The sequence below is a fragment of the Phyllobates terribilis genome, unplaced genomic scaffold (assembly GCF_046119375.1).
Source record: "Phyllobates terribilis strain yellow unplaced genomic scaffold, ASM4611937v1 Scaffold_1__5_contigs__length_1240528914, whole genome shotgun sequence".
Classification (NCBI taxonomy): domain Eukaryota; kingdom Metazoa; phylum Chordata; class Amphibia; order Anura; family Dendrobatidae; genus Phyllobates; species Phyllobates terribilis.
In genome coordinates this window covers 613,746,266-613,811,622 of record NW_027362761.1, presented here as the reverse complement: position 1 = coordinate 613,811,622, position 65,357 = coordinate 613,746,266, and the positions used below count along the sequence as shown (strand labels likewise).

At 49.6% G+C, this 65,357-nt stretch overlaps 1 protein-coding gene across 2 annotated transcripts; it reads right to left on the bottom strand.

The window, feature by feature from the left end:
• Positions 1–5,222: 5,222 nt before the first annotated feature.
• Positions 5,223–58,963, bottom strand: LOC141272678 (uncharacterized). 2 transcript variants are annotated; one of them, XM_073683639.1, is made up of 9 exons: positions 58,828–58,963; positions 27,534–27,674; positions 27,032–27,214; positions 23,270–23,393; positions 12,506–12,603; positions 12,344–12,422; positions 12,141–12,238; positions 11,906–12,020; positions 5,223–7,082 (listed from the first exon to the last, which is right to left on the bottom strand). In XM_073683639.1, exons 2-9 carry the CDS (start codon positions 27,615–27,617, stop codon positions 5,587–5,589), a joined length of 2,277 nt encoding a protein of 758 aa, XP_073539740.1. In that variant the 5' UTR covers positions 27,618–27,674; positions 58,828–58,963; the 3' UTR covers positions 5,223–5,586. The 2 variants fall into 2 exon arrangements, with proteins under 2 accessions (XP_073539740.1, XP_073539750.1); XM_073683649.1 differs by lacking the exons at positions 12,344–12,422; positions 12,506–12,603.
• Between the last annotated feature and the right edge of the window lie 6,394 nt (positions 58,964–65,357).

Sequence of the window (65,357 nt, the reverse complement as noted above, 5' to 3'; positions counted from 1 at the left end):
GGTTTTCTGGACTCACCAAACCTGAAGCAGGAAACTATCATGGGGAAAGGAAAAATGAAAATGTGATCACATTATATAAACAAAACCTTTGATCTAAGGTTGAAGTGAACACTTTCACCCCACAGATGTCTAACAAAAATGAATAGATGGCCGATGGTGCTAAAGGAAAAATAAGCATTTTCTGCAGATTTGTCACTTCAATGCTCAATTGACTTCACCGAGCTTGTGCCACTAGGGATAGACAACCATTAAATTATTAAACAGTTTATGGGATTGATGTGTACGGAGACTGATGTTTAGGAACACTGCTGCGCTCAGAAGAGAAGATGCCCCACTTTAACGATGTGTCCGGACTGGTTTGTGGGCGCTATGTAGGCAGAAACCCCCTAAAAGTGAAACAATTGTGCAAACTACATCCATCAATAAATGCAAGTAGAGGTATAATGAGATTATATTAGAACAAGTGTAAGCAGCGCGGAGTACATCAGAGTATAAGATAGGGGAATAGCATGGAAAATAGGAAAAACATATAATATTCTTTGAACATGTAGTGCACCGAAGTCATTTTCAAAAGGTTTGTTTCTCTCAGCACAATTCTGCATTGAGAAATGAGCAGTGTTGCCCCAGCCAACAGTACTTGGCACAGAAGGACTACAAATCACAGCAATCACATAGAGGAGCACACATTACTCTGTATGTCACTCCTGAGAAGAATAATTCAAGAGAATAACATTGAGCTGCGTTTGGTTGGACTGAACAGACAGCTTGCACCACCATGTTAGAATGACGTCCATGTTGGCCGGAGCCGTGCAGTGTACATCTTGCGTAATGTATGCATTCCCTGAGCTACCGCTCAGGGATCCATACCACTGCGAGAGATGTGAGCATATCGTGCACTTGGAAGCCCAAATCCTGGATCTAAGTGCTCAGATAGCGGTACTGAGGAGCATCGACAACATGGAAGGGAGTTTGCTGCTCACCGAGCAGACACTCAATGGGTCAACACTGGGGGTGGAGCATAGTGGGGAAGTGCAAGCTGAACAGGCAGGGAGCTGGGTAACAGTTAGAAGGGATAGAGGGAAGAAGTATAGGAAGGCTGGTTCAGAACCGGCATTATTGGAGCACGACAGATCCTCTGACCGCCGGGGGAGTGTATGCTCCAGTAATGAAGGGGAGGGGGGAAGTGTAGGGCAGGCTAGACAGGTCCTGGTAGTGGGTGACTCTATTATTAGGGGGACAGACAGGGCAATCTGTCACAAAGACCGGGATCGCCGAACGGTGTGCTGCCTCCCTGGCGCTCGAGTCCGGGACATCGCGGATCGGGTTGACAGGTTACTGGGAGGGGCTGGCGAAGACCCAGCGGTCATGGTCTACATTGGCACCAATGACAAAGTGAGTGGTAGATGGAGGGTCCTTAAAAATGATTTCAGGGATCTAGGTAGGAAGCTTAGGGCAAGGACCTCCAAGGTAGTTTTCTCAGAAATACTACCAATCCCGCGAGCCACACAGGAGCGCCAACGGGAGGTTAGGGAGGTGAATAAGTGGCTAAAGAGTTGGTGTAAGGCAGAAGGGTTTGGGTTCATGGAGAACTGGGCCGACTTCGCGGTCGGCTACAGGCTCTACCGTAGGGACGGGCTGCACCTCAATGGGGAGGGTGCAGCCGTGCTGGGGAAGAAGATGGCTAATTGGTTGGAGGAGTATTTAAACTAGAGACGGGGGGGGGGAACCAAGGAAATAGGTGGGATGTGAGGCAAGCAAGGGGGAAGGGGATAAGTGAATATAATGAGGGTGGAGAGGGGGGTGGGGATAGGACAGTTAGATCATTAGAGAAGAGTAGGATGCTAAATAACCCCAAAATTTTATCTTGCATGCTGACCAACGCAAGAAGCCTGACCAATAAGGCGGATGAGCTGCGGGCGCTTATATCGGAGGAGAGGTATGACATCGTAGGTATAACAGAGACTTGGCTAGACGATAGCTACGACTGGGCGGTAAATTTATTAGATTATAGTTTATTTAGAAGGGACCGGAAACAGGGGAAAGGCGGAGGAGTCTGCTTATATGTAAAGTCATGTCTAAAGCCCAGACTAAGGGAAGATATAGGAGAGGGAGAAGAGGGGGTCGAGTCCATGTGGGTAGAGATAGAGAGAACTAAAAATAATAATAAAATATTACTGGGGGTCTGCTATAAGCCACCCAATATAACAGAGGAGAATGATAATCTGCTATTAGGACACATAGACAAAGTAGCAAAAAATAATGAAGTGATTGTAATGGGGAATTTCAACTACCCGGATATTGACTGGGAAACTGAAACCTGTAGATCTCAGAAAGGAAAAAGGTTCTTGACAAATATTAAGGATAATTATCTCTCCCAACTAGTGCAGGAACCAACGAGAGGGAAGGCCGTGTTGGACTTAATATTGACTAATAGGCCTGATAGAATAACTGAGGTACAGATAGGGGGGCACCTAGGTAATAGCGACCATAATATTATCAATTTCAAAATGCCCTTCAGTAGGGTTATCAATAAGGGAACAACTAAAACATTAAACTTTAGGAGGGCGAAGTTTGATCAGCTGAAAGAAAACCTTCAACTTATTGACTGGGACAAAGTTCTTAATCAAAGGAATACGAATAGTAAATGGGAAACCTTCAAAAGAATTCTGAATACTCAGTGCGAGAGGTATATACCGTATGGGAATAAAAGGGCCAGAAATAAGAGGAAACCAATATGGTTGAATAAGAACGTAAAAGGGGCGTTAAATAGCAAAAAAGAGGCATTCAAGAGATTAAAACAGGAAAACAGCAAGGAGGCACTAATGTGTTACAAGGAAAAAACGAGAACCTGCAAAAAACAAATAAAAATAGCGAAGGAGGAAACAGAGAGACGTATTGCTAGGGAAAGTAGATCAAATCCCAAACTGTTCTTTACGTATATAAATAGTAAAAGGATTAAATCGGATAATATTGGACCGATAAAAAGTGAGGAAGGCAAAATCATAGAGAAAGATGAGGATAAAGCTAATCTATTAAATACATTTTTTTCGTCAACTTTCACAAAGGAAAAAGAACTAACAGGCGAAATGAGAAGTGACAAGCTTAATCCTCCACTAAGTATGACAAATCTAACCCAAGCTGGGGAACAGAAACGCCTCAGTAACATTAAAATAAACAAATCACCAGGACCTGATGGCATACACCCACGGGTACTAAGTAATGTGATAGACAGACCCTTATATCTTATATTTAAGGACTCTGTTGAGACTGGGTCTGTGCCACTTGATTGGCGACAGGCGAATGTAGTGCCAATATTCAAAAAGGGAGCGAAAAGTGACGCCGGAAACTATCGGCCGGTGAGTCTGACGTCCGTTGTGGGCAAAATTTTTGAAGGCTTCATTAATGAGGCGATTACGGAGCATCTTGATGCTAATAATCTATTAACCCCGAACCAACATGGATTCATGAGGAATCGCTCCTGCCAAACAAACCTGATTGACTTCTATGAGGAGGTTAGCTCTCGAGTAGATCAGGGGGAACCAGTGGATGTCGTGTATCTCGACTTCTCAAAAGCGTTCGATAGCGTGCCACATAATAGGTTGGTATACAAAATGAGAATGATGGGGCTGGGGGGAAATGTCTGCAAGTGGGTAGCAAACTGGCTAAAGGATAGAAGGCAGAGGGTGGTTATAAATGGAATATACTCAGATTGGGTAAGCGTCACTAGTGGGGTACCACAGGGGTCTGTACTAGGCCCAATGTTATTTAATATCTTTATTAACGACATAGTCAACGGGATAAATAGTAAAATATCAATATTTGCAGATGACACAAAGTTATGTAAAACAATTAATACAAAAGAGGACAGTGCAGACCTACAGAGGGATTTGGATAAGCTGGGTAGGTGGAGCATTAAATGGCAAATGAGGTTTAACGAGGAGAAATGTAAGGTCATACATATGGGAAGGAAAAATGGAAGTCACCAGTACTCACTGAATGGGAAATCATTGGGGAATTCAGAGATGGAGAAGGACTTGGGCATCTTGATTGATAGCAAACTAAATTGGAGTGCCCAAAGTCAGGCCGCTGCTGTAAGGGCAAACAGGGTAATGGGATGTATCAGAAGAGGTATAGCTGCAAAGGAGGAGAACATTGTTCTTCCACTGTACAAAGCACTGGTCAGACCACACTTGGAATACTGTGCTCAGTTATGGGCCCCAATATATAGAAAGGATATAAATGAGCTTGAAAAGGTACAAAGGAGGGCAACAAAATTAATAAAGGGAATGGAGGGACTGCAATACCCAGAGAGGTTGGCAAAACTAGGACTATTCAGCCTGGAAAAGAGAAGGTTGAGGGGGGACATAATAAATGTGTACAAATATGTTAGGGAACAGTATAGAGATCTTGCCCGGGATTTATTCAAAAGGAGGGATATTACGGTAACAAGAGGGCATTCACTAAGACTGGAAGAGAAAAGGTTTCAGCACCAGCATAGGAAGGGGTTCTTTACGGTAAGAGCAGTGAGAATATGGAATTCACTGAGTGAGGAGACGGTAATGTCGGATTCACTAAACCAGTTCAAGCGGGGACTGGATGCATTTCTAGATACCAGGCAGATTTCAGCATATACTTAAAAATAAAATAAAATAGTAGGTTGATACAGGGATTTATTCTGACTGCTGGTTTCGGGAGGGAATTTTTCCTCAGGTGAAGATTGGCCAAATCATTTGGGGTTTTTGCCCTCCTCTGGATCAACTTTAGCAACCACAAAACTTATAGGTCGAACTTGATGGACGCAAGTCTTTATTCGGCTTTGCTTACTTACTAACTATATCATAGTTCCCATTCTAGATCTTTGCTATTGTCCTAGACAGCACCGACCGATCACCACTACAAGGGGCACTGTCAATGGCTTTTATAATAATAACATTGCACTTAGCTGGTCAGAATTAACCGGTCTATTGTGTCGATCACTGATGGTGGAGTGCAGAGTTCTCCTCCCAAACTACCAGAAGATTAGTAAAGATGGTCTGCAGTCAGGGTCGCTTTGTTGTAGAAGTACGTCCATTCGCAGAAGACCTTCCCAACCATGTCCTACTAGGATTTGAACTAGAAATATACTTTCCATTTTTTTTCTTTCAATTAATTATTGCAGAGTCAACATCTTTAGTTTTTACGTTTTTAATGAATATTGACGTAAACATTCAAACACTCCACAGTTTTCACAATATCACAACTTCTGATTCTCCCGAGTGTTGGTGAAATTCTGAATGCAGTAATAAGAAGCAGGGGTCATGGTGACAATTCAGCTTCACTGAAGGGGGGATAAGGCTGTTCTGCTCCCACCTCTATTCACAATACTTTTGTACATGGTTCTCGATCACAGGTGACCATAAGTAAAGTACATTTTTCTTGATTGTCAGAATCAGGCTACATCTATAAACCGTTATTGGCTGCTAATTTTCTGTGTATAACCTGATGTCACAACATATTTTTATGCTTTTACAGCATTTCCTAAATTCCAAACTGTGAACTCATTTAAGATGTTAATTTTCTTGTAAAACATTTTACAAATATTGAACATCAAACTGATTTCACTCCAGTGTGACTTTTCTGATGCTTAACAAGATCTGATTTGTATGCAAAACATTTCCCACATTCTGAACATGAATACGGTTTCTCTCCTGTGTGACTTCTCTCGTGTGTAAGAAGATTTGATTTATTCATAAAGCATTTCCCACATAGTGAACATGGAAACGGCTTCTCTCCTGTATGACTTCGATGATGATCCCTAAGTTTGGTTTTTGTAATAAAACATTTCCCGCACTGGGAACATGAATACGGCTTCTCTCCAGTGTGAATTCTCTGATGTTTTGCAAGATCAGATGAATGTGTAAAACACTTCCCACATTCTGAACATGCAAATGGCTTCTCTCCTGTGTGAATTCTCTGATGCTTTGCAAGATCTGATGGATGTGTAAAGCATTTCCCACATTCTGAACATGAAAACGGCTTCTCTCCTGTGTGAATTCTCTGATGTTTAACTAAATCTGATTTACCTGTAAAGAACTTTCCACAGTCTGAACATATATACAGCTTCTCTCCTGTGTGAATTCTCTGATGTTTAACACAATCTGATTGATAAGTAAAACATTTTCCACATTCGGAACAAGAATACGGCTTCTCCCCTGTGTGACTTCTTTCATGTCTAACAAGACCTGATTTTTCTGTAAAACACTTACCACAATGTGAACATGAAAATGGCTTCTCCCCTGTGTGACTTTTTTCGTGTCTAATGAGACCTGATTTTTCTGTAAAACACTTACCACATAGTGAACATGAAAATGGTTTCTCCCCTGTGTGACTTCTTTCATGTCTAACAAGGCTTGATTTATCCGTAAATGACTTTCCACACAATGAACATGAAAAAGGCTTCTCTCCTGTGTGACTTTGCTGATGTCTAACAAAATCTATTTTCCAGGTATAGGACTTTCCACATTCTGAGCATGAATACGGCTTCTCATCTGTGTGAGCTCTTTGATGTTTAACAAAATGTGATTTACGTAGAAAACACTTCCCACATTCTGAACATGAATATGATTTCTCTTTTGTGTGATTTCTCTGATGTTTAACAAGACCAGATTTATCTATAAATGACTTGTCACATAGTGAACATGAAAATGGCTTCTCTCCTTTGTGAATCCTTTCATGAACAACAAGAATTGATTTACCTATAAAACTTTTCCCACATTGCAAACAGGAGTACGGCTTCTCCCCTGTGTGAATTCTTCTGTGCGTATGAAGACTTGATCTTCTTGTAAAGTATTTTCCACACTGACCACACTGAAACTTGTTGCCTACTTTCTGATCTGGACAACTTGTGACAACAACCTTTGATTGGTGATGAGAAGGGTCCTCGAGATTAGTGGGATAATGTGTTACATCTGTACTGGGGAATCCTTCATTTACATTAGGGGTAATTAGATTTTCTTCTGAAGAGTGCCGCTTCATGTATTCATCTTCAAGCTTATAATTTAGCAGGAAAATGACGTTTCCCTCAGAATTCCTAATGAGATTCTCTGTTAAGATCAAAAGGAGATTTTGTAAGTTTCTTAACAAACCAAAGTAGATACAACATTCCTATAAGGCTGAACAAACACTGGTAGTTTTTGATTTTGGATGCAGTCAGAATTACAGTTTTCAATCCGGCTGGAGGAGAAAAAAAAAAAAGGTGTAAAAATACTTTAAAAAATAAAATATATATATATAGTGACAGAGTCACTGGTGTGATATACGAGGGGAGGTATGGATCACTCAGGTTTCTCTCCTGCGTGAACTGAAACCTACTAAGTTTCTGCCAGCATGTTATATGCTGGGAGTTAACTCTCTTAAAGGGTGTGGTTTTATGGGAATGGCAAAGAGGGTGGGAGGCCATTTCCCTACCTCCCCTCAGGGGTTGCTGAGCAAGGTTTAAATGCTTAGTCCTGTTTTTTTTCTGTGGTTGGTGAGTCTGGAGAGACAAAGTCTCCAGGCTGTGTAACTTCAGCTCAGAGAAAAGTTGAAGGTGCTGCAAACTGGTGCAGGGCGAACCCGCACACATATGGACTGTATTACCATTTGTCTTTTGTTTTACCTTTATGCCAGCAAGACTGAGTTTATTTTTGCTGAAGTCTGCAGAGCTTTATGCTGACATAATAAACCTGCAGACGAATCTGTTCCTGTGTCTACTTCTGACTGCAGCCAAGTGAGTCGTCCTGCCACTATATACATGTATATATATATATATTGTACCCATAAATATTATGGAAAAAAAACAAAACAATAAAAGTACATATATTTGGTATCGCCGCGTCTGTAACGACCTGACCTATAAAACTGTCCCTCTAGTTAACCCCTTTAGTGAACATGGCAAAAAAATAAAAAATAAAAAACGAAGCAAAAAATTATGCTTTATCATCATACCACCGAACAAAAAGTGGAATAACACGCGATCAAAAAGACGAATATAAATAAAAATGGTACCGCTGAACACGTCATCTTGTTCCACAAAAAACAAGCCGCCATACAGCTCCATCATCCGAAAAATAAAAAAGTTATAGCTCTCAGAATTAAAGCGATGCAAAAAAATTTTTTTTTTCTATAAAATAGGTTTTATTATGTAAAAGCGCCAAAACATAAAAAAACAAATATAAATAAATGTGGTATCAATGTAAATGTACTGATCAGAAGAATAAAGCAGCCTTATCAATTCTTACCAGAGGCAGAACGGCATAAAAAAAAAAAAAAAATTCCTGAATTGTTGGTTTTTGTCCATTCTGCCTCCCAAAAATCGGAATAGAAAGTGATAAAAAAATGTCACGTGCCCAAAAATGGTACCAATAAAAACGCCAACTTGTCCCGCAAAATACAAGCTGACACATGACTTTGTCGGCCAAAATATGGAAAAATTATAGCTCTCAAAATATGGCGATGCAAAAACCAGTTTTTGCAAAAAAAAAAAAAACGTCTTTTAGTGTGTGACAGCAGCCAAACATAAAAACCCAATATGAATCTGGTATCGCTGTAATCACACCGACCCAAAGTCACCTAATTACTTTTACAGCATGAAGAACAGCTTAAAAAAATATATAAAACCAATTCTTCACCAGCTGCTGATTTGTTCATTCTGCCTCCCAAAGATCGCAGTAAGGCTCGGCTCATATCTATCCTTCGCTGAGCGCTTACACCGGGGTTTCCATGCAAATCTCTGAAATACGTGATTCAGATGGAACCACCAGCGGAAGAGTCCCTGTAATAAGGCAGATGGAGGCAGTGTGGATGCCGTCTGGCCTGTGATCCCACAGTGTCCGCCTTTTTATTAGGTGCGCATAAAAGTGCCATCGGCCACAGTTTTGTGCACCTCTGAAAAAAAGGACAACGCTGAACAGAGGCCAGACGGAGTCCACAGTTACTCTGCTGCCTCATTATAGTGAATGGATCCCTCGGGGGTTTCATCTGAATTACGTCACTCGGAGATTTAAATAGAAACCCCGATATCCGTGCTCAGAATAGAGCACAGGATAAATGAGAACATTTTACATAACATTTTGGATCACAATAAAAGCTTTGACTCAATCCACAAAAAAAGCAAGTCCCCACTTAAGTCAGTCATCTGTTAACGGAAATATAGGGGGCTTCCATGTTACTAGCAGCACAAAGGCTCTGGAAAAGCGAAATGGCTCCTTGCCCCCCAAAAGAAAATCAGCAAATTCTCCGCTCCCAAATACAAATGCGCACCTCCCTTTTAAGCCCCAGTCTACCTAAACTGCAGTTAGCATCCACATGTTTGGCATTTCAGTAGAGTTGAGAGCCCGCCTAATTTACTGGTGCATGTGTCCAGAAGAACGAGCTGGGCATAACGTACTGGTTACTACAACGTACTGATCACTACAACGGCAGTTTGCAATCTTCACTTAACAACATCCACTGCTGCTTGTTTCTGGAAAACATCCATGGAGTTAAAATCCTCACCACACCCGTAGATAAATTCCCAGAGGAGTATAATTTCCAAAATGGGGTCACTTGAGAAGGATTCTGCTCTTCTAGCACTTAAGTTCTCTGTATATGGAGTCCACATACTATTCTAGGAAAATTTGCACTCCAGGAGGGAAATAGCGCTCGGTCCCTCCCGAGTGTCGCCGCGTGGCTAAGCAGTACTGTACAGCCACATATGGGGTATTTCTACATTCAGCAGAAATTGTGGGACAAATTTTGGTGCCATTTTTACCCATTTTCCCGTGTGAAAATGTAAAATTTGGGGCTAAAGCAAAACTTTGGTGGCAAAAATGTAATTATTCTTTCTTCATCACCCAACTGTGTAAAATTCTGTGAGGCACATGTGGTGTCAACATGCTCACTGCACCCCCAGATTAATTCATTCAGAGGTGTAGTTTGTAAAATGGGGTCTCTTATGGGGCGGTTCTGCTGTTCTGGCACCTTAGGGGCATGGCCAATGTGACATGGCACCCTCCAACCAGCCCAGCAAAATATGAACTCCAATGTTGCACTCCTTCATTCTGAGCTTTGCACTGTGCCTCAAAAGTAGTTTTCAACCACATATGGGGCATCTGCATACTCAGGAGAAATTGCACAACACATTTTGGGGTCCATTTTCTCCTGCTATACTTGTGAAAATGAAAATATTGTGGGCTAAAACTACATTTTTGTGGGAAAAAAATTTTTTTTTTCATTTTTACAGATCCACGTTATAATTTTCTGTGAAGCACCTGTGGATTCAAAGTGCTCACCACACATCTAAATAAATTCATTGGAGGGTCTAGTTTCCAAAAAAGGGGGCACTTGTTGGGCATTTCCACTGTTTAGGCACATCAGGGACTCTGCAAATGCGAAATGACGCCCGCAGACCGTACCATCAAAGTCTGCATTCCAAAACGTCACTAAATCCCTTCCAAGCCTTGCCATGCACTCAAACAGTAGTTTTCTCCCACATATGGGAGTACTCAGGAGAAATTGCACAACAACTTTTGGGGTCCAATTTCTTCTGTTACCCATGTGAAAATAAAAAATTGGAGCTAAAAGATTTTTGTGGAAAAAAAAGTGTTTTTTATTTTTGGATTTTCATGGCTCTACGTTATAAACCTTTGTGAAACACTTAAGGGTTCATAGTGCTCACCACAATCTAGATAAGTTCCCTGAGGGATTTTGTTTAAAACATGGTGTCACTTGTGGGGGGTTTCCACTGTTTAGGCACATCAGGGGCTCTCCAAATGCAACATGGCATCCGTTAATTATTCAAGCAAATTTTACATTCAAAGAGTCAAAGGGCGCTCCTTCCCTTCAGAGCCCTGCCGTGCGCCCAAACAGTGGTTTTCCCCCACATATGGGGTATCGGCGTGCTCAGGAGAAATTGCACAACACATTTTGGGGTCCATTTTTTCCTGGGTCTAAAGTACAATTTTTGTGAAAAAAAGCTAAATGTTCTTCTACATTCCAAAAATTCCTGTGAAGCACCTGAAGGGTTAGTAAACTTCTTGAATGTGGTTTTGAGCACCTTGAGGGGTGCGGTCTTTACAATGGTGTCACTTTTGGGTATTTTCTGTCATAAAGGCCCCTCAAAGTCACTTCAAATGTGATGTGGTCCCTAAAAAAATGGTTTGGTAAATTTTGTTGGAAAATGAGAAATCGCTGGTCAACTATTAACCCTTATAGCTCCCTAATAATAATAAAAAAAAATTTTGTTCCAAAAATTGTGCTGATGTAAAGTAGACATGTGGGAAATGTTATTTATTAACTATTTTGTGTTACATATCTCTTTGATTTAAGGGCATGAAGATTAAAAGTTTGAACATTTCAAAATGTACAAAATTTTCACCAAATTTCAGATTTTTTTCACAAATAAACGCAAGTGATATCGAAGAAATTTTGCCACAATCATGAAGTACAATATGTCACGAAAAAACAGTCTCGGAATCAGGGGGATCCGTTGAAGCTCCAGAGTTATAACCTCATAAAGTGACAGTGGTCAGAATGGTAAAAATTGGCCTGGTCATTAACGTGCAAACAGCCTTCGGGGGTAAAGGGGTTAAAAAAGGTTTTTGTGTTAAATGTATTTTTTAAAATATGTTCGGCCATTGTTTTTTCATTTTATTACAGATTATGATATGGAAAAAAAAGAAGAAATCTTGGAAGTTTCTCACTGACCACTGGGGCTCTTTAAGACTCTAACTTTCTGTTGTTTCAGCAAACACTCCATGTACATTAGCCACAATGGCTGGAACCCGATGCTATCTTTTATATGGAAATGTCTAATGAGAGTGTGCAAAGGTCATTGTGATGGGAGGGGAAGCAGAGAGACAGTGACATCGCCTATTGCCCGAGTTAAATAACGGGTAATTTTACATACCTGTGGAAACAACAACTGGAATCTCCTCCCTCCCAACATTCATACATGGTTGACCTCCCCTGGCCATCTCTTCTTCTTCTTCATCCTCCACTTTAATATTTGTCAGATCTTCCCCCTGATATATCAGACGTAACATTTAGTACAATACAGGAGACAGGTGGTAAAAATTAAAAAAAAATCAACAAACTTTCCCCCTCCTCTATACATATCCGGTGCAGAGCTCAGCACCGTCTACCTGATGATCCTCCGGAACATTAAGATTCTCCTCTGGACAGTCCTGGGGATACAGAGGACGGGGACATCTCTCTGGTGGATTTCTCCTCCTGGATCCATCTGTAGGAAACACACAGTGATGGAGTAGATTGTGTCATGTGATGATGAGATGATGGGAGTAGCAGTAGGAGACCACAGAACAGACATGACAGTCTCCCTCCTCACCCTGCTGATCGGCCCATAAATCCATCATCTCTTCTGCTTCATCGATAACCTCAACCTTAATATCGATCAGATCTTCACCCTAAAAGGAGAAGAACAATGTAAGATGAGCTCAGGTCCCATCACTTCATGGTCAGATGTTGTGGGGACTTCAGTGTCATCTACCTGATGATCCTCCGGGATGTTGTGATTCTCCTCTGGACAGTCCTGGGGATACAGAGGATGGGGACATCTCTCTGGTGGATTTCTCCTCCTGGATCCATCTGTGGAGACACACAGACTGAATACATGACCTGCCGTGTATATATCAGACACTGCTCTAAACATCATGAACTCTAGGTTTCTATGATGGGGTCCTCTCCTCCTGTTTCTGAGGAACCATTGAGGCGTCAGGCAAAGCTGCACATTTATATAACTCAACTTTCCTTTTCCTGCGAAAGTAATTCCCTTCCTCTAAAAAGCTGCTGTAAGGCTGTGTGCCCACTATGCATTTTTTAAGCGTTTCTGCAGAGGCAATTCCGCTGCAGAAACGCTTAAAAACCGATTGGTAGAAGGTCTGCCATGTTCCCCAATGATAATCCGTTTGTGCTGTGCACATGCTGCGGATTATCAATGCGGAAAAAAACGCAGCACTACCAATTATGTTGTGGAAGCGCTTCGTTTTCACCGCCATTGACTTGCATTGGAACGCATGAAATCGGCATCACTGGATCTGTACATGCGGATATCATGCGGTTCAATGTGCGGATGGTACCTGGGTTTGGAGAAGAGGCGCCTCTCCTCCGGACCTGGGCACCATAGTACCTGTAAAAAAAAGAATAAAATAAAAAATAAATATTATACTTACCTTCTGATGGCCCGCGGTGCGCTTGTCCTCCCATGCCGGCAGCTCGCGGTAGACTAAAGGACCTGCAGTGACGTCATTTAGTCATGTGACGGGTCACACGACGCTGACGTCGGCAGGTCCTTCAGTGTACCGCGATCTGCCGGCAGCCAGGACGGTGAAGCAAGACTCCGGGGGCCATCGGAGGGTAAGTATAGATTTATTTTTTTATTTTTAACAATTCTTTTGGGTCACAGTATATAAATCCATGCGGGTTGCCGGTTGCATGGATATACAGTATATAGTGTGACCAAGTTCTCAAGCACTTTCCAAGTGATGCTAAAATCGCTTGGAAAAATCCGGAGCATTTCTGCGTCGTGGGCCCATAGCCTCAAGGTAAATAGAAAAAATATATACACAGAACTATGCAAAAATGTCAGGTGTGGAAAAAATGCAGGGTAAGAAGCTTTCTAAGACAGAAGTGATAATTTATAAATTATCCGACCAATATTTGTTGACCGCCCGTCGCCTTCATCACTTCTCTCGGTCCCTTGTACAGTCAGGGATTTTGTAGGATTATAGTCAAGTGTACAAGTAACCAATTATACCAGACAGGTGATAACGATCATCATTTTCATATGGGGGTTGAAACAAAGTCATTAACTGAAACAGACACAGCTGTGTAGGAGGCTTAACATTGAGTGAAGCACAGCCAAACACTGCTACAAGAGGTGAGGATGTGGAAGACAGTTTCATGCCACAGGTCATAAACCATGACGAGGCGGAGCACAGCAACAAGATGCAAGGTAGTTATACGGCATCAGCAAGGTCTCTCCCAGTTAAAGATTTCACAGCAGACTGGGGTTTCACAATGTGTTTCTCAAGATCTTTTGAAGAAACGCCAAGAAATATAAAACGGTTAGATCCATAGACGCAGTGGTCGGCCAAGGAAACTTAGTGTAGCACATGAAAGATACATAAGGAATTTGAGGAGCAGCTCAGAACTGGCAGCAACCAGTGGATCCAGAGACTACCAGTGCCATCAGCTCGCAACTGGCAGCAACCAGTGGCTCCAGAGACTACCAGTGCCATCAGCTCAGAACTGGCAGCAACCAGTGGCTCCAGAGACTACCAGTGCCATCAGCTCGGAACTGGCAGCAACCAGTGGATCCAGAGACTACCAGTGCCATCAGCTCAGAACTGGCAGCAACCAGTGGATCCAGAGACTACCAGTGCCATTAGCTCAGAACTGGCAGCAACCAGTGGATCCAGAGACTACCAGTGCCATCAGCTCAGAACTGGCAGCAACCAGTGGCTCCAGAGACTACCAGTGCCATCAGCTCGGAACTGGCAGCAACCAGTGGCTCCAGAGACTACCAGTGCCATCAGCTCAGAACTGGCAGCAACCAGTGGATCCAGAGACTACCAGTGCCATCAGCTCAGAACTGGCAGCAACCAGTGGCTCCAGAGACTACCAGTGCCATCAGCTCGGAACTGGCAGCAACCAGTGGATCCAGAGACTACCAGTGCCATCATCTCAGAACTGGCAGCAACCAGTGGATCCAGAGACTACCAGTGCCATCAGCTCAGGACTGGCGGCAACCAGTGGATCCAGAGACTACCAGTGCCATTAGCTCAGAACTGGCAGCAACCAGTGGATCCAGAGACTACCAGTGCCATCAGCTCAGAACTGGCAGCAACCAGTGGATCCAGAGACTACCAGTGCCATCAGCTCAGAACTGGCAGCAACCAGTGGATCCAGAGACTACCAGTGCCATCAGCTCAGAACTGGCAGCAACCAGTGGATCCAGAGACTACCAGTGCCATCAGCTCGGAACTGGCAGCAACCAGTGGATCCAGAGACTACCAGTGCCATCAGCTCAGAACTGGCAGCAACCAGTGGATCCAGAGACTACCAGTACCATCATCTCAGAACTGGCAGCAACCAGTGGATCCAGAGACTACCAGTGCCATCAGCTCAGGACTGGCGGCAACCAGTGGATCCAGAGACTACCAGTGCCATCAGCTCAGAACTGGCAGCAACCAGTGGATCCAGAGACTACCAGTGCCATTAGCTCAGAACTGGCAGCAACCAGTGGATCCAGAGACTACCAGTGCCATCAGCTCGGAACTGGCAGCAACCAGTGGATCCAGAGACTACCAGTGCCATGAGCTCAGAACTGGCAGCAACCAGTGGATCCAGAGACTACCAGTACCATCATCTCAGAACTGGCAGCAACCAGTGGATCCAGAGACTACCAGTGCCATCAGCTCAGAACTGGCAGCAACCAGTGGATCCAGAGACTACCAGTGCCATCAGATCAGAACTGGCAGCAACCAGTGGATCCAGAAACTACCAGTGCCATCAGCTCAGAACTGGCAGCAACCAGTGGATCCAGAGACTACCAGTGCCATCAGCTCAGAACTGGCAGCAACCAGTGGATCCAGAGACTACCAGTGCCATCAGCTCAGAACTGGCAGCAACCAGTGGATCCAGAGACTACCAGTGCCATCAGCTCAGAACTGGCAGCAACCAGTGGCTCCAGAGACTACCAGTGCCATCAGCTCAGAACTGGCAGCAACCAGTGGATCCAGAGACTACCAGTGCCATCAGCTCAGAACTGACAGCAACCAGTGGATCCAGAGACTAACAGTGCCATCAGCTCAGAACTGGCAGCAACCAGTGGATCCAGAGACTACCAGTGCCATCAGCTCGGAACTGGCAGCAACCAGTGGATTCAGAGACTACCAGTGCAATCAGCTCAGAACTGGCAGCAACCAATGGATCCAGAGACTACCAGTGCCATTAGCTCAGAAGTGGCAGCAACCAGTGGATCCAGAGACTACCAGTGCCATCAGCTCAGTAGTGGCAGCAACCAGTGGATCCAGAGACTACCAGTGCCATCAGCTCAGAACTGGCAGCAACCAGTGGATCCAGAGACTACCAGTGCCATCAGCTCAGAAGTGGCAGCAACCAGTGGATCCAGAGACTACCAGTGCCATCAGCTCAGAACTGGCAGCAACCAGTGGCTCCAGAGACTACCAGTGCCATCAGCTCAGAACTGGCAGCAACCAGTGAATCCAGAGACTACCAGTGCCATCAGCTCAGAACTGGCAGCAACCAGTGGATCCAGAGACTACCAGTGCCATCAGCTCAGAACTGGCAGCAACCAGTGGATCCAGAGACTACCAGTGCCATCAGCTGAGAACTGGCAGCAACCAGTGGATCCAGAGACTACCAGTGCCATCAGCTCAGAACTGGCAGCAACCAGTGGATCCAGAGACTACCAGTGCCATCAGCTCGGAACTGGCAGCAACCAGTGGATCCAGAGACTACCAGTGCCATCAGCTCAGAAGTGGCAGCATCCAGTGGATCCAGAGACTACCAGTGCCATCAGCTCAGAACTGGCAGCAACCAGTGGATCCAGAGACTACCAGTACCATCATCTCAGAAGTGGCAGCAACCAGTGGATCCAGAGACTACCAGTGCCATCAGCTCAGAACTGGCAGCAACCAGTGGATCCAGAGACTACCAGTACCATCAGCTCAGAAGTGGCAGCAACCAGTGGATCCAGAGACTACCAGTGCCATCAGCTCAGAACTGGCAGCAACCAGTGGCTCCAGAGACTACCAGTGCCATCAGCTCAGAACTGGCAGCAAGCAGTGGATCCAGAGACTACCAGTGCCATCGGCTCAGAAGTGGCAGCAACCAGTGGATCCAGAGACTACCAGTGCCATCAGCTCAGAACTGGCAGCAACCAGTGGATCCAGAGACTACCAGTGCCATCAGCTCAGAACTGGCAGCAACCAGTGGCTCCAGAGACTACCAGTGCCATCAGCTCAGAACTGGCAGCAACCAGTGGATCCAGAGACTACCAGTGCCATCAGCTCAGAACTGGCAGCAACCAGTGGATCCAGAGACTACCAGTGTCATCAGCTCAGAGCTGGCAGCAACCAGTGGATCCAGAGACTACCAGTGCCATCAGCTCAGAAGTGGCAGCATCCAGTGGATCCAGAGACTACCAGTGCCATCAGCTCAGAACTGGCAGCAACCAGTGGATCCAGAGACTACCAGTACCATCATCTCAGAAGTGGCAGCAACCAGTGGATCCAGAGACTACCAGTGCCATCAGCTCAGAACTGGCAGCAACCAGTGGATCCAGAGACTACCAGTACCATCAGCTCAGAAGTGGCAGCAACCAGTGGATCCAGAGACTACCAGTGCCATCTGCTCAGAACTGGCAGCAACCAGTGGCTCCAGAGACTACCAGTGCCATCAGCTCAGAACTGGCAGCAACCAGTGGCTCCAGAGACTACCAGTGCCATCAGCTCAGAACTGGCAGCAACCAGTGGATCCAGAGACTACCAGTGCCATCAGCTCAGAACTGGCAGCAAGCAGTGGATCCAGAGACTACCAGTGCCATCAGCTCAGAAGTGGCAGCAACCAGTGGATCCAGAGACTACCAGTGCCATCAGCTCAGAACTGGCAGCAACCAGTGGATCCAGAGACTACCAGTGCCATCAGCTCAGAACTGGCAGCAACCAGTGGCTCCAGAGACTACCAGTGCCATCAGCTCAGAACTGGCAGCAACCAGTGGATCCAGAGACTACCAGTGCCATCAGCTCAGAACTGGCAGCAACCAGTGGATCCAGAGACTACCAGTGTCATCAGCTCAGAGCTGGCAGCAACCAGTGGATCCAGAGACTACCAGTGCCATCAGCTCGGAACTGGCAGCAACCAGTGGATCCAGAGACTACCAGTGCCATCAGCTCAGAACTGGCAGCAAGCAGTGGATCCAGAGACTACCAGTGCCATCAGCTCAGAACTGGCAGCAAGCAGTGGATCCAGAGACTACCAGTGCCATCAGCTCAGAACTGGCAGCTACCAGTGGATCCAGAGACTACCAGTGCCATCAGCTCAGAACTGGCAGCAACCAGTGGATCCAGAGACTACCAGTGCCATCAGCTCAGAACTGGCAGCAAGCAGTGGATCCAGAGACTACCAGTGCCATCAGCTCAGAAGTGGCAGCAACCAGTGGATCCAGAGACTACCAGTGCCATCAGCTCAGAACTGGTAGCAACCAGTGGATTCAGAGACTACCAGTGCCATCAGCTCAGAACTGGCAGCAACCAGTGGATCCAGAGACTACCAGTGCCATCAGCTCAGAAGTGGCAGCAACCAGTGGATCCAGAGACTACCAGTGCCATCAGCTCAGAACTGGAAGCCACCAGTGGATCCAGAGACTACCAGTGCCATCAGCTCAGAACTGGCAGCAACCAGTGGATCCAGAGACTACCAGTGCCATCAGCTCAGAACTGGCAGCAACCAGTGGATCCAGAGACTACCAGTGCCATCAGCTCAGAACTGGCAGCAACCAGTGGATCCAGAGACTACCAGTACCATCAGCTCAGAAGTGGCAGCAACCAGTGGATCCAGAGACTACCAGTGCCATCAGCTCAGAACTGGTAGCAACCAGTGGATTCAGAGACTACCAGTGCCATCAGCTCAGAACTGGCAGCAACCAGTGGATCCAGAGACTACCAGTGCCATCAGCTCAGAAGTGGCAGCAACCAGTGGATCCAGAGACTACCAGTGCCATCAGCTCAGAACTGGCAGCAACCAGTGGATCCAGAGACTACCAATGCCATCAGCTCAGAACTGGCAGCAACCAGTGGATCCAGAGACTACCAGTGCCATCAGCTCAGAACTGGCAGCAACCAGTGGATCCAGAGACTACCAGTGCCATCAGCTCAGAACTGGCAGCAACCAGTGGATCCAGAGACTACCAGTACCATCAGCTCAGAAGTGGCAGCAACCAGTGGATCCAGAGACTACCAGTGCCATCAGCTCAGAACTGGCAGCAACCAGTGGCTCCAGAGACTACCAGTGCCATCAGCTCAGAACTGGCAGCAACCAGTGGATCCAGAGACTACCAGTGCCATCAGCTCAGAACTGGCAGCAACCAGTGGATCCAGAGACTACCAGTGCCATCAGCTCAGAACTGGCAGCAACCAGTGGCTCCAGAGACGACTGCTCGGAAAACTCTGCCCAGAATTACCAGATATAGTGGTGCTCAGCCTGAGATAAAGCAGTGCAAAATGATGAGCAAAAAAGCATGAAAAGCTAAATAAGAGCGGCACTCACCAGCGTGAGTATATGAAGCAGCACTCACCAGCGTGAGTATATGAAGCAGCACTCACCAGCGTGAGTATATGAAGCAGCACTCACCAGCGTGAGTATATGAAGCAGCACTCACCAGCGTGAGTATATGAAGCAGCACTTTACTGTGGCCGTCACATGAGGAGACATAGAGGTGAGGAAGCAGCAGCTGTGTCCTGTAAACCACACTAACCAGCTGCTGCTTCCTCACCGCTATGTCTCCTCATCTGACGGCCCCAACACAATGCGGCAGCCGGACAATCACCCCCAACATCCAATGCAAGTCAGAAGGAGGAGTCCTGGAGGTGATGATCCGGCCGATGGAAGGGACAGGCGGTCACCAGATACTGATGATGGAGGTGACGGGTGGTCACCAGATACTGATGATGGAGGGGACGGGCGGTCACCAGATACTGATAATGGAGGGGACGGGCAGTCATCAGATACTGATGATGGAGGTGATGGGCGATCACCAGATACTGATGATAGAGGTGACGGGCGGTCACCAGATACTGATGATGGAGGTGACGGGCAGTCACCAGATGCTGATGATGGAGGCGACAGGCAGTCACCAGATACTGATGATGGAGGAGACGGGCAGTCACCAGATACTGATGATGGAGGAGACGGGCAGTCACCAGATACTGATGATGGAGGAGACGGGCGATCACCAGATACTGATGATGGAGGAGACGGGCGGTCACCAGATACTGATGATGGAGGTGACGGGCGATCACCAGATACTGATGATGGAGGCGACAGGCAGTCACCAGATACTGATGATGGAGGCGACGGGCAGTCACCAGATACTGATGATGGAGGAGACGGGCGATCACCAGATACTGATGATGGAGGAGAAGGGGGGTCACCAGATACTGATGATGGAGGTGACAGGCGATCACCAGATACTGATGGTGGAGGGGACGGGCGGTCACCAGATACTGATGATGGAGGTGAAGGGCGGTCACCAGATACTGATGATGGAGGAGACGGGCGGTCACCAGATACTGATGATGGAGGGGACGGGCGGTCACCAGATACTGATGATGGAGGGGACGGGCGGTCACCAGATACTGATGATGGAGGTGACGGGCGGTCACCAGATACTGATGATGGAGGTGACAGGCGGTCACCAGATACTCATGATGGAGGTGATGATCCGGCCGATGGAAGGGACAGGCGGTCACCAGATACTGATGATGGAGGTGATGGGCGGTCAGCAGATACTGATGATGGAGGTGATGGGCGGTCACCAGATACTGATGATGGAGGTGATGATCCGGCCGATGGAAGGGACAGGCGGTCACCAGATACTGATGATGGAGGTGATGGGCGGTCACCAGATACTGATGATGGAGGTGATGGACGGTCACCAGATACTGATGATGGAGGTGATGGACGGTCACCAGATACTGATGATGGGCGGTCACCAGATATTGATGATGGAGGTGATGGGCGGTCACCAGATACTGATGATGGAGGTGACGGGTGGTCACCAGATACTGATGATGGAGGTGACGGGTGGTCACCAGATACTGATGATGGAGGGGACGGGCGGTCACCAGATACTGATAATGGAGGGGACGGGCAGTCATCGGATACTGATGATGGAGGTGATGGGCGGTCACCAGATACTGATGATGGAGGTGACGGGCAGTCACCAGATGCTGATGATGGAGGCGACAGGCAGTCACCAGATACTGATGATGGAGGAGACGGGCAGTCACCAGATACTGATGATGGAGGAGACGGGCGATCACCAGATACTGATGATGGAGGAGACGGGCGGTCACCAGATACTGATGATAGAGGAGACGGGCGATCACCAGATACTGATGATGGAGGGGACGGGCGGTCACCAGATACTGATGATGGAGGTGAAGGGTGGTCACCAGATACTGACGATGGAAAGGACAGGAAGTCACTAGATACTGATGATGGAGGAGACGAGCGGTCACCAGATACTGATGATGGAGGCGATGGGCGGTCACAAGATACTGATGATGGAGGTGACGGGTGGTCACCAGATACTGATGATGGAGGTGATGATCCGGCCGATGGAAGGGACAGGCGGTCACCAGATACTGATGATGGAGGAGACGGGCGGTCACCAGTTTTTCCAGCATAACAGCTTCTTCACAAACAGAAGAGCAGATTTCTGTCCCCAGGCTGCACACTACAGATAATGCTGCCCGATCCGACAGAGCAGCTTTCCACATGATCATGGTGCAGAGTCCCACATGGAAAATCTCTCTCACAAATACTTGTGACTGCTCCACTCACACCAGCCCGACCAATGCTCCAGGGACCCTCATACGGCAGAATGGAAACATCTTACCTAGACGGCACAATTAGGGGTTTAAGTGTTCCTACATTATATGAAACTGCAGATGATGGGACTCAGTGTCTACACATCAGCCTGTGCCCACAGCAATGGGAAAGAAGACATTACTAACGGGAAAGAAGACATTACTAACGGGAAAGAAGACATTACTAACGGGAAAGAAGACATTACTAACGGGAAAGAAGACATTACTAATGGGAAAGAAAATATTACTAACGGGAAAGAAGACATTACTAACGGGAAAGAAGACATTACTAACGGGAAAGAAAATATTACTAACGGGAAAGAAGACATTACTAACGGGAAAGAAGACATTACTAACGGGAAAGAAGACATTACTAACGGGAAAGAAGACATTACTAACGGGAAAGAAGACATTACTAATGGGAAAGAAGACATTACTAACGGGAAAGAAGACATTACTAATGGGAAAGAAAATATTACTAACGGGAAAGAAGACATTACTAACGGGAAAGAAGACATTACTAACGGGAAAGAAGACATTACTAACGGGAAAGAAAATATTACTAACGGGAAAGAAGACATTACTAACGGGAAAGAAGACATTACTAACGGGAAAGAAGACATTACTAACGGGAAAGAAGACATTACTAACGGGAAACAAGACATTACTAACGGGAAAGAAAATATTACTAACGGGAAAGAAGACATTACTAACGGGAAAGAAGACATTACTAACGGGAAAGAAGACATTACTAACGGGAAAGAAAATATTACTAACGGGAAAGAAGACATTACTAACGGGAAAGAAGACATTACTAACGGGAAAGAAGACATTACTAACGGGAAAGAAGACATTACTAATGGGAAAGAAAATATTACTAACGGGAAAGAAGACATTACTAACGGGAAAGAAGACATTACTAATGGGAAAGAAAATATTACTAACGGGAAAGAAGACATTACTAATGGGAAAGAAAATATTACTAACGGGAAAGAAGACATTACTAACGGGAAAGAAGACATTACTAACGGGAAAGGAAATATTACTAACGGGAAAGAAGACATTACTAACGGGAAAGAAGACATTACTAACGGGAAAGAAGACATTACTAATGGGAAAGAAGACATTACTAATGGGAAAGAAGACATTACTAAAGGAAAAGAAGACATTACTAATGGGAAAGAAGACATTACTAACGGGAAAGAAGACATTACTAATGGGAAAGAAGACATTACTAAAGGGAAAGAAGACATTACTAATGGGAAAGAAGACATTACTAACGGGAAAGAAGACATTACTAAAGGGAAAGAAGACATTACTAACGGGAAAGAAGACATTACTAATGGGAAAGAAGACATTACTAAAGGGAAAGAAGACATTACTAATGGGAAAGAAGACATTACTAACGGGAAAGAAGACATTACTAAAGGGAAAGAAGACATTACTAACGGGAAAGAAGACATTACTAACGGGAAAGAAAACATTACTAACGGGAAAGAAGACATTACTAACGGGAAAGAAAACATTACTAACGGGAAAGAAGACATTACTAACGGGAAAGAAGACATTACTAACGGGAAAGAAGACATTACTAACGGGAAAGAAGACATTACTAAATGATAAGTGATATTTCTCACCAGGTGACATCCGAGGCCGGAGCTCTTCCATCATCACCTCCTGGTACCGATCCTGGTGTCCTTCTAGATACTCCCACTCCTCCATGGAGAGATAGACAGCGACGTCCTGACACCTTATAGGAACCTGACAACAACGACACCGTCATCACCCAGAATCCTCCAGTGCTCTCCTGTATAATGTCCCAGCAGTCACCTCTCCGCTCATCACCCAGAATCCTCCAGTGCTGTCCTGTATAATGTCCCAGCAGTCACCTCTCCGCTTATCGCCCAGAATCCTCCAGTGCTGTCCTGTATAATGTCCCAGCAGTCACCTCTCCGCTCATCACCCAGAATCCTCCAGTGCCGTCCTGTATAATGTCCCAGCAGTCACCTCTACGCTCATCACCCAGAATCCTCCAGTGCCGTCCTGTATAATGTCCCAGCAGTCACCTCTCCGCTCATCACCCAGAATCCTCCAGTGCCGTCCTGTATAATGTCCCAGCAGTCACCTCTCCGCTCATCACCCAGAATCCTCCAGTGCCGTCCTGTATAATGTCCCAGCAGTCACCTCTCTGGTCATCACCCAGAATCCTCCAGTGCTGTCCTGTATAATGTCCCAGCAGTCACCTCTCCGCTGATCCCCCAGAATCCTCCAGTGCTGTCCTGTATAATGTCCCAGCAGTCACCTCTCCGGTCATCACCCAGAATCCTCCAGTGCTGTCCTGTATAATGTCCCAGCAGTCACCTCTCCGCTCATCACCCAGAATCCTCCAGTGCTGTCCTGTATAATGTCCCAGCAGTCACCTCTCTGGTCATCACCCAGAATCCTCCAGTGCTGTCCTGTATAATGTCCCAGCAGTCACCTCTCCGCTCATCACCCAGAATCCTCCAGTGCTGTCCTGTATAATGTCCCAGCAGTCACCTCTTCGGTCATCACCCAGAATCCTCCAGTGCTGTCCTGTATAATGTCCCAGCAGTCACCTCTCCGCTCATCACCCAGAATCCTCCAGTGCTGTCCTGTATAATGTCCCAGCAGTCACCTCTCCGGTCATCACCCAGAATCCTCCAGTGTTGTCCTGTATAATGTCCCAGCAGTCACCTCTTCGGTCATCACCCAGAATCCTCCAGTGCTGTCCTGTATAATGTCCCAGCAGTCACCTCTCCGCTCATCACCCAGAATCCTCCAGTGCTGTCCTGTATAATGTCCCAGCAGTCACCTCTCCGGTCATCACCCAGAATCCTCCAGTGCTGTCCTGTATAATGTCCCAGCAGTCACCTCTTCGGTCATCACCCAGAATCCTCCAGTGCCGTCCTGTATAATGTCCCAGCAGTCACCTCTCCGGTCATCACCCAGAATCCCTCAGTGCTGTCCTGTATAATGTCCCAGCAGTCACCTCTCCGGTCATCACCCAGAATCCTCCAGTGCTGTCCTGTATAATGTCCCAGCAGTCACCTCTCCGCTCATCACCCAGAATCTTCCAGTGCTGTCCTGTATAATGTCCCAGCAGTCACCTCTCCGCTCATCACCCAGAATCCTCCAGTGCTGTACTGTATAATATCCCAGCAGTCACCTCTCCGGTCATCACCCAGAATCCTCCAGTGCCATCCTGTATAATGTCCCAGCAGTCACCCAGAATCCTCCAGTACTGTCCTGTATAATGTCCCAGCAGTCACCTCTCCGGTCATCACCCAGAATCCTCCAGTGCTGTCCTGTATAATGTCCCAGCAGTCACCTCTCCGGTCATCACCCAGAATCCTCCAGTGCTATTCTGTATAATGTCCCAGCAGTCACCTCTCCGGTCATCACCCAGAATCCTCCAGTGCTGTCCTGTATAATGTCCCAGCAGTCACCTCTCCGCTCATCACCCAGAATCCTCCAGTGCTGTCCTGTATAATGTCCCAGCAGTCACCTCTCCGGTCATCACCCAGAATCCTCCAGTGCTATTCTGTATAATGTCCCAGCAGTCACCTCTCCGGTCATCACCCAGAATCCTCCAGTGCTGTCCTGTATAATGTCCCAGCAGTCACCTCTCCGCTCATCACCCAGAATCCTCCAGTGCGGTCCTGTATAATGTCCCAGCAGTCACCTCTCCGGTCATCACCCAGAATCCTCCAGTGCTGTCCTGTATTATGTCCCAGCAGTCACCTCTCCGGTCATCACCCAGAATCCTCCAGTGCTGTCCTGTATAATGTCCCAGCAGTCACCTCTCCGGTCATCACCCAGAATCCTCCAGTGCTGTCCTGTATAATGTCCCAGCAGTCACCTCTTCGGTCATCACCCAGAATCCTCCAGTGCCGTCCTGTATAATGTCCCAGCAGTCACCTCTCCGGTCATCACCCAGAATCCCTCAGTGCTGTCCTGTATAATGTCCCAGCAGTCACCTCTCCGGTCATCACCCAGAATCCTCCAGTGCTGTCCTGTATAATGTCCCAGCAGTCACCTCTCCGCTCATCACCCAGAATCTTCCAGTGCTGTCCTGTATAATGTCCCAGCAGTCACCTCTCCGCTCATCACCCAGAATCCTCCAGTGCTGTACTGTATAATATCCCAGCAGTCACCTCTCCGGTCATCACCCAGAATCCTCCAGTGCCATCCTGTATAATGTCCCAGCAGTCACCCAGAATCCTCCAGTACTGTCCTGTATAATGTCCCAGCAGTCACCTCTCCGCTCATCACCCAGAATCCTCCAGTGCTGTCCTGTATAATGTCCCAGCAGTCACCTCTCCGGTCATCACCCAGAATCCTCCAGTGCTATTCTGTATAATGTCCCAGCAGTCACCTCTCCGGTCATCACCCAGAATCCTCCAGTGCTGTCCTGTATAATGTCCCAGCAGTCACCTCTCCGCTCATCACCCAGAATCCTCCAGTGCTGTCCTGTATAATGTCCCAGCAGTCACCTCTCCGGTCATCACCCAGAATCCTCCAGTGCTATTCTGTATAATGTCCCAGCAGTCACCTCTCCGGTCATCACCCAGAATCCTCCAGTGCTGTCCTGTATAATGTCCCAGCAGTCACCTCTCCGCTCATCACCCAGAATCCTCCAGTGCGGTCCTGTATAATGTCCCAGCAGTCACCTCTCCGGTCATCACCCAGAATCCTCCAGTGCTGTCCTGTATTATGTCCCAGCAGTCACCTCTCCGGTCATCACCCAGAATCCTCCAGTGCTGTCCTGTATAATGTCCCAGCAGTCACCTCTCCGCTCATCACCCAGAATCCTCCAGTGCGGTCCTGTATAATGTCCCAGCAGTCACCTCTCCGGTCATCACCCAGAATCCTCCAGTGCTGTCCTGTATTATGTCCCAGCAGTCACCTCTCCGGTCATCACCCAGAATCCTCTAGTGCCATCCTGTATAATGTCCCAGCAGTCACCTCTCCGCTCATCACCCAGAATCCTCCAGTGCTGTCCTGTATAATGTCCCAGCAGTCACCTCTCCACTCATCACCCAGAATCCTCCAGTGCGGTCCTGTATAATGTCCCAGCAGTCACCTCTCCGCTCATCACCCAGAATCCTCCAGTGCTGTCCTGTATAATGTCCCAGCAGTCACCTCTCCGGTCATCACCCAGAATCCTCCAGTGCTGTCCTGTATAATGTCCCAGCAGTCACCTCTCCGCTCATCACCCAGAATCCTCCAGTGCTGTCCTGTATAATGTCCCAGCAGTCACCTCTCCGCTCATCACCCAGAATCCTCCAGTGCTGTCCTGTATAATGTCCCAGCAGTCACCTCTCCGCTCATCACCCAGAATCCTCCAGTGCAGTCCTGTATAATGTCCCAGCAGTCACCTCTCCGCTCAGCAGCTCAATCATCTTGTTGCTGAGCTCTAGGATCTTCTTCCTCTTCCTCTCATGTATCGGGGGGTGCGGGGGAGGCTCTGTGATGGGGCCAGGGCTCCGCCCTCCTGACTCCTGGAGATGGATGATGGGAGTCACACCCTCCCCCGGTGTCTTCCTCACTATTGTGTAATCCTGTGTATGGAGAGAGACACTTAGGGAGAAGAATTCCTTCCCGACTCCAGATCTGACAATCAGTAGAAATCCCGGGATCAATAACCGTCTCCAGTAATCTGGGGCCATAACCTGGAATATTATTACACTCAGGACAGACATCCAGGCCCCTCTACAGCTCTTATAGGGAATCCCCATGACAACTCCTCCTGGCAGAGAGCTGCACACAATCACTGCTCTTACAGTAAAGAATCCTTCTCTTCCTCTTCTGGATTTCCTCTTCCCGATGTCGGACTTGTTACATAACACAATAAAGCTGATAGAAATGTAGAGGAGTTACCTCTCCGCTCAGCAGGGAGATGATCTCCAGGGTGAAGTGTAATAATCTTCTGGTGGTCTCGTCCTCGTCCATCCTCGGGGTCATTCAGGAGAAGGAGGGATGAACACTGGATCAGCTGGAGGGATCTCGTCCTGCCGGAATCTTCATGATAAAGGAGAAGATGGACGATATAAAGTGAGATACAGAACCGCAGTCACTGAGCAGCGGGAGAAGCAGGTCCTCCCAGCCGTCACCACATGGATTATAGGAGGATTCTCATCACGGAGATTTATGTCATAGTCACAGGATATTGAATAAGGGACAGATGCAGATCCCTCCACAGGATAACCTATAACTATCTGATAGATGTGGGTACCACCGCTAGGTGGTGAAGCTCGACTGTTTCCATTACTCCTATAGTGAATGGACGGCGCTGTGCACACGTGCAGCAATCTCTCTATTCATTCTCCTCCCGGATGCACCAACTTGCTCATTAGGAGTTCTAGGGACTCTGGTCTACTCTTAGGTGTGGGTCTATCAAAGTAACCATACATATATGGAATTGACAAAGTAAAGGCATTTTTATTCAGTATGGTAAACTCCATTAAAAACACCAGCAAACTTTTTCCTGCCATTGTGCTTTGCAATTTTTGGAACATTCATACAAATGAATGGAGAAGAATGCACAACCACCTCTTGTTTCTAACGGAAGGCGACAGGGACGGTTTTTAAGATAGATGAAGGCTCCGGGGATTTAGGTAATATCCTGTGTATATGGCATCAATGTCATTGGTTGGAATAACCTTTTAGAAACTTATGAGCAACTTCAAGATAGTCGACCTCTGGAGAGTTTTACCCCTCTCTAAAAGATACTTATTCACAACAGATATTCCGGAATCATACTATCCTGCCATACCGTCTGCCAATGGTCAGCTAACTTCTCCAGAGCAATTTCTAAAATTTCCCATCATGCTCGAGATTCTACAATGCAGAGAACACATGGAAGGCCATTATAATTATTATGGAGCATAGGTCTCACCTTAAACAGTTGAGGTCGGAGAAGCCTTTGAGCCAGAGGACAATTATCAAATTTACAGGTCATCAACAATAGAGACGCTTCTGACACATCGGCACTGGAAATTTCCAAGGTTAGGCCACAGCCCAACTACCAGTAGTGGGTCAGTATTTTTTCTCAGGAGTGGGAGCCAAAACCAGGAGTGGGTGATAAATGCAGAATTGGTGACTTGTTTCTATTATACCTTTTCTCTGAGTGTTCCTCACCTGGTTTTGGCTCCGACTCCTGAGAAAAAATACTGACCGAATACTGACCAAATACTGATAGTGGGGCCATGGCCTTAGAGATAAAATCCCAACCATTTTGGATCAGAAAACACAGAAAAGCTGAAAAATGCTTTACTGAGTAAGGAGGCAAAAGCAAAGGTGGCTCAGTCGAGTCTCTCATGGCAGACGTCTCAGGTTTCATATTCGGTCTTTTATTTCCTCTGCAGACATCAAGGTCCATACGACTAACAATATCTTACTCGAAATCATGTCTCAAAAACATTCAAATAATAAAATTAACTATCTAACAGAACCTTCACAAAAGAAAATGGTTTCCTCTTTGAAGTTGGATTCCATATCTGAAGAACTGGAAACTACTTTGAAGGACATGGAACTATTGTGGAACTATGTGAAGGACGTCTATTTCTCCTAAATTTTGCTAAATTTTTCCTGAGGCATTGGCCCCATATTAAGCTCCTTCAACAAGGTATCTGAAGAATCCTCCTTTCCCAGAGACAGGCCTATTTAGTTCACATATTAGTTTTGACAAAACCAGGCAAAGGCCCTAATTTTGCAGCAATATTAAAATTCTACTCTACAAAATGTATCTCAGGCCACATATTTCATCCTGGACTAACTGCGAAACTTAAAGCCGGGCATAATAGAATTAAAACAGTGTCTGCTCTCGAGGAATCCCCCAAGGTCTGTTATCCATTGATGTATACAAAGGTTTTGGAGCAAGTTAGTTGGGTATTTCTCGAGGAAACAACGAGAAGTTTAGGACTGGGCTCCAATCGCTTACCCAGGACCACAGCCCATTACAGCTCCCACTATGCCCTCGTATGGAGCAATGGTTCCTTGTTTGACATGTATAATATCGTCACCTCATTGTCGCCATGTGGCTGAGGAGAATTTTTACAATTGTTGATCCTACAGTCCTGGCACCTTTTTGTAACATTGCCCTCACAGTATATTGACTAATCATTGAGTCAGATGGTTTTAATATCATCGTAACCACATAGAGTAGAATTCAGACCTGTGATAACAGGGATGTAACTAGATAATGTCCTCATCGTGCTATACTCGGGATGCCAATATAAGTGAAACCTTAAACTCCCTCCTGAACCCTAAAGCACAGGCCTCCATCACCAACCTCAGCGGGGAGGATCTGGCCACTTATTTCCTAGAAAAAAAAATCAACCACATCCATCAGGACATCTCAGTCCAATCTCCTCAGTGCCTGGATCCCCTTCCCTGCCGCACTTCAAGCTCACTTCCCTTCTTTGAGCCTGTTACAGAAGAAGACGTTACCCAGCTCCTCACTACTTCTCAACCTACAACCAGCAACAGTGACCCCATTCCTTCACATCTCCTGCAGTCCCTCTCACCGGTGGTCACCACTCACCTGACTAAAATATTTAACCTCTCTCTTTCTTCAGGTATCTTTCCCTCCTCATTTAAACATGCCATCATAAACCCTTTACTTAAAAAGCCATCCCTGGACCAGAACTGCGCTGCTAACTACAGACCTGTCTCTAACCTTCCTTTCATCTCTAAACTCCTGGAACGCTTGGGACACTCCAATGTCATCTGCTATCTCTCAGATAACTCTCTCCTCGACCCTCTACAATCTGGTTTCCACTCCTTACACTCCACTGAAACTGCCCTCACTAAAGTCTCTAATGATCTACGAACAGCTAAATCCAAAGGTCACTGCTCCCTGCTGATCTCCTGGATCTCTCTGCAGCATTTGACACTGTGGATCACCAGCTCCTCCTCACTATGCTCTGCTCTATCGGCCTCAAGGACACTGTTCTCTCCTGGTTCTCCTCCTATTTCTCTGACCGCTCCTTCTCTGTGTCTTCTGCCGGCTCATCTTCCCCTTACTATCGGGGTCCGCAGGGATCAGTCCTAGGCCCCCTCCAAAGCTTCCCTCCCCTGACAAATAAGTATTGTTGTTTTGGCCATTCTTTTCGCTCAGTATTTTCAATGATTGCATTCTTTAACCCCGGCCTAGCAAATGACGTACTGGTACATTGTGCGTTGGGTCCCATTCTTTGATGCAGGCTCAGGAGCTGAGCTCACATCTTTCATGGCAGATGAAGACTGTGTTTTTCAGCCATCATCTCCATACGGTATAATGGGCCCCACATAGTCCTCCATAAGGTATAATGGGCCCCACATAGTCCTCCATACAGTATAATGGGCCCCACATAGTCCTCCATACAGTATAATGAGTCCTACAAAGTCCTCCATACAGTATAATGGCCCCCGCAAAGTCCTCCATAGAGTATAATGGGCCCCACAAAGCCCTCCATACAGTATAATGGGCCCCACATAGTCCTCCATACAGTATAATGGGCCCCACATAGTCCTCCATACAGTATAATGGGCCCCACATAGTCCTCCATACAGTATAATGGGCCCCACATAGTCCTCCATACAGTATAATGGGCCCCACATAGTCCCCCATACAGTATAATGGGACCTACATAGTCCTCCATACAGTATAATGGGCCCCATATAGTCCTCCATACAGTATAATGGGCCCCACAAAGGGGTGGGGGTTCTGGTGTCGCGGGCCAAATATAACCACCCTGCAGGCCAGATTTGGCGCACGGGCCAGAGTTTTATGATCTACAGCATGCAGCCCAAGGGGCACACCGTTTTAAGCGCCTCTCAGCCCCTGCGACTCGATTGCGTGTTGCTGATAGGTTGCTACGACAGCCGGAGTAAATTAAAATACACATATCTGGTAAAAGATGGATCAAAATATAAGATTAACTCAATCTGTAAACGACTTAATGAGAGAATAAAAATCAAAGACCCCCAAATTTTTCAGCCACCGCAACACATAAAAAAATGCAATAAATGCGATGAAAATGTCACTTGGATCCAAAAATGATATAAATAAAAGCGTCAACTCTGACATAGCTCCACGACCAAAAAGTGAAAACGCTACAGGCCACTGAAAATGGCGACAAGCGAAATGGTGGATATCGCGGTAATCGTCCTGACCTGGAGAATCAGACCAACAGGTCATATATACCATGGAATGAACAATAGAAAAACTAAAAGATATTATTGTGGAATTCTCCTGTTCTTGGAATTTTTTTTACCCCTTTCCATTACGTCACATGATCAAATAATTTGTGTCATTCTAAAGAGCGACTTGTGTGGCAAAAACAAACCCCATATGGTTTTATCACAGGAAAAAGAAAAAAATGGCGGCACGTGGAAGAAGGGGAGGAAAAAACAACAGAAAATTGTCATGTCGGGAAAGAGTTAAAAGGGTTTTATGATTTCTAGAAGACCCTGTCCCCTGGCGCAGTTTGTTTTTAAAAGAAACCAAAACTGTGCTTTACTCACCTTTCCCAGATTCGGCACCCAATCTTCACAGCTGCACCAGGTGTTTGTTATTGTCCGCAGCGTTTACGACGTGGTGCTGCAGCCAATCAGTGAGCTCACTGATTGACTGCAGCACTACTGACGTGACATTAGTGCTGCAGACTATAACAGACACCAGGAGCAGCGGCAAAGACCCATCACTGGCCCCGAGGAGGGTGAATAAAGCGCAGTTTGTTTTTTTAAAAACAAACTAGGGAGAGTGGATTTTTTAATCCAGAAAATTGGTTTAATCTTCACCATCGAGGATTGTTTTATCCTCTACATTTTAGATATATTTGCTTAAAACGCTTGAAGGAGATCCTGGCCACATACACTGAAGAGCAACAGGGTAACGATGTTTTAAACGTTCGACTTTCAGGCTCCAGATCTCACCATCCACTACTGCTTAGATCATTTTATAGACAATCATCTTGGCTATCTCATACATAAATGTGGCTTTCATCTATTTAGCAGATGATTAGTTCTGCAGACTCTTCTCATGTCTCGGCATTGTTACTGTTTTGCTCCTAAAAATCTAAATTTTAATTTTTATTATTTTGTAAATCCACCTTTTGGCTTTCAGTACGGCCTGAATCCTTCTTGCTCTCGATCAGATTCAAGAATGTCTTGACTGAAATCTGATCCCAGTTGTCTTCTACGTCTTCCCAAAGTTGGTGCATATTGGTCGCCTCACTTGGGTCTGTATACAGCTTGTTCTTCAACTCTACCCACAAGTGTTGGATTGGGTTGAGGTCTGGGGACTGTGGGGGACAATCCAGCACCTCTACGTCATTGTCATTGAACCATTTCTTCCCCAATCTCTACGTATGCTTCGGGTCGTTTTCCTGCTGGAACACTATGTCGTCCTTTTCATATTCATAGTACTTGAGTGTATGAAGTAGATCGTCTTGTAGGACACTCACATATAGCTCAGCATTGAGACCACTAACAATTCTGGTCAAGTATCAAACGCCTTTGGCTGTGAAACAACCCCATATCATCAGGTTTCCTTCACCAAACTTGACAGTTCCTTCAATTTCTCCGTCTGTTAGCCCCTTTTTCTCTTGTTTCTTCCAGATCCATTTGCCCCCATCAGAGCCTCGTCTATTCACTTCGCTCCAAAGCACCGGTTTACAATTTTCTATTGTCCACTTTTCGTACTTTTTTGCAAACCCGAGTCGGCTCTTCTTATGGCGATATTGAAGTCGAGGTTTCTTCACCTTTTTTTGGGCCTCCATTCCAGACTTGTGTAACGTGTGTTGTACGGTGCTTGCATGGACGTCTGTGATCTCACTATTACGAAGCACATGAGCCTCCTCCACTGCCGTGTTTGTCGTGCCAGAGCTGATAGACCTTGTGATGAGCCGACTTGTTGACTCTGATATTTTGCATGGACTTCCACCTCTTGGCTTTTGAATGGATGGACTGACTCAGTTTTGTATTCTTCCAGCTGTCATGGCGGCTCACATGATGCAGTTTGGCAGTTTTCTTGGCCGAGTGACCGCTATAGAAGAGATGGATGATGCCGTTTCTCTTAAAACATGGTTACCCTTTTGCTCGTCAGTGTATTTAGGGGCTGGGCACATGGGACACAGTGTTTGTTGATATACAGTACAGACCAAAAGTTTGGACACACCTTCTCATTTAAAGATTTTTCTGTATTTTCATGACTTTGAAAATTGTACATTCACACTGAAGGCATCAAAACTATGAATTACCACATGTGGAATTATATACTTAACAAAAAAGTGTGAAACAACTGAAAATATGTCTTATATTCTAGGTTCTTCAAAGTAGCCACCTTTTGCTTTGATGACTGCTATGCACACTCTTGGCATTCTCTTGATGAGCTTCAAGAGGTAGTCACCCGAAATGGTTTTCACTTCACAGGTGTGCCTTGTCAGGTTTAATAAGTGGGATTTATTGCCTTATAAATGGGGTTGGGACCATCAGTTGTGTTGTGCAGAAGTCAGATGGATACACAGCTGATAGTCCTACTGAATAAACTGTTAGAATTTGTATTATGGCAAGAAAAAAGCAGCTAAGTAAAGAAAAACGAGTGGCCATCATTACTTTAAGAAATGAAGGTCAGTCAGTCCGAAAAATTGAGAAAACTTTGAAAGTGTCCCCAAGTGCAGTTGCAAAAACCATCAAGCGCTACAAAGAAACTGGCTCACATGAGGACCGTCCCAGGAAAGGAAGACCAAGAGTCACCTCTGCTTCTGAGGATAAGTTTATCCGAGTCACCAGCCTCAGAAATCGCAGGTTAACAGCAGCTCAGATTAGAGACCAGGTCAATGTCACACAGAGTTCTAGCAGCAGACACATCTCTACAACAACTGTTAAGAGGAGACTTTGTGCAGCAGGCCTTCATGGTAAAATAGCTGCTAGGAAACCACTTCTAAGGACAGGCAACAAGCAGAAGAGACTTGTTTGGGCTAAAGAACACAAGGAATGGACATTAGACCGGTGGAAATCTGTGCTTTGGTCTGATGAGTCCAAATTTGAGATCTTTGGTTCCAACCACCGTGTCTTTGTGCGACGCAGAAAAGGTGAACGGATGGACTCTACATGCCTGGTTCCCACCGTGAAGCATGGAGGAGGAGGTGTGATGGTGTGGGGGTGCTTTGTTGGTGACACTGTTGGGAATTTATTCAAAATTGAAGGCACTGAACCAGCATGGCGACCACAGCATCTTGCAGCGGCATGCTATTCCATCCGGTTTGCATTTAATTGGACCATCATTTATTTTTCAACAGGACAATGACCCCAAACACACCTCCAGGCTGCGTAAGGGCTATTTGACCAAGAAGGAGAGTGATGGGGGGGGCTAAGCCAGATGACCTGTCCTCCACAGTCACCAGACCTGAACCCAATCGAGATGGTTTGGGGTGAGCTGGACCTCAGAGTGAAGGCAAAAGGGCCAACAAGTGCTAAGCATCTCTGGGAACTCCTTCAAGATTGTTGGAAGACCATTTCCGGTGACTACCTCTTGAAGCTCATCAAGAGAATGCCAAGAGTGTGCAAAGCAGTTGTAGCGCCGGAGTCCCTGCCCTCTGCTAGGCAGGGACGCTGTTCCCCTCACCTCTCTGCTCCGATCCCGGCGTCCTCCTCCCGTTCTGCTGCCAGCGCGCGCTCCTTCCCGGCCACTGTGCTTAGGACGCGCGCGCTCCCTCCCTCTTAAAGGGGCCGCGCGCACCGTCCTAAGGAGTCCCCGGCCAATGGCCGGAGGACTTCACCATATATAAGGCACCTCCTCCAAAATGGAGGTGCCCGAGCAATGTTGTTGCACTGTTCACTACTCTGCTTCAGCCCTCAGGTCCCGTTGCCTGCAACCTGCCAGTTACCTGCCAGAATCCTGCCAGTTTGCTGTCTGTTTCCTGCTTGATATTCCTGCTACCTGCCTGCTAGCCTGAGGTCCGACGGTCTGCCTTCCAACTCCTGTCAGTCTGTCTAAGGACCAGCTTGCCCGCTCACCTGGGAGCGCACATCTGCTACCTGCCTGCTAGCCTGAGGTCCGACGGTCTGCCTTCCAACTCCTCTCAGTCTGTCTATGAACCAGCTTGCCCGCTCACCTGGGAGCGCACATCTGCTACCTGCCTGCTAGCCTACCTGGAGGCTCCGCCGTCACGTGCTGTGACCACCTGCCTGTCCAGAGACTCCTGCCCGCTCACCTGGGAGCGCTCATCTGCTGCCCGTCTGCTAGCCTACCTGGAGGCTCTGCCGTCACGTGCTGTGACCACTCGCCTGTCCAGAGACTTCTGCCCGCTCACCTGGGAGCGCTCATCTGCTGCCTGTCTGTTGGTCTTCCTGGAGGCTCCGCCGTCACATGCTGTGACCACCCGTTTATCCAGAGACTCTCGCCTGCTCACCTGGGAGCTCACGTCTACCATCAGCCGCCACAGGTCGTACCAACCCTTTACCCAGAGACTGCCCCGGTCACTTGCCGTGACCTCCTGCCCGTTCATCCAGAGACTGCCCCGGTCACTTGCCGTGACCTCCTGCCCGTTTATCCAGACACTGTCCCGGTCACCTGCTGTGACTGCCTGCCTGGTCGCCACCAGCTCCCTTACAAGGACCGCCCCCTTGTATAGTAGCTCAGAGGTTCCGCCTCCCAGACCCGTTACAGTTTGCTCGGGCCATGGAACCCGGTGGCACCCAAGCTCCCTCGCTCTCGGACCTGTGTCATGAACTGTCCCGTCAGAGGTCCCAACAGGAGTCCATCCTGGGTCACCTGCGGAATGTCAATTCTCACCTGGACACTCTGACTGCTCCGCCAGCAACCACTGCCAGTGCCATGACTCGCAATCCGGCAGCTCCGCTGTCCACTAATACCATGATATCCTACCCCGGACCCCGGCTTTCTGCACCTCCTCGCTTCGGCTGCGACTCCGCCCAGGCTCGAGGTTTCATAAATCAGTGCACCCTGCACTTTGAACTTCTGTCCCACCAGTTTAACTCCGACCGGGCCAAAATTGCCTTCATCATGTCCCATCTCACCGGGGAGGCCCTGGCCTGGCTAAATCCTCTATGGGAGAGAGGAGACCCCCTGGTGTCCGACTTGCCTGCCTTTCTCACGGCTTTCCGGAAAGTCTTCGACGAACCTGGACGGAAGACCTCATCCGCATCATCACTGCTACGCCTCCGTCAGGGTAGTCTCACCGTGGGCCAATATGCCATACGGTTCCGTACCCTTGCCTCGGAGCTGGCCTGGGATAACGACGCCCTGGTATCCGTCTTCTGGGAGGGTCTGTCCGGCCGTATTAAAGATGAACTCGCCGGTCGGGACATTCCTACCACTCTCGATGACCTAATAACTCTTGCCACCCGGATTGACCTACGGTTCCAGGAGCGTGCCAAAGAGGTCACCCGTGAGAGGAGGTTTCCACGTCTAGCTCCTACTTTTCAGAAACCCGTCACTCCCTCCGTCTCTCCCCAGGTACACTCTCCTGAGCCTATGCAGGTCGACCAGACCAAGATGGTTAAAACCCGTCAGGACTTACGCCGTGCCGAGGGGAACTGCTTCTACTGTGGCAGTAAGGAGCACCGGATCCGTGTCTGCCCGGAGAGGTCGGGAAACGCCTGTGTCTAGGTACGCTCAGAGAGGTCGACCTAGACAAGAATAAATCCTCTCCATCTCTGCTGTTGTCAGTCTCAATCGTCTGCGGGGAGAACCGTTATTTCGAACTAGCCCAACTTGACTCTGGAGCAGCCAGGAATCTTATTTCACAGTCCCTGGTAGAAAAATACCGCATCCCCACCAAACCTCTGGCTGTACCCTTGTCTGTTGCTGCTGTGGATGGGGGCCTCTTACCACGCCCCATCCAACTCATCACCGAATCCATTACTCTGCAGGTGGGAATGCTGCATTCCAAGAGTATTTCCTTTCATGTTCTGCCTGGACTCTCTCACGCCCTCTTGCTAGACCTACCTTGGCTCCAGAGACATGCACCCGTGCTTGACTGGCAGACCGGAGAAGTCCTTCGCTGGGGACAGGACTGCCATAAGACCTGTCTGGTTCCCGTCCATCCCGTCCGTCCTTCTCCTATGTAGCGCCGGCGTCCCTGCCCTCTGCTAGGCAGGGACGCTGTTCCCCTCACCTCTCTGCTCCGAGCCCGGCGTCCTCCTCCCGCTCTGCTGGCAGCGCGCGCTCCTTCCCGGCCACTGTGCTTAGGGCGCGCGCGCTCCCTCCCTCTTAAAGGGGCCGCGCGCGCCGTCCTAAGGAGTCCCCGGCCAATGGCCGGAGGCCTTCACCATATATAAGGCACCTCCTCCAAAATGGAGGTGCCCGAGCAATGTTGTTGCACTGTTCACTACTCTGCTTCAGCCCTCAGGTCCCGTTGCCTGCAACCTGCCAGTTACCTGCCAGAATCCTGCCAGTTTGCTGTCTGTTTCCTGCTTGATATTCCTGCTACCTGCCTGCTAGCCTGAGGTCCGACGGTCTGCCTTCCAACTCCTGTCAGTCTGTCTATGGACCAGCTTGCCCGCTCACCTGGGAGCGCACATCTGCTACCTGCCTGCTAGCCTACCTGGAGGCTCCGCCGTCACGTGCTGTGACCACCTGCCTGTCCAGAGACTCCTGCCTGCTCACCTGGGAGCGCTCATCTGCTGCCCGTCTGCTAGCCTACCTGGAGGCTCTGCCGTCACGTGCTGTGACCACTCGCCTGTCCAGAGACTTCTGCCCGCTCACCTGGGAGCGCTCATCTGCTGCCTGTCTGTTGGTCTTCCTGGAGGCTCCGCCGTCACATGCTGTGACCACCTGTTTATCCAGAGACTCTCGTCTGCTCACCTGGGAGCTCACGTCTACCATCAGCCGCCACAGGTCGTACCAACCCTTTACCCAGAGACTGCCCCGGTCACTTGCCGTGACCTCCTGCCCGTTCATCCAGAGACTGTCCCGGTCACCTGCTGTGACTGCCTGCCTGGTCGCCACCCGCTCCCTTACAAGGACCGCCCCCTTGTATAGTAGCTCAGAGGTTCCGCCTCCCAGACCCGTTACAGTTTGCTCGGGCCATGGAACCCGGTGGCACCCAAGCTCCCTCGCTCTCGGACCTGTGTCATGAACTGTCCCGTCAGAGGTCCCAACAGGAGTCCATCCTGGGTCACCTGCGGAATGTCAATTCTCGCCTGGACTCTCTGACTGCTCCGCCAGCAACCACCGCCAGTGCCATGACTCGCAATCTGGCAGCTCCGCTGTCCACTAATACCATAATATCCTACCCCGGACCCCGGCTTTCTGCACCTCCTCGCTTCGGAGGCGACTCCGCCCAGGCTCGAGGTTTCATAAATCAGTGCACCCTGCACTTTGAACTTCTGTCCCACCAGTTTAACTCTGACCGGGCCAAAATTGCCTTCATCATGTCCCATCTCACCGGGGAGGCCCTGGCCTGGCTAAATCCTCTATGGGAGAGAGGAGACCCCCTGGTGTCCGACTTGCCTGTCTTTCTCACGGCTTTCCGGAAAGTCTTCGACGAACCTGGACGGAAGACCTCATCCGCATCATCACTGCTACGCCTCCGTCAGGGTAGTCTCACCGTGGGCCAATATGCCATACGGTTCCGTACCCTTGCCTCGGAGCTGGCCTGGGATAACGACGCCCTGGTATCCGTCTTCTGGGAGGGTCTGTCCGGCCGTATTAAAGATGAACTCGCCGGTCGGGACATTCCTACCACTCTCGATGACCTAATAACTCTTGCCACGCGGATTGACCTACGGTTCCAGGAGCGTGCCAAAGAGGTCACCCGTGAGAGGAGGTTTCCACGTCTAGCTCCTACTTTTCAGAAACCCGTCACTCCCTCCGTCTCTCCCCAGGTACACTCTCCTGAGCCTATGCAGGTCGACCAGACCAAGATGGTTAAAACCTGTCAGGACTTACGCCGTGCCGAGGGGAGCTGCTTCTACTGTGGCAGTAAGGAGCACCGGATCCGTGTCTGCCCGGAGAGGTCGGGAAACGCCTGTGTCTAGGTTCGCTCAGAGAGGTCGACCTAGACAAGAATAAATCCTCTCCATCTCTGCTGTTGTCAGTCTCAATCGTCTGCGGGGAGAACCGTTATTTCGAATTAGCCCAACTTGACTCTGGAGCAGCCGGGAATCTTATTTCACAGTCCCTGGTAGAAAAATACCGCATCCCCACCAAACCTCTGGCTGTACCCTTGTCTGTTGCTGCGGTGGATGGGGGCCTCTTACCACGACTGGCAGACCGGAGAAGTCCTTCGCTGGGGACAGGACTGCCATAAGACCTGTCTGGTTCCAGTCCATCCCGTCCGTCCTTCTCCTACCCCAGCTAATCTACCTGGACTTCCGATTCCTTATTGGTCTTATGCTGATGTCTTTAATAAAAAGGAGGCAGAGACACTACCCCCTCATAGACCATACGACTGCCCTATCGACCTGTTACCCGGCACTACTCCTCCCCGTGGGCGTATTTATCCATTATCCGCTGCTGAGACCCGGTCGATGTCCGAATATATTGAGGAGAATCTGGCCAGGGGATTCATCCGGAAATCTACCTCCCCGGCGGGAGCAGGCTTCTTTTTCGTCAAAAAGAAGGACGGCTCTCTCCGTCCCTGTATAGACTATAGAGGCCTTAACCAGATCACGGTGAAGAATAAGTACCCCCTTCCGCTCATTTCGGAGTTATTTGATCGTCTGAGGGGGGCTAGAATCTTCACCAAACTGGACCTCCGTGGGGCGTACAACCTGGTCCGTATCCGTCAGGGGGATGAATGGAAGACGGCATTCAACACCCGGGACGGCCACTATGAATATCTGGTTATGCCCTTTGGTCTCTGTAACGCTCCTGCCGTCTTTCAAGAGTTGGTCAATGACATCTTCCGGGACCTTCTCTACTCCTGCGTAGTGGTGTACCTGGACGACATCTTGGTCTTCTCTCCGGATTTCCAGACTCACTGGAGGGACGTTCGTCAGGTCCTGCTCAGGCTCAGGCAGAATCACCTCTTCGTTAAATACGAGAAGTGCCTCTTTGAGCAGACCTCGCTTCCGTTTTTGGGTTACATTATTTCTCAGACCGGCCTACGAATGGATCCAGAGAAACTGTCTGCCATCGAGAAATGGCCTCGACCGGAGGGGTTGAAGGCCATTCAGCGGTTCCTGGGCTTCGCCAACTACTACCGCCTCTTCATACCACACTTCTCTTCCCGGACTGCTCCAATTTCCGCACTCACCCGTAAGGGTACTAATCCCAAAGAGTGGCCACCCGAAGCAGAGGAGGCCTTTCTTTCCTTAAAACAGGCCTTCTCTTCCGCCCCGATGCTGCATCGTCCGGACGGCAACAAGCAGTTCTTCCTGGAAGTTGACGCCTCCTCCTCTGGAGCCGGAGCGGTACTTACTCAAAAATCATCTTCCGGGAGGATGGTAACTTGCGGCTTCTTCTCTAAACTCTTCTCTTCCTCAGAGCGCAATTATTCCATAGGAGACCGAGAGTTATTGGCCATCAAACTGGCATTGGAGGAGTGGCGTTACCTGCTCGAGGGGGCTCTTCACCCGGTAATAATTTACACTGACCACAAGAACTTGGCTTACCTCCAGCATGCCCAGAGACTTAACCCGCGCCAAGCCCGGTGGTCCTTGTTTTTTGCTCGCTTTGATTTTGTTCTTCATTTTCGCCCGGCTGACAAAAACGTCAAGGCAGACGCCTTGTCTCGATCCTTTCTAGTGACTGATCTCGAGGAAGATCCGAAACACATCATCGATCCCGCCAGAGTAATGCAGGTGGCTCCCGTGAGTCTAAATCGTCTCCCTCCCGGAAAGACTTTCGTATCAGTACCTGATCGGGAGAAGATCCTTCACTGGGGTCACTCGTCTAAACTGGCTGGCCACACCGGTCAGAAAAAGACCCTCCAGCTTATTACCCGGCACTACTGGTGGCCTACCCTGCACAAGGACGTAATAGACTTTGTTTCTGCCTGTGTGTCCTGCGCCCGCAACAAGGTTCCGAGACATCTGCCAGCCGGTCGCCTCCTTCCGCTTTCTGTACCTGCTGCCTCCTGGCAGCATATTGCAATGGACTTTATAACTGACCTTCCAGTCTCTGCCGGTTGTACGGTCATTTGGGTGGTCGCTGACCGCTTCTCCAAGATGGCTCATTTCGTTCCCCTGCCAGGCCTCCCGTCTGCACCCGAGCTATCTAAAGACTTTATTCATCACATCTTTCCTCTTCATGGCCTGGCCCTCCACATCGTGTCGGATCGTGGGGTACAGTTCACCTCACGCTTCTGGAGAGCCACTTGTAAACTGCTGGACGTCACCCTGGACTTCTCTTCCGCTTACCACCCACAGTCTAATGGTCAAGTGGAGCGGATCAATCAGAAGCTGACCAGTTACCTCCGGCACTTCGTTAATGCCTATCATTCAGACTGGGTGGATCTCCTACCATGGGCCGAGTTCTCTTATAACAATCACGAGAGCGAATCCTCCTCCAAATCCCCGTTTTTTGTAGTCTTCGGTCAGCATCCTCGAATTCCTTTTCCTGTCTCCACCTCTGTGGACAACCCGGCTGCGGAATCTCTCGTTAGCAAATTTTCCTCCATTTGGGAGAGTACCCAATCCGCACTCCTTCAGTCGTCCGAGCGGATGAAAAGACACGCTGACAAAAAACGCCTGGATCCTCCACAATTTCGTCCAGGGGATAAAGTCTGGCTCTCATCTAAATATGTCCGACTCAAGATACCTTCTTACAAGTTAGGGCCTCGGTTCATCGGTCCTCTGGAGGTCATCAGTCAGATCAACCCGGTGGCCTATAAATTGAAACTCCCGGCCAACTTACGGATCCCTAACTCCTTCCATGTATCTCTCCTCAAACCTGTGGTACTTAACTCTTTTTCCAAGTCTACAGGTACGCCTCCTGCTCCGGTTTCTGCTGAAGACGAGTTTGAGGTAGAGAACATTCTTGCCACCAAAAGGGTAAGAGGAAAGACCTTTTTTCTAGTAGATTGGAAGGGGTTTGGTCCTGAGGAGAGAACGTGGGAGCCCCGGGAGAACATCCATGCCCCTCTTATCCTTGCTAAATTTCTGTCTGGCCTAAAAAAGGGGGGGCCTAAAGGGGGGGGGTACTGTAGCGCCGGCGTCCCTGCCCTCTGCTAGGCAGGGACGCTGTTCCCCTCACCTCTCTGCTCCGAGCCCGGCGTCCTCCTCCCGCTCTGCTGGCAGCGCGCGCTCCTTCCCGACCACTGTGCTTAGGGCGCGCGCGCTCCCTCCCTCTTAAAGGGGCCGCGCGCGCCGTCCTAAGGAGTCCCCGGCCAATGGCCGGAGGCCTTCACCATATATAAGGCACCTCCTCCAAAATGGAGGTGCCCGAGCAATGTTGTTGCACTGTTCACTACTCTGCTTCAGCCCTCAGGTCCCGTTGCCTGCAACCTGCCAGTTACCTGCCAGAATCCTGCCAGTTTGCGGTCTGTTTCCTGCTTGATATTCCTGCTACCTGCCTGCTAGCCTGAGGTCCAACGGTCTGCCTTCCAACTCCTCTCAGTCTGTCTATGGACCAGCTTGCCCGCTCACCTGGGAGCGCACATCTGCTACCTGCCTGCTAGCCTACCTGGAGGCTCCGCCGTCACGTGCTGTGACCACCTGCCTGTCCAGAGACTCCTGCCCGCTCACCTGGGAGCGCTCATCTGCTGCCCGTCTGCTAGCCTACCTGGAGGCTCTGCCGTCACGTGCTGTGACCACCCGCCTGTCCAGAGACTTCTGCCCGCTCACCTGGGAGCGCTCATCTGCTGCCTGTCTGTTGGTCTTCCTGGAGGCTCCGCCGTCACATGCTGTGACCACCCGTTTATCCAGAGACTCTCGCCTGCTCACCTGGGAGCTCACGTCTACCATCAGCCGCCACAGGTCGTACCAACCCTTTACCCAGAGACTGCCCCGGTCACTTGCCGTGACCTCCTGCCCGTTCATCCAGAGACTGTCCCGGTCACCTGCTGTGACTGCCTGCCTGGTCGCCACCCGCTCCCTTACAAGGACCGCCCCCTTGTATAGTAGCTCAGAGGTTCCGCCTCCCAGACCCGTTACATCCTACCCCAGCTAATCTACCTGGACTTCCGATTCCTTATTGGTCTTATGCTGATGTCTTTAATAAAAAGGAGGCAGAGACACTACCCCCTCATAGACCATACGACTGCCCTCTCGACCTGTTACCCGGCACTACTCCTCCCCGTGGGCGTATTTATCCATTATCCGCTGCTGAGACCCGGTCGATGTCCGAATATATTGAGGAGAATCTGGCCAGGGGATTCATCCGGAAATCTACCTCCCCGGCGGGAGCAGGCTTCTTTTTCGTCAAAAAGAAGGACGGCTCTCTCCGTCCCTGTATAGACTATAGAGGCTTTAACCAGATCACGGTGAAGAATAAGTACCCCCTTCCGCTCATTCCGGAGTTATTTGATCGTCTGAGGGGGGCTAGAATCTTCACCAAACTGGACCTCCGTGGGGCGTACAACCTGGTCCGTATCCGTCAGGGGGATGAATGGAAGACGGCATTCAACACCCGGGACGGCCACTATGAATATCTGGTTATGCCCTTTGGTCTCTGTAACGCTCCTGCCGTCTTTCAAGAGTTGGTCAATGACATCTTCCGGGACCTTCTCTACTCCTGCGTAGTGGTGTACCTGGACGACATCTTGGTCTTCTCTCCGGATCTCCAGACTCACCGGAGGGACGTTCGTCAGGTCCTGCTCAGGCTCAGGCAGAATCACCTCTTCGCTAAATACGAGAAGTGCCTCTTTGAGCAGACCTCGCTTCCGTTTTTGGGCTACATTATTTCTCAGACCGGCCTACGAATGGATCCAGAGAAACTGTCTGCCATCGAGAAATGGCCTCGACCGGAGGGGTTGAAGGCCATTCAGCGGTTCCTGGGCTTCGCCAACTACTACCGCCTCTTCATACCACACTTCTCTTCCCGGACTGCTCCAATTTCCGCACTCACCCGTAAGGGTACTAATCCCAAAGAGTGGCCACCCGAAGCAGAGGAGGCCTTTCTTTCCTTAAAACAGGCCTTCTCTTCCGCCCCGATGCTGCATCGTCCGGACGGCAACAAGCAGTTCTTCCTGGAAGTTGACGCCTCCTCCTCTGGAGCCGGAGCGGTACTTACTCAAAAATCATCTTCCGGGAGGATGGTAACTTGCGGCTTCTTCTCTAAACTCTTCTCCTCCTCAGAGCGCAATTATTCCATAGGAGACCGAGAGTTATTGGCCATCAAACTGGCATTGGAGGAGTGGCGTTACCTGCTCGAGGGGGCTCTTCACCCGGTAATAATTTACACTGACCACAAGAACTTGGCTTACCTCCAGCATGCCCAGAGACTTAACCCGCGCCAAGCCCGGTGGTCCTTGTTTTTTGCTCGCTTTGATTTTGTTCTTCATTTTCGCCCGGCTGACAAAAACGTCAAGGCGGACGCCTTGTTTCGATCCTTTCTAGTGACTGATCTCGAGGAAGATCCGAAACACATCATCGATCCCGCCAGAGTAATGCAGGTGGCTCCCGTGAGTCTAAATCGTCTCCCTCCCGGAAAGACTTTCGTATCAGTACCTGATCGGGAGAAGATCCTTCACTGGGGTCACTCGTCTAAACTGGCTGGCCACGCCGGTCAGAAAAAGACCCTCCAGCTTATTACCCGGCACTACTGGTGGCCTACCCTGCACAAGGACGTAATAGACTTTGTTTCTGCCTGTGTGTCCTGCGCCCGCAACAAGGTTCCGAGACATCTGCCAGCCGGTCGCCTCCTTCCGCTTTCTGTACCTGCTGCCCCCTGGCAGCATATTGCAATGGACTTTATAACTGACCTTCCAGTCTCTGCCGGTTGTACGGTCATTTGGGTGGTCGGTGACCGCTTCTCCAAGATGGCTCATTTCGTTCCCCTGCCAGGCCTCCCGTCTGCACCCGAGCTAGCTAAAGACTTTATTCGTCACATCTTTCGTCTTCATGGCCTGCCCCTCCACATCGTGTCGGATCGTGGGGTACAGTTCACCTCACGCTTCTGGAGAGCCACTTGTAAACTGCTAGACGTCACCCTGGACTTCTCTTCCGCTTACCACCCACAGTCTAATGGTCAAGTGGAGCGGATCAATCAGAACCTGACCAGTTACCTCCGGCACTTCGTTAATGCCCATCATTCAGACTGGGTGGATCTCCTACCATGGGCCGAGTTCTCTTACAACAATCACGAGAGCGAATCCTCCTCCAAATCCCCGTTTTTTGTAGTCTTCGGTCAGCATCCTCGGATTCCTTTTCCTGTCTCCACCTCTGTGGACAACCCGGCTGCGGAATCTCTCGTTAACAAATTTTCTTCCATTTGGGAGAGTACCCGATCCGCACTCCTTCAGTCGTCCGAGCGGACGAAAAGACACGCTGACAAAAAACGCCTGGATCTTCCACAATTTCATCCTGGAGATAAAGTCTGGCTCTCATCTAAATATGTCCGACTCAAGATACCTTCTTACAAGTTAGGGCCTCGGTTCATCGGTCCTCTGGAGGTCATCAGTCAGATCAACTCGGTGGCCTATAAATTGAAACTCCCGGCCAACTTACGGATCCCTAACTCCTTCCATGTATCTCTCCTCAAACCTGTGGTACTTAACTCTTTTTCCAAGTCTACAGGTACGCCTCCTGCTCCGGTTTCTGATGAAGATGAGTTTGAGGTAGAGAACATTCTTGCCACCAAAAGGGTAAGAGGAAAGACCTTTTTTCTAGTAGATTGGAAGGGGTTTGGTCCTGAGGAGAGAACGTGGGAGCCCCGGGAGAACATCCATGCCCCTCTTATCCTTGCTAAATTTCTGTCTGGCCTAAAAAAGGGGGGGCCTAAAGGGGGAGGTACTGTAGCGTCGGCGTCCCTGCCCTCTGCTAGGCAGGGACGCTGTTCCCCTCACCTCTCTGCTCCGAGCCCGGCGTCCTCCTCCCGCTCTGCTGCCAGCGCGAGCTCCTTCCCGGCCACTGTGCTTAGGGCGCGCGCGCTCCCTCCCTCTTAAAGGGGCCGCGCGCACCGTCCTAAGGAGTCCCCGGCCAATGGCCGGAGGACTTCACCATATATAAGGCACCTCCTCCAAAATGGAGGTGCCCGAGCAATGCTGTTGCACTGTTCACTACTCTGCTTCAGCCCTCAGGTCCCGTTGCCTGCAACCTGCCAGTTACCTGCCAGAATCCTGCCAGTTTGCTGTCTGTTTCCTGCTTGATATTCCTGCTACCTGCCTGCTAGCCTGAGGTCCGACGGTCTGCCTTCCTACTCCTGTCAGTCTGTCTAAGGACCAGCTTGCCCGCTCACCTGGGAGCGCACATCTGCTACCTGCCTGCTAGCCTGAGGTCCGACGGTCTGCCTTCCAACTCCTGTCAGTCTGTCTATGGACCAGCTTGCCCGCTGACCTGGGAGCGCACATCTGCTACCTGCCTGCTAGCCTGAGGTCCGACGGTCTGCCTTCCAACTCCTGTCAGTCTGTCTATGGACCAGCTTGCCTGCTCACCTGGGAGCGCACATCTGCTACCTGCCTGCTAGCCTACCTGGAGGCTCCGCCGTCACGTGCTGTGACCACCTGCCTGTCCAGAGACTCCTGCCCGCTCACCTGGGAGCGCTCATCTGCTGCCCGTCTGCTAGCCTACCTGGAGGCTCTGCCGTCACGTGCTGTGACCACCCGCCTGTCCAGAGACTTCTGCCCGCTCACCTGGGAGCGCTCATCTGCTGCCTGTCTGTTGGTCTTCCTGGAGGCTCCGCCGTCACATGCTGTGACCACCCGTTTATCCAGAGACTCTCGCCTGCTCACCTGGGAGCTCACGTCTACCATCAGCCGCCACAGGTCGTACCAACCCTTTACCCAGAGACTGCCCCGGTCACTTGCCGTGACCTCCTGCCCGTTCATCCAGAGACCGCCCCGGTCACTTGCCGTGACCTCCTGCCCGTTTATCCAGAGACTGTCCCGGTCACCTGCTGTGACTGCCTGCCTGGTCGCCACCCGCTCCCTTACAAGGACCGCCCCCTTGTATAGTAGCTCAGAGGTTCCGCCTCCCAGACCCATTACAGCAGTAATCAAAGCAAAAGGTGGCTACTGTGAAGACCCTAGAATATAAGACATATTTTCAGTTGTTTCACACTTTTTTGTTAAGTATATAATTCCACATGTGCTAATTCATAGTTTTGATGCCTTCAGAGTGAATGTACAATTTTCATACTCATGAAAATACAGAAAAATCTTTAAATGAGAAGGTGTGTCCAAACTTTTGGTCTATACTGTACATTAAGGAGTTTTGCATTTTTTTTTCTGAGAAGTAAAATTTTATATCTCTTTGTAATTGAAGGCCTGGAGTTAACCCCATAAGGACTGGCAATTCCTTAATTTTTGCCTTTCATTTTCTCCTTGCCTTTTTCCCAGAGCCATATCCATAATTTTTTTTATTTTTCCTTTGACATTGCAGTCAGGACCTTTTTTAGCTAGAAAATTTATAGTTGGGAATCACACCATTTGTTTTAGCATATAATGTTCTGAAAAACGGGAAAAAAATATCAAGTGCGGTACAATTATGAAAAAAATGCAATTATGCCATTGTTTTTTGTTTTTTTTATTTGCTTTTAATGCGTTCGTTGTATGGTAAAAATAACCTGGCATGATTCTCCAGGTCAGTGCAATTACAGCGATACCAGATTAGCATGAATTATTTTTAAGGCTATGTGCGCATGTTCAGGATTTGAAGCAGAAATTTCTGCAGCGTTTCTGCATCTCTTTGGCCGGAAAAACGCTGCGTAAAGATAAACGTGCGTTTTCTCAATTTTTTGTACTGAAATGCATGCTGTTGGGAGCTAAATAAAGTTATTTGAAAAAAAGAAATGTGGGACATTGCTTTAACCCTTGGATTACCGTCAGAAGTGGGGTGAGTATATTGGTTAATTTAAGAATGTGTCTGTTGCATTTCAAATAAAGTGTTTGCTTTGCGTCTGTGTGTTTATTACTCTTTACTTTAGCTTAATTAGGTTTGGTAATGAAAGGGTCTGATTGACACCTTGTCATCACCAAACAAAAGAGCAATGTGTCAGCTAATCCGATATACCCAATGTCATTAGCATTTCCATTCATGTCATTTCTGGGGCAGCTGAGAGATGCTACTTTAGCCTAGGAAGGTGCCATTAGGCAAACATGGTCCCTGGCTATTATTTACAGCTCACAGCTGTTTCATTAGCCGCTACGTCCCCACCAACAGCAACAATCAGCGCTTTGGAGGCAGTGTATTTTTGCTGCGTCCATAACATGGTGGTTCTACTGACACACTTTTGTTGTCGGTACATGTGAACCCACTGCATATAATGACACTTCAATTGGTCAAAATCTGCAGCGAAGACTAGTTTCAGAAATTGACATGCTGCGGGTGAGTTTGGGTATGTGGCCATGATAGGGAGCCACTGCAGGTTTGAAGCTGTGTGTTTATACAGCTTCAAACCCGCAGCGTCCAGATGTTACAGCATAGTGAATCTCTAGAAATCCCATGTCCATTGTGCGTGCATCTGAGGCTGCGGATCATCCGCGGACACTGACATGCGGCGCGTCAGGACTGCAGCATGTAAAATTCTCTTGCGGAGTCGCTAGTCTCCGCAGCAGAAATTTGACCACTAGAAAATATTGAATGCGATAAATCCGCATAGTTCAGTGAACACATGTGGATTTACCTGCGTTCAATAGAATGCAACGCTTTGGACGCAGCAAAAATATGCAATAAAAGACACGGCCAGAATAAAGTATTTTATTGAAATAAACACACGGTTTTAATATTTTTCTATTATACGCCCAGTCCCCGAATTCCTCGATCTTCTGTAAAAAGAAAAAGAAATAAAAATAAAACCTCACCTGTCCGCCATCACAATGTAATCCAGATTGTCCCTCGCCGATCCGGGTCACTTCTACAGCAGTCACATCAATCACTGATGTGACTGCTGTAGAAGACAGCACTCGGTACACTGACAGGAGTGTAAAATCACTCCTGTCAGTGTACATGCAGCTACAGAAGTGAGTTCACCTGAGTTCATCAGCTGAAGATCAGCTGATGAACTCTGGTGACCTCATACTGTATCAGTGGTCCATGGGAACATTCTCAGGAATGCTCCCACGAAGCACTGGTGCCGTAAACTGAGGTCCCGGAGCTCATCAGCTGATGACCTCAGATGAACTCAGTCCTAGCAGCGATGTACACTGCCAGGAGCGAGCGCGCTCCTGTCAGTGTACCGCCGGGCTGATCACGTCGCCAGAGACATCGCGAGGACCAGGAGGACACCGGAGGTGAGAATGGTGTTTTTTTTTTGTTTGTTGTTTTTTTTTTTTACACACAGCGCACACAGGAGACGGCTCGGCTGAGGAGTCTACTGCTCCCCTCAGCTGTGCCACTCTCGCTGTTATCAGCAGGACCGGCGGTCGGATGATGGCAGAAGTAGACCTCCCTAGCCGGCCCGGGTACCATTGTTTATGTGTTTTTACAGCGTATTTGACCCATTGACTAGTCAAATACACAGCAAAGAACAGCAGCAAATCTGCAAATATATTTATACCTGCGGTTCAATTAAAGTCAATGGGCGGGAAACGCTGCAGATCCTACTTGTTTGCAGGATCTTTTGCGCTTGCTTCAAGGTGGTGAACTTAGATTGGAAGCAGTGAGATTTATTGCTTTCTCTTGATTCAACCACTTGCTCACATCGATTGTATATTTACCACAAATGTGTCCAATTGTTTTATTTAAAGAGCTCAGGAGCTGGCAAGTGCCGGCTGCATTATACTGCCAGCACCAAAGAATGACTGCATTGATCAGGGCTACCTCTACCAGAAAACCTTTCATAACTTAGATGCCACTGTAAAAATATTACAGCAATATTTAGGAGGTTAGGAATTGGATGTGGGAGGTTTCTTTCTGAAGCCAATCACCATACCCTCTCCAAGGATACGACTGTGGGGTTGACGGTGGATTGCAAGGGCAGTCATAGACCAACTGAAAGCCTTTGTGTTTGCTACGTTAGGGCACCTGAGCTTCACGCAAGAAGGGTAAGGGGATGGATGCTGTAAAACTCCGATCACATCTACAAGACATCACCAACCACAACCGATGGATCCTGTAACTAAGGCTCCGATCACATCTACAAGATGTCACCGACCACGAGCGATGGATCCTGTAACTAAGGCTCCGATCACATCTACAAGACGTCACCGACCACGACTGATGGATCCTGTAACTAAGGCTCCGATCACATCTACAAGACGTCACCGACCACGACCGATGGATCCTGTAACTAAGGCTCCGATCACATCTACAAGACGTCACAGACCACGACCGATGGATCCTGTAACTAAGGCTCCGATCACATCTACAAGACGTCACCGACCACTGATGGATCCTGTAACTAAGGCTCCGATCACATCTACAAGACGTCACCGACCACGACCGATGGATCCTGTAACAAAGACTCCGATCACATCCACAAGACGACCACGAGCGATGGATCCTGTAACTAAGGCTCCGATCACATCTACAAGACATCACCGACCACGACCGATGGATCCTGTAACTAAGGCTCCGATCACATCTACAAGACGTCACCAGCCACGACCGATGGATCCTGTAACTAAGGCTCCGATCACATCTACAAGACGTCACCGACCACGACCGATGGATCCTGTAACTAAGGCTCCGATCACATGTACAAGACGTCACCGACCACGACCGATAGATCCTGTAACTAAGGCTCCAATCACATCTACAAGACGTCACCGACCACGACCGAGGGATCATGTAACTAAGGCTCCGATCACATCTACAAGACGTCACCGACCACGACCGATGGATCCTGTAACTAAGGCTCCGATCACATCTACAAGACGTCACCGACCACGACCGATGGATCCTGTAACTAAGGCTCCGATCACATCTACAAGACATCACCGACCACGACCGATGGATCCTGTAACTAAGGCTCCGATCACATCTACAAGACGTCACCGACCATGACCGATGGATCCTGTAACTAAGGCTCCGATCACATCTACAAGACATCACCAACCACGACCGATCCATCCTGTAACTAAGGCTCTGATCACATCTACAAGACGTCACCGACCACGACCGATGGATCCTGTAACTAAGGCTCCGATCACATCTACAAGACATCACCGACCACGACCGATGGATCCTGTAACTAAGGCTCTGATCACATCTACAAGACGTCACCGACCACGACCGATGGATCCTGTAACTAAGGCTCCGATCACATCTACAAGACGTCACCGACCACGACCGATGGATCCTGTAACTAAGGCTCCGATCACATCTACAAGACAGACACCAACCACGACCGATGGATCCTGTAACTAAGGCTCCGATCACATCTACAAGATGTCACCGACCACGACCGATGGATCCTGTAACTAAGGCTCCGATCACATCTACAAGACGTCACCAACCACGACCGATGGATCCTGTAACTAAGGCTCCGATCACATCTACAAGACGACACCGACCACGACCGATGGATTCTGTAACTAAGGCTCCGATCACATCTACAAGAAGTCACCGACCACGACCGATGGATCCTGTAACTAAGGCTCCGATCACATCTACAAGACAGACACCAACCACGACCGATGGATCCTGTAACTAAGGCTCCGATCACATCTACAAGATGTCACCGACCACGACCGATGGATCCTGTAACTAAGGCTCCGATCACATCTACAAGACGTCACCAACCACGACCGATGGATCCTGTAACTAAGGCTCCGATCACATCTACAAGACGACACCGACCACGACCGATGGATTCTGTAACTAAGGCTCCGATCACATCTACAAGAAGTCACCGACCACGACCGATGGATCCTGTAACTAAGGCTCCGATCACATCTACAAGACGACACCGACCACGACCGATGGATTCTGTAACTAAGGCTCCGATCACATCTACAAGACGTCACCGACCACGACCGGGCAGCACGGTGGCTCAGTGGTTAGCACTGCAGCCTTGCAGCGCAGGGATCCTGGGTTCAAATCCCAAGGACATCTGTTGTTCTCGCAGTGTTTGTGTGGGTTTTCCCCGGGTTCTTAGGTTTCCTCCCACACTTCAAAGACATACTGATAGGGGATGTAGATTGTGAGTCCCAATGGGGACAGTGATGATAATGTCTGGAAATTGTCTGAATATGTTCGCGCTATATAAATAAAAAGATTATTATTATATTATTATCCTGTAACTAAGTCTGTGATCACATCTACAAAATGGACACCAACCACGGCCGATGGATACTGATACTGTAAAAATACAAATGTGGTCCTATATTAATATATTTCAATCTATGATAGTGCCCTATTTAGGGACACCTATCCTGCCACTGACGCTAAATTAAATTATCTTATTGATGACTGCAGTCCATGAGTTATCAAGAAGTAATAAGTGTAAGTATATTCAGTGATAGATAAAGGGCAACAAAAGCTCTTAAAATAGCTCAATAGCTCATAGCCTCTTTGGGAGCTATAATTCACAATCCCTGATATAGGGTAATTTACACCCTGGGCAATTTAATAACTATTTGTTCATCCCTATAGGGTTTGTCTAACACGTAGATGTCTATTATTATTGATATCATTGGTGACCCCCCGTACAGCCGTCTCCTCTGTCCTTCGTCTCCTCCCCTCATCTCATTATAGCCTTTTCAGAAAAGGACGGCCACTGTGGTAACTACACCTCCAGCGGGAGACGGTCACCGTGGTAAATACACCTCCAGCAGAGGACGGTCACCGCGGTAACTACACCTCCAGCAGAGGACGGTCACCGTGGTAACTACACCTCCAGCAGAGGACGATCACCGTGGTAACTACACCTCCAGCGGGGAACGGTCACCGTGGTAACTACACCTCCAGCGGAGGATGGTCACCGTGGTAGCTACACCGCCAGCAGAGGACGATCACCGTGGTAACTACACCTCCAGCGGGGGACGGTCACCGTGGTAACTACACCGCCAGCGGGGGACGGTCACCGTGGTAACTACACCGCCAGCGGGGGACGGTCACCATGGTAACTACACCTCCAGCGGGGGACGGTCACCGTGGTAACTACACCGCCAGCGGGGGACGGTCACCGTGGTAACTACACCTCCAGCGGGGGACATTCACCGTGGTAACTCCACCTCCAGCGGGGGACGGTCACCGTGTTAACTACACCTCCAGCGGGGGACGGTCACCGTGTTAACTACACCTCCAGCAGGGAACGGTCACCGTGGTAACTACACCTCCAGCGGGGGACGGTCACCGTGGTAACTACACCTCCAGCGGGGGACGGTCACCGTGGTTACTACACCTCCAGCGGGGGACGGTTACCGTGGTAACTACACCTCCAGCGGAGGACGGTCACCGTGGTAACTACACCTCCAGCGGGGGACGGTCACCGTGGTAACTACACCGCCAGCGGGGGACGGTCACCGTGGTAACTACACCGCCAGCGGGGGACGGTCACCATGGTAACTACACCTCCAGCGGGGGACGGTCACCGTGGTAACTACACCGCCAGCGGGGGACGGTCACCGTGCTAACTCCACCTCCAGCGGGGGACATTCACCATGTTAACTACACCTCCAGCGGGGGACGGTCACCGTGTTAACTCCACCTCCAGCAGAGGACGGTCACCGTTGTAACTACACCGCCAGCGGGGGACGGTCACCGTGGTAACTACACCGCCAGCGGGGGACGGTCACCATGGTAACTACACCTCCAGCGGGGGACGGTCACCGTGGTAACTACACCGCCAGCGGGGGACGGTCACCGTGGTAACTACACCTCCAGCGGGGGACATTCACCGTGGTAACTCCACCTCCAGCGGGGGACGGTCACCGTGTTAACTACACCTCCAGCGGGGGACGGTCACCGTGTTAACTACACCTCCAGCAGGGAACGGTCACCGTGGTAACTACACCTCCAGCGGGGGACGGTCACCGTGGTAACTACACCTCCAGCGGGGGACGGTCACCATGGTAACTACACCTCCAGCGGGGGACGGTCACCGTGGTAACTACACCGCCAGCGGGGGACGGTCACCGTGGTAACTACACCTCCAGCGGGGGACATTCACCGTGGTAACTCCACCTCCAGCGGGGGACGGTCACCGTGTTAACTACACCTCCAGCGGGGGACGGTCACCGTGTTAACTACACCTCCAGCAGGGAACGGTCACCGTGGTAACTACACCTCCAGCGGGGGACGGTCACCGTGGTAACTACACCTCCAGCGGGGGACGGTCACCGTGGTTACTACACCTCCAGCGGGGGACGGTTACCGTGGTAACTACACCTCCAGCGGAGGACGGTCACCGTGGTAACTACACCTCCAGCGGGGGACGGTCACCGTGGTAACTACACCGCCAGCGGGGGACGGTCACCGTGGTAACTACACCGCCAGCGGGGGACGGTCACCATGGTAACTACACCTCCAGCGGGGGACGGTCACCGTGGTAACTACACCGCCAGCGGGGGACGGTCACCGTGCTAACTCCACCTCCAGCGGGGGACATTCACCATGTTAACTACACCTCCAGCGGGGGACGGTCACCGTGTTAACTCCACCTCCAGCAGAGGACGGTCACCGTTGTAACTACACCGCCAGCGGGGGACGGTCACCGTGGTAACTACACCGCCAGCGGGGGACGGTCACCATGGTAACTACACCTCCAGCGGGGGACGGTCACCGTGGTAACTACACCGCCAGCGGGGGACGGTCACCGTGGTAACTACACCTCCAGCGGGGGACATTCACCGTGGTAACTCCACCTCCAGCGGGGGACGGTCACCGTGTTAACTACACCTCCAGCGGGGGACGGTCACCGTGTTAACTACACCTCCAGCAGGGAACGGTCACCGTGGTAACTACACCTCCAGCGGGGGACGGTCACCGTGGTAACTACACCTCCAGCGGGGGACGGTCACCGTGGTTACTACACCTCCAGCGGGGGACGGTTACCGTGGTAACTACACCTCCAGCGGAGGACGGTCACCGTGGTAACTACACCTCCAGCGGGGGACGGTCACCGTGGTAACTACACCGCCAGCGGGGGACGGTCACCGTGGTAACTACACCGCCAGCGGGGGACGGTCACCATGGTAACTACACCTCCAGCGGGGGACGGTCACCGTGGTAACTACACCGCCAGCGGGGGACGGTCACCGTGCTAACTCCACCTCCAGCGGGGGACATTCACCATGTTAACTACACCTCCAGCGGGGGACGGTCACCGTGTTAACTCCACCTCCAGCAGAGGACGGTCACCGTTGTAACTACACCTCCAGCGGGGGACGGTCACCGTGGTAACTACACCTCCAGCGGGGGACGGTCACCGTGGTAACTACACCTCCAGCGGGGGACGGTCACCGTGGTAACTACACCTCCAGCGGGGGACGGTCACCGTGGTAACTACACCTCCAGCGGGGGACGGTCACCGTGGTAACTACACCTCCAGCGGGGGACGGTCACCGTGGTAACTACACCTCCAGCGGGGGACGGTCACCGTGGTAACTACACCTCCAGCGGGGGACGGTCACCGTGGTAACTACACCTCCAGCGGGGGACGGTCACCGTGGTAACTACACCTCCAGCGGGGGACGGTCACCGTGGTAACTACACCGCCAGCGGGGGATGGTCACCGTGGTAACTACACCGCCAGCGGGGGATGGTCACCGTGGTAACTACACCTCCAGCGGGGGACAGTCACCTTGGTAACTACACCTCCAGCGGGGGACGGTCACCGTGGTAACTCCACCTCCAGCGGGGGACGGTCACCGTGGTAACTCCACCTCCAGCGGGGGACGGTCACCGTGGTAACTCCACCTCCAGCGGCCAGCGGGGGACGGTCACCTTGGTAACTACACCTCCAGCGGGGGACGGTCACCGTGGTAACTACACCTCCAGCGGGGGACGGTCACCGTGGTAACTCCACCTCCAGCGGGGGACGGTCACCGTGGTAACTCCACCTCCAGCGGGGGACGGTCACCGTGGTAACTCCACCTCCAGCGGGGGACGGTCACCGTGGTAACTCCACCTCCAGCGGGGGACGGTCACCGTGGTAACTCCACCTCCAGCGGGGGACGGTCACCGTGGTAACTACACCTCCAGCGGGGGACGGTCACCGTGGTAACTACACCTCCAGCGGGGGACGGTCACCGTGGTAACTACACCTCCAGCGGGGGACGGTCACCGTGGTAACTACACCTCCAGCGGGGGACGGTCACCGTGGTAACTACACCGCCAGCGGGGGATGGTCACCGTGGTAACTACACCTCCAGCGGGGGACAGTCACCTTGGTAACTACACCTCCAGCGGGGGACGGTCACCGTGGTAACTCCACCTCCAGCGGGGGACGGTCACCGTGGTAACTCCACCTCCAGCGGGGGACGGTCACCGTGGTAACTCCACCTCCAGCGGCCAGCGGGGGACGGTCACCTTGGCAACTACACCTCCAGCGGGGGACGGTCACCGTGGTAACTACACCTCCAGCGGGGGACGGTCACCGTGGTAACTCCACCTCCAGCGGGGGACGGTCACCGTGGTAACTCCACCTCCAGCGGGGGCGGTCACCGTGGTAACTCCACCTCCAGCGGGGGACGGTCACCGTGGTAACTCCACCTCCAGCGGCCAGCGGGGGACGGTCACCTTGGTAACTACACCTCCAGCGGGGGACGGTCACCGTGGTAACTACACCTCCAGCGGGGGACGGTCACCGCGGTAACTCCACCTCCAGCGGGGGCGGTCACCGTGGTAACTCCACCTCCAGCGGGGGACGGTCACCGTGGTAACTCCACCTCCAGCGGGGGACGGTCACCGTGGTAACTCCACCTCCAGCGGGGGACGGTCACCGTGGTAACTCCACCTCCAGCGGGGACGGTCACCGTGGTAACTCCACCTCCAGCGGGGGCGGTCATCGTGGTAACTCCACCTCCAGCAGGGGACGGTCACCGTGGTAACTCCACCTCCAGCGGGGGACGGTCACCATTGTAACTCCACCTCCAGCGGGGGACGGTCACCGTGGTAACTCCACCTCCAGTGGGGGGCGGTCACCGTGGTAACTCCACCTCCAGCGGGGGACGGTCACCGTGGTAACTCCACCTCCAGCGGGGGACGGTCACCGTGGTAACTCCACCTCCAGCGGGGGACGGTCACCGTGGTAACTCCACCTCCAGCGGGGGACGGTCACCGTGGTAACTCCACCTCCAGCGGGGGACGGTCACCGTGGTAACTCCACCTCCAGCAGGGGACGGTCACCGTAGTAACTCCACCTCCAGCGGGGGACGGTCACCGTGGTAACTCCACCTCCAGCGGGGGGCGGTCACCGTGGTAACTCCACCTCCAGCGGGGGACGGTCACCGTGGTAACTCCACCTCCAGCGGGGGCGGTCACCGTGGTAACTACACCTCCAGCGGGGGACGGTCACCGTGGTAACTCCACCTCCAGCGGGGGACGTTCACCGTGGTAACTCCACCTCCAGCGGGGGACGGTCACCGTGGTAACTCCACCTCCAGCGGGGGACGGTCACCGTGGTAACTCCACCTCCAGCGGGGGACGGTCACCGTGGTAACTCCACCTCCAGCGGGGGACGGTCACCGTGGTAACTCCACCTCCAGCGGGGGGCGGTCACCGTGGTAACTCCACCTCCAGAAGGGGTCGGTCACCGTGGTAACTCCACCTCCAGCGGGGGCGGTCACAGTGGTAACTCCACCTCCAGCTGGGGACGGTCACCGTGGTAACTCCACCTCCAGCGGAGGACGGTCACCGTGGTAACTCCACCTCCAGCGGAGGACGGTCACCGTGGTAACTCCACCTCCAGGGGGGACGGTCACCGTGGTAACTCCACCTCCAGCGGGGGACGGTCACTGTGGTAACTCCACCTCCAGCGGGGGACGGTCACCGTGGTAACTCCACCTCCAGCGGGGGACGGTCACCGTGGTAACTCCACCTCCAGCGGGGGACGGTCACCGTGGTAACTCCACCTCCAGCGGGGGCGGTGAGGTGAGGAGGAGCCGCTGCACATCCCCCATACAACACTGAGGAGCCGCAGTCACATGGAGCAGGAGCCTCCACAGGAACAGCTCTGATCTCACCCCACACTCTCCTCTCACAGATTCACCACAAACCCTCCCTGTAATCTCACCGGAATGGCGGGAAGCGGAAACCTGCTGCTGGCTGATACCAGAGAGCAAGAGCTGCGCACAACCAGGACGGAGCTGCTGCACTGAGAGCGGGAGGACCTGTGGTGACGTCATCGCCATGTGATCAGGGGCGGAGCTCAGGAGAGAAGTGGTGAAGGACCTGTGCTGACGTCACCACCATGTGATCAGGGGGCGGGGCTCAGGAGAGAAGTGGTGAAGGACCTGTGCTGACGTCACCGCCATGTGATCAGGGGGCGGAGCTCAGGAGAGGAGTGGTGAAGGACCTGTGGTGACGTCACCGCCATGTGATCGGGGGCGGGGCTCAGGATAGACGTGAAGGACCTGTGGTGACGTCACCGCCATGTGATCAGAGGGCGGAGCTCAGGATCGACGCGAAGGACCTGTTGTGACGTCGCTGTCATGTGATCAGGGGGCGGAGCTCAGGAGTTGTCATGTGACTAGTAGTCCACACCTTAGGACACATTTTCCTGGGGATTTCCTTGAAGCTGGAGAATCTTGTGGAGATTATTCTGTTATCAGCAGTTACAGGTGAGAGTGAAGGCGCCGGCGTCTCCTGCAGGATTTCTGGGCTGTAGACTCTGTAGCTCTGATAATTATAATGATTTATTATGGTCGTCTAATGTGACTGCAGATAACGCCGGAGGTCCGTGATTATGTGAAGTGTAAAGAATAAAAAGTAAAAATCTAGTTGGCAACAGTCATCATCAGTCATCACCCTGACCATCATCATCATCATCATCATCAGTCATCACCCTGACCCATCATCATCATCAGTCATCACCCTGACTCATCATCATCATCATCAGTCATCACCCTGACCCATCATCATCATCATCAGTCATCACCCTGACCCATCATCATCATCATCAGTCATCACCCTGACCCATCATCATCAGTCATCACCCTGACCCATCATCATCATCATCAGTCATCACCCTGACCATCATCATCATCATCAGTCATCACCCTGACCCATCATCATCATCAGTCATCACCCTGACCCATCATCATCATCAGTCATCACCCTGACTCATCATCATCATCATCAGTCATCACCCTGACCCATCATCATCATCATCAGTCATCACCCTGACCCATCATCATCATCATCAGTCATCACCCTGACCCATCATCATCAGTCATCACCCTGACCCATCATCATCATCATCAATCACCCTGACCCATCATCATCAGTCATCACCCTGACCCATCATCATCAGTCATCACCCTGACCATCATCATCATCATCAGTCATCACCCTGACCCATCATCATCAGTCATCACCCTGACCCATCATCATCAGTCATCACCCTGACCATCATCATCATCATCAGTCATCACCCTGACCCATCATCATCAGTCATCACCCTGACCCATCATCATCAGTCATCACCCTGACCATCATCATCATCATCAGTCATCACCCTGACCCATCATCATCATCATCACCCTGACCCATCATCATCATCATCAGTCATCACCCTGACCCATCATCATCAGTCATCACCCTGAGTCATCATCATCAGTCATCACCCTGACCCATCATCATCATCATCAGTCATCACCCTGACCATCATCATCAGTCATCACCCTGACACATCATCATCATCATCAGTCATCACCCTGACCCATCATCATCAGTCATCACCCTGACCATCATCATCAGTCATCACCCTGACCATCATCATCATCATCAGTCATCACCCTGACCCATCATCATCATCAGTCATCACCCTGACCCATCATCATCAGTCATCACCCTGACCCATCATCATCATCATCAGTCATCACCCTGACCCATCATCATCATCATCAGTCATCACCCTGACCCATCATCATCAGTCATCACCCTGACTCATCATCATCATCATCAGTCATCACCCTGACCCATCATCATCAGTCATCACCCTGACTCATCATCATCATCATCATTCATCACCCTGACCCATCATCATCAGTCATCACCCTGACCCATCATCATCATCATCAGTCATCACCCTGACCCATCATCATCATCATCAGTCATCACCCTGACCCATCATCATCAGTCATCACCCTGACTCATCATCATCATCATCAGTCATCACCCTGACCCATCATCATCAGTCATCACCCTGACTCATCATCATCATCATCAATCATCACCCTGACCCATCATCATCAGTCATCACCCTGACCCATCATCATCAGTCATCACCCTGAGTCATCATCATCAGTCATCACCCTGACCCATCATCATCATCATCAGTCATCACCCTGACCATCATCATCAGTCATCACCCTGACCCATCATCATCATCATCAGTCATCACCCTGACCCATCATCATCAGTCATCACCCTGACCATCATCATCAGTCATCACCCTGACCATCATCATCATCATCAGTAATCACCCTGACCCATCATCATCATCATCACCCTGACCATCATCATCATCATCAGTCATCACCCTGACCCATCATCATCATCATCAGTCATCACCCTGACCCATCATCATCATCATCAGTCATCACCCTGACCCATCATCATCAGTCATCACCCTGACCATCATCATCAGTCATCACCCTGACCCATCATCATCATCATCAGTCATCACCCTGACCCATCATCATCAGTCATCACCCTGACCATCATCATCAGTCATCACCCTGACCCATCATCATCAGTCATCACCCTGACCCATCATCATCAGTCATCACCCTGACCATCATCATCATCATCACCCTGACCATCATCATCAGTCATCACCCTGACCCATCATCATCATCATCAGTCATCACCCTGACCCATCATCATCATCATCAGTCATCACCCTGACCCATCATCATCAGTCATCACCCTGACCCATCATCATCATCATCAGTCATCACCCTGACCCATCATCATCAGTCATCACCCTGACCCATCATCATCATCATCAGTCATCACCCTGACCCATCATCATCATCAGTCATCACCCTGACCCATCATCATCAGTCATCACCCTGACTCATCATCAGTCATCACCCTGACTCATCATCATCATCATCAGTCATCACCCTGACCCATCATCATCAGTCATCACCCTGACTCATCATCATCATCAGTCATCACCCTGACTCATCATCAGTCATCACCCTGACTCATCATCATCATCAGTCATCACCCTAACTCATCATCATCATCAGTCATCACCCTGACTCATCATCAGTCATCACCCTGACTCATCATCATCATCAGTCATCACCCTGACTTATCATCATCATCATCAGTCATCACCCTGACTCATCATCATCATCTGTCATCACCCAGGCCCATCATCATCATCATCAGTCATCACCCTGACCCATCATCATCATCATCAGTCATCACCCTGACTCATCATCATCAGTGATCACCCTGACTCATCATCATCTGTCATCATCCTGACTCATCATCATCATCATCAGTCATCACCCTGACTCATCATCATCATCAGTCATCACCCTGACTCATCATCATCAGTCATCACCCTGACTCATCATCATCATCAGTCATCACCCTGACTCAGCATCATCATCAGTCATCACCCTAACTCATCATCATCATCAGTCATCACCCTGACTCATCATCATCATCAGTCATCACCTTGACTCATCATCATCATCAGTCATCACCCTGACTCATCATCATCATCAGTCATCACCCTGACTCATCATCATCATCAGTCATCACCCTGACTCTTCATCATCAGTTATCACCCTGACCCATCATCATCATCATCAGTCATCACCCTGACCCATCATCATCAGTCATCACCCTGACCATCATCATCAGTCATCACCCTGACCCATCATCATCAGTCATCACCCTGACCCATCATCATCAGTCATCACCCTGACCATCATCATCATCATCACCCTGACCATCATCATCAGTCATCACCCTGACCCATCATCATCATCATCAGTCATCACCCTGACCCATCATCATCATCATCAGTCATCACCCTGACCCATCATCATCAGTCATCACCCTGACCCATCATCATCATCATCAGTCATCACCCTGACCCATCATCATCATCAGTCATCACCCTGACCCATCATCATCAGTCATCACCCTGACTCATCATCAGTCATCACCCTGACTCATCATCATCAGTCATCACCCTGACCCATCATCATCAGTCATCACCCTGACTCATCATCATCATCAGTCATCACCCTGACTCATCATCAGTCATCACCCTGACTCATCATCATCATCAGTCATCACCCTAACTCATCATCATCATCAGTCATCACCCTGACTCATCATCATCATCAGTCATCACCCTGACTCATCATCATCATCAGTCATCACCCTGACTTATCATCATCATCATCAGTCATCACCCTGACTCATCATCATCATCTGTCATCACCCAGGCCCATCATCATCATCATCAGTCATCACCCTGACCCATCATCATCATCATCAGTCATCACCCTGACTCATCATCATCAGTCATCACCCTGACTCATCATCATCATCAGTCATCACCCTGACTCATCATCATCAGTCATCACCCTGACTCATCATCATCATCAGTCATCACCCTGACTCAGCATCATCATCAGTCATCACCCTAACTCATCATCATCATCAGTCATCACCCTGACTCATCATCATCATCAGTCATCACCTTGACTCATCATCATCATCAGTCATCACCCTGACTCATCATCATCATCAGTCATCACCCTGACTCATCATCATCATCAGTCATCACCCTGACTCTTCATCATCAGTTATCACCCTGACTCATCATCATCATCATCAGTCATCACCCTGACTCATCATCATGATCATCAGTCATCACCCTGGCTCTTCATCATCATCATCAGTCATCACCCTGACCCATCATCATCAGTCATCACCCTGACTCATCATCGTCATCACCCTGACTCATCATCATCATCATCAGTCATCACCTTGACTCATCATCATCAGTCATCACCCTGACTCATCATCATCATCAGTCATCACCCTGACTCATCATCATCATCAGTCATCACCCTGACTCATCATCATCAGTCATCACCCTGACTCATCATCATCAGTCATCACTCTGAATCATCATCATCATCCATCAGTAGGTGGCATATTCTCTGAGGGTCTGTGCCCACGGTCAGGAGCCACCTGTGGAGTAGCCGCGCGGCCTCTGCCCTCATTTTATGCAAATCAGCAGAGCAATTTTTTTTTTTTACATGTTATCTATGGGGAAAGGCCACAAGCGGAGCCGCATGTCACTGTCTGTGGGTGATCTGCGGGTGCACAGAGACACATAGTGGACTTGGGATTTCTAGAAATTCATCCACTGTGCTGTAATAGCTGGACGCTGCGTGTTTGAGGCTGCTGATGTGGAAACCTTTATGGAAAGTTTTAGCAGAAACTCAAAAGGTTTCACGCGTTTGCCAGTTTTGATCAAATCAGGGAGTCGATCGATCGGAGACAAGAGAAACACGACCAAATCTGTCTGTGTCCCAGACTTGTCTGCCCTCAGATGCCTGGTTATAAGTTTTATTACAAACCACAAAGAGAAGGAAAGTGGGAATGGCTTACATTACGTTACCTAAAGAGGAAGATAAGTTGGGAAAAACAAAGTCGTAAATGATGTCTTCTGCTGCATTCCTTAGGAGGCTGGTTATATCTAGTTTACTATACGTTCAGAAACAAAGGAAGGCTTTAATACATCTCTATATGAGAGACAACACCCTGTTATTTATGAATAACACTTATAAAGCTAATATTAAAATACAAAGTTATCAAAGATATGTGAACTGTCTGAATAATAAAGCAAAGTATAAATATTTACCATAACACGCAGCGTCAAACCCACAGCAGCTCCTGACCGTGGGCACGTACCCTAACAGTACGTACTTAGTCCTTTATTTTGTATTTCGTGGTTTGTTTTATTCACTCTGGCATTTTTTCCTTTTTTCTGTAGGTAATTTGCACTCTGCTCTGCCCTCTGGTTCTTTAGGAGGAACGTGAAGCGCTCAACGGCCTTCCAGGCAACATAGGTCCAAGTTGCCGTAGTCGTCTAATCTGTGGTTAGGGATTTCTCTGTACCTGCAGGAACCACTAGGGACTGTGGGGTTAGGATCTGTAGTCTGTATAGGAACCGGCAGGGTCAGTTGTGGTTTTTAGGGAGATGCAGGAGATGATGAGGGCATGCAGTAACATTTTAGTAGATTTGGGGTTGAGCAAATGACCGATTCTGGAAATATTTTCGAGTTGGAGGTGGCGAGAGCTTGGATGAAGGCCAGGGCAGACTAGAGGTTTACTCCGAGGCAGCGGACTTCCGGTAAAGGGGAAAACGTGATGTCATTTATTGTGATAAATCAGGTTGGTGTGTCAGGTGAAATGGAGGAAAGATGATGAGTTCAGATTTGTCCACATTGAGTTTGAAGAAGCAAGAGGAGAAGAAGGAGAAAATGACTGATAGACACTCTGGGATTCTGGACAGCAGAGAGGTGACATCTGGGCCGAAGAAGTAGATCTGAG

Excerpts from the sequence above, each read along its gene's own strand:
- LOC141272678 (XM_073683639.1), bottom strand. The coding sequence starts at position 27,617 with ATGACCCCGAGGATGGACGAGGACGAGACCACCAGAAGATTATTACAC. Across the intron at positions 23,394-27,031 it reads TTGAGCTGCTGAGCGGAGAG|GTTCCTATAAGGTGTCAGGA; the intron begins GTGACTGCTGGG and ends CGTTGTTGTCAG. Across the intron at positions 12,239-12,343 it reads TTTATGGGCCGATCAGCAGG|ATGGATCCAGGAGGAGAAAT; the intron begins GTGAGGAGGGAG and ends TGTTTCCTACAG.